General features: G+C 37.7%; 8 protein-coding genes across 18 annotated transcripts; 6 read left to right on the forward strand and 2 right to left on the reverse strand.

The window, feature by feature from the left end:
* The first annotated feature begins 2,900 nt into the window (after positions 1–2,900).
* LOC118349233 lies at positions 2,901–10,162 on the forward strand. Of its 2 annotated transcripts, XM_035692885.1 has the most exons (5): positions 2,901–3,127; positions 3,239–5,763; positions 6,171–7,892; positions 8,775–9,030; positions 9,126–10,162. In XM_035692885.1, exons 2-5 carry the CDS (start codon positions 3,322–3,324, stop codon positions 9,701–9,703), a joined length of 4,998 nt encoding a protein of 1,665 aa, XP_035548778.1. In that variant the 5' UTR covers positions 2,901–3,127; positions 3,239–3,321; the 3' UTR covers positions 9,704–10,162. The 2 variants fall into 2 exon arrangements, with proteins under 2 accessions (XP_035548778.1, XP_035548777.1); XM_035692884.1 differs by having other exon boundaries at positions 2,901–5,763.
* Positions 10,163–12,377: 2,215 nt separating this feature from the next.
* On the forward strand, positions 12,378–18,468 carry LOC109001775 (probable ADP-ribosylation factor GTPase-activating protein AGD14). Of its 2 annotated transcripts, none has more exons than XM_018979178.2 (14): positions 12,378–12,784; positions 12,982–13,114; positions 13,579–13,640; positions 13,746–13,833; positions 13,938–13,999; positions 14,303–14,402; positions 14,537–14,923; positions 15,408–16,010; positions 16,311–16,475; positions 16,553–16,660; positions 16,750–16,881; positions 17,504–17,597; positions 17,771–17,816; positions 18,083–18,468. In XM_018979178.2, exons 2-14 carry the CDS (start codon positions 13,016–13,018, stop codon positions 18,216–18,218), a joined length of 2,082 nt encoding a protein of 693 aa, XP_018834723.1. In that variant the 5' UTR covers positions 12,378–12,784; positions 12,982–13,015; the 3' UTR covers positions 18,219–18,468. The 2 variants fall into 2 exon arrangements, with proteins under 2 accessions (XP_018834723.1, XP_035548794.1); XM_035692901.1 differs by having other exon boundaries at positions 12,381–12,784; positions 16,750–16,833.
* A 2,254-nt stretch (positions 18,469–20,722) lies between these two features.
* Positions 20,723–22,593, reverse strand: LOC109001774 (molybdate transporter 1-like). Its single transcript, XM_035693011.1, has one exon. The coding sequence runs from the start codon at positions 22,441–22,443 to the stop codon at positions 21,013–21,015; it is 1,431 nt and encodes a 476-aa protein (XP_035548904.1). The 5' UTR covers positions 22,444–22,593; the 3' UTR covers positions 20,723–21,012.
* Positions 22,594–22,963: 370 nt separating this feature from the next.
* LOC109001770 lies at positions 22,964–27,458 on the forward strand. 5 transcript variants are annotated; one of them, XM_018979164.2, is made up of 8 exons: positions 22,964–23,058; positions 23,227–23,301; positions 23,536–23,807; positions 24,145–24,805; positions 25,291–25,490; positions 25,587–25,831; positions 26,050–26,944; positions 27,095–27,458. In XM_018979164.2, exons 2-7 carry the CDS (start codon positions 23,281–23,283, stop codon positions 26,742–26,744), a joined length of 2,094 nt encoding a protein of 697 aa, XP_018834709.1. In that variant the 5' UTR covers positions 22,964–23,058; positions 23,227–23,280; the 3' UTR covers positions 26,745–26,944; positions 27,095–27,458. The 5 variants fall into 5 exon arrangements, with proteins under 5 accessions (XP_018834709.1, XP_018834711.1, XP_018834710.1 ...); XM_018979166.2 differs by having other exon boundaries at positions 26,050–26,940; XM_018979165.2 differs by having other exon boundaries at positions 23,233–23,301.
* Positions 27,459–28,174: 716 nt separating this feature from the next.
* Positions 28,175–40,214, forward strand: LOC109001772 (probable E3 ubiquitin-protein ligase RZFP34). The gene is made up of 12 exons (XM_018979172.2): positions 28,175–28,482; positions 30,790–31,046; positions 31,137–31,224; positions 31,310–31,369; positions 31,483–31,515; positions 31,746–31,823; positions 32,019–32,062; positions 38,123–38,163; positions 38,290–38,372; positions 38,454–38,545; positions 38,717–38,828; positions 39,596–40,214. Exons 2-12 carry the CDS (start codon positions 30,847–30,849, stop codon positions 39,704–39,706), a joined length of 942 nt encoding a protein of 313 aa, XP_018834717.1. The 5' UTR covers positions 28,175–28,482; positions 30,790–30,846; the 3' UTR covers positions 39,707–40,214.
* A 1,078-nt stretch (positions 40,215–41,292) lies between these two features.
* On the forward strand, positions 41,293–43,986 carry LOC109001769 (pentatricopeptide repeat-containing protein At2g29760, chloroplastic-like). Its single transcript, XM_018979163.2, has one exon. The coding sequence runs from the start codon at positions 41,312–41,314 to the stop codon at positions 43,871–43,873; it is 2,562 nt and encodes an 853-aa protein (XP_018834708.2). The 5' UTR covers positions 41,293–41,311; the 3' UTR covers positions 43,874–43,986.
* Positions 43,987–44,624: 638 nt separating this feature from the next.
* LOC109001773 lies at positions 44,625–51,996 on the forward strand. 3 transcript variants are annotated; one of them, XR_001997926.2, is made up of 5 exons: positions 44,625–44,779; positions 45,651–45,702; positions 45,768–45,923; positions 47,236–47,490; positions 51,682–51,996. XR_001997926.2 is itself a non-coding variant. In XM_018979174.2 (4 exons), exons 1-3 carry the CDS (start codon positions 44,698–44,700, stop codon positions 45,916–45,918), a joined length of 285 nt encoding a protein of 94 aa, XP_018834719.1. In that variant the 5' UTR covers positions 44,625–44,697; the 3' UTR covers positions 45,919–45,930; positions 51,682–51,996. The 3 variants fall into 3 exon arrangements, 2 of the variants coding, with proteins under 2 accessions (XP_018834719.1, XP_018834718.1); XM_018979174.2 differs by lacking the exon at positions 47,236–47,490 and having other exon boundaries at positions 45,768–45,930; XM_018979173.2 differs by lacking the exon at positions 47,236–47,490.
* On the reverse strand, positions 45,937–56,847 carry LOC109001771 (potassium channel KAT3). Of its 3 annotated transcripts, none has more exons than XM_018979169.2 (13): positions 56,585–56,834; positions 55,862–56,077; positions 54,492–54,653; positions 54,226–54,283; positions 53,782–54,099; positions 52,946–53,185; positions 52,257–52,355; positions 52,135–52,167; positions 51,152–51,337; positions 47,870–47,947; positions 47,107–47,176; positions 46,609–46,755; positions 45,937–46,195 (listed from the first exon to the last, which is right to left on the reverse strand). In XM_018979169.2, the coding sequence occupies exons 1-13, from the start codon at positions 56,755–56,757 to the stop codon at positions 46,092–46,094; spliced, it is 1,884 nt and encodes a 627-aa protein (XP_018834714.1). In that variant the 5' UTR covers positions 56,758–56,834; the 3' UTR covers positions 45,937–46,091. The 3 variants fall into 3 exon arrangements, with proteins under 3 accessions (XP_018834714.1, XP_018834713.1, XP_018834715.1); XM_018979168.2 differs by having other exon boundaries at positions 46,011–46,195; positions 46,609–46,761; XM_018979170.2 differs by lacking the exon at positions 51,152–51,337 and having other exon boundaries at positions 46,011–46,195; positions 46,609–46,761; positions 56,585–56,847.
* Positions 56,848–57,448: the final 601 nt, after the last annotated feature.

The following is a 57,448-nucleotide window of genomic DNA, read 5'->3' on the forward strand; positions in this document are numbered from 1 at the left end:
TGCTTTCATTACAAATCTTAACAAATTAACTACTACTTTCGCTTTCTTCCTCCTTCTTGTTGTTGTTCTCTCTGTCTTCACTATCTTCGAGTTAACTCCTGATCTATGACATGCTGCAACTAAAAGCAGTAGTAGATAATGATGCGGCGCGATTGATTGCTTCATAACATCCAATAAAACTTTCTAAACCCTAATATTTCAAATTACTATAATGGAAAGTAAGTGTTATTATCTACTTCCCACAAAAGAAATTGCAATTATTATTAAAATTAGTTTTCACGCACGAATTCAATTCGCTTGAAAAATAACTAGTTACTATAAATAAAAAAACGATTAAATATTATGCATTTGAGTTGAGTTGGAATAGATATATTAATTTTTATATGATTTGGTGCATGAGATCACAAGTTTGTCTTTGTGAGCACAATTTTAAGAAGATGATACTTGCGCTTATTATATATATTTATCGATTTAATTATCTGTTCTCAATGGATATTGGGTTAGGGCATGACTCGTAAGGGAGTGTTTGACACTTTACCTACCATCTATATACTTTCCAAGAGCCTTGGGCTTAGGGTATGCATCCCAAGTTTAAAGTTCAAATATTCTTGAGTGCATATAATTTATAAGGATCATCGAACTATGAGATTTTCCTTTTGAATTACCTGATGTGCACTTGCAATAAATTCATTATCATGGGCCGGTGCACTCACAGAATTAGTTGAAATGCAATTCCTAGACATCTAGTACCAATAAAAGAAATCTAGACACTTCCTAAGAGCTCCCTAGCATCAATCTCTAAAATTTGGTCCTCTTTATTTTTTTAGGGCTGCTAGAGATACAAATGAATCTCACAGACTTATGTGGCACTGTACCACGTGAGTTTAAGGTTTTTCTTTTTCCTCCCTCCCAGCTCCAGCTCCAACCCCAATCTCTCTTTCCCCTCCCCTTAATTCCCCCTGTTGCGTACCCACTTTGCCGTCCCCAGCAAATAGTTAGCGTTGTTAATCAGAGCCAGCCCTAGAAAACAGTCGACGTCGCCGCCACTGTTCCCATCCCTCACGGGCAGCAAATAGTCAACATCTCTTTCTTTCTCTCTCTCTCTCTCTCTCATCTCATATTTCGTATATTTTCCTTTTATTTTCTCAACAACCAAACAGAGAACAAACATTATTTTTCATTCATTTTCTCGACAACCAAAGTTACAAACAAATAATAAGTTGCAATTTTATTTTCCCAACAACCAAATAGAGAACAAACAATGACCTCGTTTGTTTTCAGAGATGAAATGAGATGAGATGATATGAGTTGCGATTAAAGTTAAAAAGTTAAATAAAATATTGTTAGAATATATTTTTTAATATTATTTTTATTTTAGGATTTGAAAAAAGTTGAATTGTTTATTTTATTCTGTATGAAAATTTGGGAAAGTTGTAATAATGAGATGACAAGTTTTCAAAATTTTGGATTTTAGTCTTAAAAGCAAATCAAACAGTTTCCTTTCACTTTCTCAACAACCAAACACAGAACAACCATTATTTCCTTTTATTTTCTCAACAACCAGACAGAGAGAGATATCCAACGATAGAGGGTTGTCAATGATGTTGTTTGGATTGTCGGAGACCCGACGAGACTGCAGCAAGGGGAACTGACAAACGAGTCTATGTTTTTTTGGGGGGGGGGGATGATACAGGGGAAGTGAGAAAAAAAGTTGGGAAGGGAATTCATGAGGGAAGTGAAATAAAAAAAATTAAAAGAATACCTGAAGGAAAGTGGGGGAGGGTTAGGAAGTGGCTTCGGAAGCGAAATAGAAAATTAAAAAAAAAACTACATATCACATTAGTTCGTGAAATCTATTTATATCTTGATGCTTTTCTTATATATTAGCGGTGGCTAAACGTGCAAAGCATGTTTGCCACATCTGCCTAATTGAAGAAAAAAATAAATTATATTAAAAATTCATTAGTTAGTTTTCTCTTAAAAATGTTCAATAAAACTTCATCATTTATTTTTTAAAAACAATTGTGTCTGCTTAGTATATATATATGTATGAGTTTATGTGACTATGTCATACTGCACACACACCAACCCATCTAAAAAAGTCAGAATTATTTTTTGTCAATACACTAAAAGAGTTCAAAATCTTTAGAAGATGAGAAAATATATTTGTAATTGTGAATTATACAACCGTCGCGTAATTGTTTTAAAAAAAGTGAATAAAATATAGGATCAACATGAAAAAAATTAATTTTTAATAATAGACCTTACTTTTTTTCAAAACGATTACGTGACGTTTACACACTTTACAATTCTATATAAAATTATTATTGTAAGATACTACACGTGACGTTTACACATTACTGTTTATCACACTATTCATATCAGGATACGCACTTTTAAGATATAGGTATTGTTCATAAACACTATTTATTACTGTTTATATATAGGTACTGTACAATAATATATAGGACTGTTTATAAATACTATTTATTATTGTCTATAAACACAATTCATAGTACACACTTTTAAGATATAGGAGATATATTTTTTTGGAAACTATGCGTGCACAAAAGTAAATAAAATAGACCATACTGGCGTGACAGAATTATTTGCACCGGATGCAATTCAAAAGCTGAATACAATCTTAGGTTGTTGGCCATAGAATCTGCATTTCGGATCTCGGCCCTCCACGTGGAGCTGGCCACGATGCTAATGATCGGACCTCTCTTGTTTGCCCCAAAAGCTTCCGAATCGGACAGTGCACAGTGTGCCATGTAACACATTGTGAACCCTCCAAATGTCTTCATCATATTTTCCTTTTCCTATTCATTTACTTTATTTTTCCTTTATTTATTTTATTTTTTTGGTCATTTCTCGATCTAAACCCTGATCTCCTGAAAACAAAAGAAACCCTAGCTTCCGTCCGTTTCTCATGGTAAAAAAGAAGAAGAAAAAATAGGGGCGAAAATATCAAAATTCCTTGAAATTAATGCGGAAAATCTACGAATCTATTAGGGTTTCAAATGAGAAGGCTCGTCATATTCACACTCTAGTCCATGTTACTTGTTCGTGATCTTCACGATTTTTCCGAGGATTCCGTTTTTTTTTTCGTGACATGTTGGTTGAGGTATGTATCGTTCCATTTTGCTTGACTATTGATCTGTATGAGTGGTAGATGAGGTTTGATTGTTAATTATGTGTCATTCTGGGGGATTTTTGTGATGGTTTTGGTGGACAGATCTCTAAAATGCGCTGGGGCATGAATGATGGAATGTGAAAATTGGGGATTTTCGATTTGGATGTCTGGATTTATGAAAGTCCATGGAAAATAGAGTAGAAAACTCACATGGCGCTACAATTCCTAAGAAATCTAGATCTTTGGATCTTAAGAGTTTGTATAAAAATAGGGCAACGAAAGAGCTTCAGAGTAGGAATTTGAAGAGGAATAATAGTAGCTCTGAGGATGGTGACGATAGGAGGAACAAGAAGAAGAATAGGAAAGAGGTTTCTCTGAGTAGTTTACAAAATGTTAATGATAGCAGCAAAAAGAGTGTGGATGGAGTGTATAGTGGTCAGTCAAATTCCAGTTCCCATGATACGAAGGATCTGAATTCGGGTTTGAGTCAGAAATTGAATAGCAGTAGCGGGTTTGATGCTGTTTCTCATAGTTTAAATGATAATTTCATTTGGATTCCGAAGCGGAAGAGGGGTTTTACTGGTCGAAAGAAGTTTGAAGGCCATCAAGTGTTGAAGTCGGCGGGCGAGTCTAGTAGTCAAGTAGCTCTTGTTGATCAGATAGACAAGTCAAGCCCCGATGATTCAGATGCCCAGGTTGAGTCTTCAAAAGTTAAACTAAAAAGGGGTTTTGATGAATTTAAGGAAAATGGAAATAGTGAGCCGAATTTGGCCATGCACTCAAATGAAGAAGGGCATGAAGGTGTTTTGGTTGCGACCAATGGTGACTTGTCTTTGAAAAAGTCTCAAAGGAACCGGAGAAAAAGGAGGGATTTGATACCAGATCGTAAAACTGTAGTCGAGGAGGCTGTGTCCTTGGTTGATAATTCTGTTACTACATCTGATGAGTCACGAGAAGATGATGAGGAGAATCTTGAAGAGAATGCGGCGAGGATGCTATCATCACGGTTTGATCCTAGCTGTACTGGGTTTCCTTCAAACAGCAAGGCTTCTGCATTGCAATCCATCAATGGGTTGTCTTTTTTCTTATCTTCAGGTCGAGATTTTGTTGGTCGTAGGTCTAAGTCATTATCTGGGTCAGAATCTGCATCTGTTGATGCTGCTTTTAGAGTATTGAGACCAAGGAAGCAGCACAAAGAGAAAGGACACTTAAGGAAAAGGCGCCACTTCTATGAAGTTTTCTTTGGGGACTTGGACCCATATTGGGTATTGAACCGGCGAATCAAGGTCTTTTGGCCTTTGGACCAGAGCTGGTATTATGGCCTTGTGAATGACTATGACAAAGAAAGAAAACTTCATCATGTCAAATATGATGATCGCGATGAGGAATGGATTAACCTCCAGAATGAGAGGTTCAAACTTTTGTTGCTGCCTAGTGAAGTTCTTGGAAAGGCAGGGCGGAGAAAATCAGCTAATAGAAATTCCGTTGAGGGAAAAAGAAGCTTGAAGAGTAAAGAAAAGGAAACTAGAGGCTTGACTACAGAGGATGAGAGTTGTGTAGGCAGCTTTAAGGACTCAGAGCCCATCATCTCATGGTTGGCTCGGTCAACTCGTTGGATCAAATCTTCTCCCTCTAGTGCTGCAAAGAAACAGAAGACATCTGGTCCATCTTTGCAGGCTGGGTCTGCAGGTTTGTCTGACGAAACTGTAAATCCGCATCATCATTTGGATGGGGGTTCTTTGAGAAGAGATCAGGATGAGAGTAAATTACCTGGTAATTCCAATTTTTCAGACAGACTATCCGAAGCTGTAAGGCTCGAGAGGCCTACCATGGCCACCACTTGCCCCAAAGATAGAAAACTGCCTATTGTTTATTTTAGGCGGCGGCTGCACCAAACAGACCGAGACTTGTATCATGCATCCAAGGATGCTCCTGTATCAAGAAGTACACCTGATTCTGTTGCATCATGTGCTCCTCTTGTTGATGAAATTGGTGATTCCGAAGAGCACAATGTTTCTCCTGGAAGGTTGGACCCTGATTTGTTTGACAATGTAGGGTTGTTGGATTTCTCTTTTTCATCAATAAAGTCTGGGCAAATCAGGTTCGAGTTAAGCTTCCCGCTGCAGTTAGTCCTGAATGACTCATTTGGAGCAGATAACTTTTGGTTCTTTCGAGCTATATTATTACTTCAGCATGGAATGGTGATGACCATCTGGCCAAAGGTTCACTTGGAGATGCTTTTCATTGATAATGTAGTTGGACTGAGGTTTCTCTTGTTTGAGGGTTGCTTCAAGCAGGTTGTAGCCTTTGTTTTTCTCGTCCTGAGAGTATTTCATGAACCAAAGGAACAGGGTAAGTGTTTAGACTCTCAATTGCCAGTAACTTCAATTAGGTTTAAATTCTCAGGTTTTCAAGATCTTAGAAAGCAGCTTGTGTTTGCATTCTACAACTTTTCTGAACTGAAGAATTCGAAGTGGGTGTACCTAGACTGTAAACTTAAGAGGCATTGTTTGCTTACCAAGCAACTACCTCTGTCAGAATGCACTTATGATAACATTCATGCATTTCAAAATGGAAGAAATCAGTTCCCTATCACTTCTGATCGTGCGTGGACCTCCTCTGTCAAGGTACTCCTTTTATTTTTCCTCCATTTCTCGAGTTTGATTCATTGGTTGTGGATATTTTTCCAAAAGTTTTTGATAGGTAAAAGAAATTTTATTGATACTAAAATAGCCATAGCCCTTGTACACAGGAAGTATACAAGAGAATGCACCCAATTAAGAGCTAGAAATAGATACATGGATATTTTTCCATTTTGTATTTCTTCCCCCTTCATTTAGATATTTATCTCTATTCTAGCTACTGCCTCTTTCCATTCTAGCTACTGCCTCTTTCCATTATGAATCAAGTTTATTAGTAAAGCAAAGAGAATATACTTTTGTTGCCGTGGACTGTCAGGCATGGAAAGGTGGCTATTTTTCTTTAATCTGGTTTATGATCTGTATTAACTCCTATAAGTTTTTCCTCCAACCAGGACTTGCGGAATAAGTCTAAGCAGGGTGTAAGTGTCATGGGGTTGGCCAGAGATTGCACCCACATGAAGATCAACAAGCCATCATCTAATTTCAATGAGATGTGTTGGAAACTTACTCCATTTGCTCTTTGTTTTTCTGCTGCACCTACATTTTTTCTTAGCTTGCATCTGAAGCTGCTTATGGAACATCGTGTTGCTCATATCAGTTTCCGGGACCATGATTCAGTAGAGCATCCAGAAAGCTCTGGGAGTTTGATGGCAGATGACTGTTTTACTATGGAGAACTGCTCTAAGGATATTGTTGGGATTAATACTGTTTGTGATGGATGGATTTGTCGTGGTAAATCAGATGATGGAGATTGCATAAACTCCTCTTGGAACTCCAAAAATGTTGATCTTGATTTCTCCAGAATGTCTGCCAGTTCCCAGGATTCTGAAAAGGCTGGAACCAATGCCACTGTCCAGCTACAGAAGTGGCAAAGCCACCATTCTGATCAGGAAGAATGTGCTTTATCGCCAAGACCTTTAGTTGACAGAGATACATCTGATACCAGTTCCCAATCTTTTTTGAATGGTCTGAGTGTTGAAATTCCGCCAACTAATCAATTTGAGAAGCCTGAGAATGGTGAATTACACAATGCTCAGCATTCTACAGATCTGTCTTGGAGTAGGAATGGTGGCATCATCCCCAGCCCCAACCCTACTGCTCCAAGGAGTACATGGCATCGAAATAAAAATAATTTTTCGTCGTTTGGGTACCTCTCACATGGATGGACAGATGGAAAATCTGACATCTTCCAAAATGGTTTTAGCAATGGACCTAAAAAGCCACGAACTCAGGTTTCATACTCGTTGCCTCTTGGAGGTTTTGATGTTAACTCGAAGCATAGAAGTCATCACCAGAAAGTGCTTCCTCACAAACGAATCAGAAGGGCTAATGAGAAGAGATCATCAGATGTTTCTGGAGGCTCTCAAAGGAACGTGGAGTTGTTATCTTGTAATGCAAATGTGTTGATCACACTTGGTGACAGAGGGTGGAGAGAATGTGGAGCACAACTTGTACTAGAGCTTTTTGATCATAATGAGTGGAGGCTTGCTGTAAAACTTTCGGGGGCTACAAAATATTCATACAAGGCACATCAGTTTTTGCAGCCTGGGTCAACAAACCGTTACACCCATGCCATGATGTGGAAAGGAGGAAAAGATTGGATTTTGGAGTTTCCAGATAGGAGTCAGTGGGCTCTTTTCAAGGAGATGCATGAAGAGTGTTACAATCGCAATATTCGTGCTGCTTTGATAAAAAACATTCCCATTCCTGGGGTTCACTTGATAGAGAAAAACGATGATAATGGAACAGAAATGGCATTTGTTCGCAGTTCTTCAAAGTACTTCCGGCAGGTTGAAACAGATGTTGAGATGGCTTTGAATCCATTACGTGTCTTATATGACATTGATAGTGATGATGAGCAGTGGATTTTGAACAATCCGACTTCCTCTGAAACCAACATCTGCAGCTCAGGAAAGATCACTGAGGAGATATTTGAAAGGACAATGGACAGGTTTGAGAAGGCTGCATATGCTCAAGAGCGTGATCAGTTCACATCTGACGAAATTGAGGACCTCATGGATGGAGTTGGACCCATGGATGTAACCAAATCCGTTTATGAGCATTGGCGTCGAAAAAGGCAGAGGAAAGGAATGCCTTTAATCCGACATCTTCAGGTATCTTCTGAATCTCTTTTCTACTGACTAATTAATAATGATTTTTTGGGCTTGGGCTTATGCCTATTTCTTGAATAAATTATTACTTATAAAAAAAAAATAATGATTTTTTGGTAGTATATGAAATAATCTTATTTAGTAGGATGCCATCCCCTAGTTATAAATGCACTTTAATTATCGAAGACTTGGCTTTTATTCTTGCCTCTTTGGAGTCTGGTTTTTGTAAAACGAGAAAAGGTACATACATACATATCTCAACGTAACATGGCCACCTCCACACCCGTGCACAGCCACATATACTCACATTTGTACATGTTTGAGTGTTGAGTGGCAAATGAAAAAGACTCAAAAGCCACTAGTACTAATTACAGGAAATTTACAAAAGCAGAAATGCTCCTAAGATCGGTTGTAAGCTGCAGAGATTGCTTTGGCATCAAAATCATCCAAGTAATTTTGGGAGAATATAAACGCTAAAGTAAGATGACCATGTAATTTGCTGAACACATAATAAAAGGAGTGACGAAATTTGAACATATACGCATCTTTTCTAGGAATATATTTTCTGGTTTAAATTGATCTGCAATTTTAAAATGAGGTAATTTTTATTAGTAATTTGAAAAGGAGGCAATTAAATATTTTTTTTTACTGCTTACCATATTCCTTAGCCTTTCGTCTTCTGGTTGGCCTTGTTTTGACATCCTTACTTCTTGGCATATTTACACAATTGTGGTGATATATATTTGATGTGGGGTCATTTCCGCTGGTGTTTTAAGTTGTGATTTTCTCCAACTCCTTTTTATTTTGTTCATGTATATAATAGTCTGCTGGTTCATATGTTTCTAGTAATGCATTGCAAAGCTCATTTCATTGTGCTTTATTCAGCCGCCACTATGGGAAAGGTATCAACAAGAAGTAAATGAGTGGGAGCTAGCTATGGCCAAAGTCAATACCAACCTCCCTAATGGATGTCAGGAGAAGGCTGCACCAATGGAAAAGCCACCCATGTTTGCTTTCTGTTTAAAACCGCGGGGTTTGGAAGTTCCCAACAAGGGGTCCAAGCAAAGGTCTCAGAGGAAGTTTTCAGTTGCTGGGCAAAGCAATGCATTCTTTGGAGATCAGGATGGTTTCCTTGCTTTTGGTAACCGTCTTGCACTTTTAAATATGCGCAGTTACTCTTTTGATTCGTTTTCTTTGCAAACCTTTTTCTTATTTTGGTTTGATCTGTTTCCTCAGGAAGAAGATTGAATGGGATTGCTTTTGCTGACGACAAGGTTGCATATCTGGGTCATAGCTATGAATCTTTAGATGATTCCCCTTTGCCTCAGGTATCTCCAAGGATATTTTCACCACGGGATGCAGGCTGCACGGGGTTTTTCTCTATGAGCAATGATGGGTTTGATAGGAATCAACTCCCAAGATTTCAGAGGAACAAGTCAAAGAAACTCGGGACATTTGCATCTCTGAATGACCAGCGGATGGTGATGTCATACAATCAGGGAATTATAGACAAGAGAAATGGGGTTCATAGATGGAATATGGGATCACCTGAGTGGCCAAGACAGCAGCATTATCACTTGGATGGTTCTCAGAGGCACAGTATTGAACAGTTGGATGGCTCTGATCTTGATGAGTTCAGGTTGCGTGATGCATCTGGTGCTGCGCAACATGCAGTTAACATGGCTAAGCTCAAGAGAGAGAAGGCTCAGAGGTTGCTTTACAGAGCCGATCTGGCCATTCACAAGGCAGTGGTTGCTCTAATGACTGCTGAAGCGATCAAAGCCTCTTCTGAGGACTTAAATGGTGATGGGTAGAGTCACCAAATGAAATATTATGATCAAGAGCTAGAAATTCACCTATTCCTTCAGCCTGCTGTTTACATTGACATTGTTTCGAATGGAATCAATCTGGTTTATACTTCTTCAATGGAGGCGGCAGTTTGTCATCATTCATAGATTCGGTAATGATCTTCTAACATTGAGGTTCTGAGCAGCGAAAGGGGAGAAAGGATTTGCTGCTTCAACAGTGTGATTTGCCACTTCCATCAGTTTTTTTGGTTCAGTGCAATTATTGCAGTACTGATCGTGCAGGTTATAGAGGCTTTCATGGAGTTTTGGCTGCCAAATCGTTGTACAGGAATTTTTTTTTTTATTAATATTTTTGCTTCTTTTTCCCCTCCCTCCTTAACCGCAGTGTATGGTTCGGTAATTAAAGCAGCACTTGGTGCTAATAATACAACACGACGTGAATGGAATCAGAATCTCCTGTCTGCTCATACATCGGCATCTACTAGATATATACAAAAGATAAAAATAAAAAATAAATAAAAAATAAAAAAATCTTCAATCCGACCTGTTTGTTATATCTTATGGCATGATGATCGCTATTAATTTCTTCTGGATAATTACTAAAATTAGGGATATTGTCTCTCTGTTAAAAATTTTCATCTCGGAGAGTGGTATAATCTCTGGTTGCACAACACTATTGATAGAATAAATTGCCTTAATTATTTGTTACGTGTTACGCTTTGCAGTTACTTTCCCCTGCAAAAGCTTGAAAGGTAAAGATTATACCACTCTAACTACTAAACTTGTTTGAGAAAATTCCTTTTGCCCAATATCAATTTCACAACATGAGTGATAAGCTCAAATGATCCCATCACTCATTTGGGAATTTCTCTGTAAAATCTGCTTATGTGGCGTTAACAATTCAATCTAATAACTCTATTTCTTTCCTTGGTCCCTCTAATTGGAAGAAACTTTAGACTTTAAAAATTTTAGATCGGTCGAAACTCTTCATCTGGAAAGTTATGAACAACATTTTGCCTACTAGATCTCTACTGAAAACATGCATCACTCTTAATGAGGAGCAAGATAGATGTCCACTTTGTCACCTAGGTCTTTAGATATCTTCTTTGTTGGCGGGGAGAACATTTCCAATTGGATCATGTCACGAATTCCTGAGATTGACCTGTTTGTTTCAAAAGCTTTGAAAACTTATAGGGACCAACTACCTGAGATTTGAAAGAAATAAATAGCATCCCCTGAAGAAATCTCCCACTTCTAGAATACTTCTCAATCTCTTTTGATGTTGCAGTAAGATCATCGGGAAGTACTTCAACATCAATATGCAGGGCTCATAATGGTTCAGTAGAGTTTGCAATAACATGATTTTCAACCAGCTGCAATCCACATCAAAGTGAAGCCATGACAGCTCTGCTAGAGTAAAAGAAGCATATTCAAGATAACTCAAGAAAATAACAATTGAAAATTTGAAGGGGACTCTTAGAAAGTCATTACCGCCTTGGAAAAATCTCAACAGAATCCAGATTGAATTTTATAAGGCATATCATGAGACACGGGATAACTTCTTCAAAGCTTTGAGGTATGGCAATCAGTTAAGTTACATCATTCTCAGAATTGATGCACGCATCCAATTGCGTAATGAGCCGCAACCAACAACATTGTTGGTTGCATACCCTTAATCAAAATTCTGCAATATCTGTTGGATTTAGCGGCAATGATCCACCTTTCTAAATTGTATTTATTTTTAGTTATTTTTCATGTTTTATCATCCAGTGTACTAAGGATGGTTGATATTAATGAAGGGTATTGTTCAGGAAAAAAAACAAAAACAAAACTAGTTTGAGGTTGATACGGATTTGTTGCATCTATGTCATTTTCTAATAGCAAGTTTTTGTGAAACCATGATAGTTCCTTAAAACGATCAACATGTACCCTGTACGTGCAAATGTATTTATTTTATAATTGTTAATCAATTATGTGCATATTACGTTGACTTAGATTGCGTTTGAATAGTGAAATATTTTGTAATATTTTATAAATAATAATAAAAAAATAATACCTGACAATATATTCGCACCCAAACTAGTCCTAGGCAAGACACGACCATGTCCTAATGCAATTTTAACTGATAACAAATTTTTTTAAAATGTGGATGGAACATCCCATCCTTTCTTTTATATACTCTAAAAAATCTTTAAAAAGAATCATCAGAAATTTCGCATTTAGCACTGCAAGAGATCGTTTTCGAAAGTCAAACTCTGTTTAGTTAAGTCTAATTTTTGAAATTTTTCAAAAGAGTTTTTCAATTTCAAACTAAATACCTTTCTACCTTAGTAAAATTTATTATTTCATTATTTTCATTTAATCATTCATCTCAATTTTAATAGAAAGTTAAAAATATATATATATTTTTTTTGACAAAAAATCAAAACAAAAATATCTTTAAAAAAATTATATTTTAACAACTTTTCAACCTTTTTAAGGCTATTTTCTCAAAGTCTCATTATAATATTATTTTTAAAAAACTTTATTCAAATTTTCCTTTTTGACCTTTACAACATAGTCCAGCTAAGCCCAACGGAACCCACAACAGTTCGGCTTACCGTTATTTCCGGCAACTTCCCCTCCCATCCTCTTCACCTCTCTCTGTCTCTCTCTCTCTCTCTCGCAAAAGCAACGGTTTTCTGGTGTACATCTCCTCCTCGAATTCCTTAAAAATTGTGCAATTCTCTGAAATTATGCTTGCCTATATTATTCTCTCCTATTCTTCTTCTTCTTCTTCTTCAAAGTTTTCATTCACAGACCGATTTCTCTTCTAATGCGGTTCCTTTAGGCACAACTATCCATCAAAGAACCAGGCCCATTCCCGAATTTCTCCCTCTGTTTTCCCTTAGAATTGCAAAACTAGTTCTTACATCTTCGGATTATACTGGTTAAAAATAAATAACCAAAAATAAGAAGGCTTGTTTTTGCAATATGGAAAGGAAAATTAGCCAAGTGGGTTCAAGATATTGTCCCTGTCCGGTGGCTGAGAAAATGTAGGAAAGGCGGAGACTTGAAAGCTAAAATTGTACGTTCAACATTATACAGGTTGGCATGTGAAAGTAGAAGTGCAGAACTACCTGAAAGCATATCAAACTTTTTTTCCCTGCCCAATTCGCTCGGAGAAATAAACAGAACATTACCAACTTGGCTCTGATTGACTGTGTATCTGTTGATTTTAAAAGAAAAGTTCCTATCTATTGATCTGTTGTTTTCATTTTTCTGTTCTTTTTTTTTTTTTGGAGGGGGGGGATAAAGGAGGTGTGAAATTTTTGAACAATGGCAAATCGGATGAAGGAAGACGAGAGAATTGAAAGAACTATCCGCGGTCTTTTGAGGCTTCCTGAGAATAGAAGATGCATCAATTGCAACAGTTTGGTATGAAATTTCTTCTCAAGCGATCCTCTTGTTATTATGTGATTTTAGTTGTGAGAATCCGACAGGGAAAATGCATTTTGATATTCTCTAAACACGCCTACTTTGTATACTACAATCATTTAAAGTCACAGGATTGAGCACCCATTCCTGTGTTTGAGGAGTGGTGCTATCAAGGCTCTTTGCTTGTGAGCCTTGTGTCCCTAAAACATGCGTTTCACTTTTCTGGGTTTATTTTTCTGAACTACTATATCTATCTCTTATTTAGGAGCATTGAGGTCGTTTGATGCCTTAAACTTCTTCAGTTTCATCTGCAATGTTTGTGTTTCATTAGTCACAGATTTGAAATGAAATTTATAATCTTGATATCTGGTCTTATTTTTTTTTTTCCTGTAATTTCTATGCTTTCATGTGATTCCATTTTATAAAACGATAGGATGACTAACTTATAAAAGTTCTATTAGCAGGGACCACAATATGTTTGCACAACTTTCTTGACGTTTGTTTGCACAAACTGCAGTGGAGTGCAGTAAGTATCTATGGATTCATTGTCTTTCTGTAGTTAATATTGCTTGAATGATCTGAGAATTCTCACTTAATTAAAGTGACATACTAATTATTGCAAGTATTCCAGTCGGGAATTCACTCACCGTGTAAAATCAGTATCGGTTGCTAAATTCAGTGATGAAGAAGTTAGTGCTCTTCAAGCAGGGGGAAATGAGGTATACATTCATATCCAGTTGTACTTGATCTAGTTACTGCTCTTTCTCGTCCTCTAATTATACTTTTTTTTCTATTTTTTTTTTTAACTCAAATGGGTTCATAGCGAGCAAGGCAAATTTATTTCAAATCTTGGGATACTCGGCGCCAACTTTACCCTGATGCAAGGTTATTACCCAACTCCTTTTATAGTTTTTTTTAAAGTAATGTTATATACAAGTTTCAAATAGACAACATATATACAAATATTTTATAAAAAAAATAGATTTAACCAATAAAGAATAGTTTTTTTATAATTTTTTAAGGTAAAATTCATTTTTTTATAAGAATTTATACGAGACTTACAATTTGGAAATCGTTAAACCATCATCATTTTTTTTTTAAATTTAAATTTTATTTATTTTATTTTACTCCTTTTATGTTGATCACAGAATTTGTATTGAATGTTTCTGATTCACGTATATTCTCCAGTAATATTCAAAGACTTCGGGATTTTATCAAGCATGTCTATGTGGATAGAAAATACACCGGAGAGAAGAGTACGGAGAAGCAGCTCCCTAGACTGAGATCGGTAAGCTCTCCATATGGATCATATCCTACTTTTAAAATTCTGATTTTTGTCCACTGGAAAATTAGAAGTTCTATTGAGTGCTCTAGAGTCAAAGATGCCTCATTTTTGAAGTGTTTTTTCTCTATATTCTACAGAATGAAAAGAAGGAATCTTATGAAAGCACAAAAGTTCAAGCGTATCGTGGTGGGTCTAGAAGCTCTAGTCCTGGTCGGCGAAGTGAGGATGGAAGTTTCAAATATTATTATGATGAAAGAAGAAGTCCTCAATATTCCCAAGAAAATTCACGATACGGAGGTTTCAGGAGAAACCCTGTCCGCTTCGAGATTGTTGATGACAGGTTTCGAGAAAATGAGTATGGATCCCTTAATTTCTCAAAATTTCCAAAGAACACAGATAGGTCCCTTTCACCAGAGGTACGCTCTCTTAGAGATATTTTGGGAGACGGCATTCCTCCCCTACAGGTAGGCGAACTTTCTACAGCAATTAACGGGAAGGATGCTGATGGTTCTCCCCATTCTCAGGTGCCGTAATGCTATGGTTTCCTCCCTTCTTTCAGAGGCCTGTTATTGTTATGTGTTCTCTTTCATTCAAGAATGTAATTATGAATTTTTAACTGGATGCATCTGCCATATATTCCCTTGAGGAACAATATAAGGTAGCCTACAACAGGGAAGGTACCTCGACAGAAATACTCCTGGGAAAGTAATGTTTCACAAGTCAGACTCTGTTAGACAGTAAACACTGTCTTTTACTTTTATGTAATTCTTCCCCGAACTTAGTTTTGTTCATTTTCTATAAACTCTGCGATATTTATATTGGTTGGTTAAGTGAGTTCAAGGTGATAGTTTATTAGGGCATGACTTTTCCAGTGCTTGAGTTCTGATTACTAGCTGTTCTTGAGCTCTGCACATTGAATTTGTTATTCCTTTGTCTTCAGTTTCTAATCTGTATTTTTGGAGTTTCTAATTCAAAAGGAACTTATTCTTTAAGTGTTCCTCGTTGCAGAAGATTGAGTCTTCCAGTGACCAGTGTTCCACTGATAAGAGCCCAGCAGAACATAAACACAAAATTTCAGGAAGCTTGATTGATTTAAGTACTGATTCTGATCCCCTTGATGCTGAAACAATACCACAGACACCACAGATGCCTCACTCAGATAGTGTTGGCGACATGGCCTCAATTCAACAGCCTACAAAGGAGAAGACATTTCAAGTTCCAAGCGCAAATACTTTCGAATCTTTACTATTTGAATTGTCAGTAACCCCAGTTGTACCCGCTAGTGACATGTCTGAAGGGCCTAGCAATGATGATACACTATCAACCTCAGCCACAGGCACCACCCCTACAGGTGTACAGCAGATGCCCAGATTACCCATTAGTGCTGGAGCTTCTACAACAGCGTCAACTACACACTATACGCCAGAAGAACCTTTTGACATTGGTTCTCCACAAGCTGCACCTAGTGACAATGGTGACAATATTAAAATTTCTGTCAAACAGAAACCATTCAACATCCAGCAATATCATCCTACCACATCCTCAGCTGCAGATAACAGCCCTGTCATGCAACAGACTACTAATACACCTGTTCGAGCTTCAAATGAGCAGGTGAGGCACATGATGAGGCCTTTTTCAATTAGGATTTAAATTTCATTTTCTATTTCAACCTTGATGTTCAACTCTAATGAATGCATCTCAATCTTTTTCAAAGACCAGCAAATTAAAACCAAATGGTGAAAAAAGGTTGGATTTTACAGAAGAGAAAATTTAGTATTGGTGGAATTGACAAAGAATGTACAGTTGTTTGCAATTTGAAAAATGATTCATTTTCATTTTTTCCAGATAAAATTTCTCCCTATGTAAGCTTGTTTATCTTGTGATCCTCTTGTTTCATCTGCATATCTCTAGCTGTGGATTTCCTTGAGTCTCCCTGATGGACAGGGTCATGTGAGCGCTCTTACTGAACAATCTTCTCAAGCTGTCTCAAAATCAGCACAAGACACTGGTTCTGGAGCTGGATCTGAGCCTCTTTTAGTGGAAACCCAGTCTAATGGAAGAAAGGAACTTCCTGCGGTAATAGCATATCTTTATTCCATTTCAATTTTCCTCAAAACTAGTCTCGGTGATATGTATTATAATTTTATGTGTAGGACCTTTTTACTGCAACCTACGCAGCAGTCGCAGCGCCTGTTGCAGGTTGGCAAAATGGTTCTCCTTATGGCATGGGATTTGGCATGCAGTATTATCCTAATGCAATGGTACATTCAGCACCACGACAATCCACCAAAATAATCTGTATTACTATATGCAGAGTGATGATGTGCTAATATGGATATTTTTCATACAGACGGTTCCAGCATTTCCCAACTCAGCAAGATCAACAAACCCATTTGACCTTAATGATGAAAGAACTCAAGTAGAAGCCCCACCAGTACGCACAAAACTGAAACTGATACTGATACTATATACTAGGATCATTGTAATGTTTTCCTTCATCCCAGTGTTCTCTTGAACATTTCAACATCTTAAATTATAAATTATGTTTTTCTTGTATCTGTGGCCAACCAAGAATTGCTGGAGGAGAGTTTCAAAAAGATACAATAGGAAGTATGTGTCAGAAATGAAGAACTTACATCTAAATTGGGATCCCTATTAAATGCACACTGAACAATAGAGATGATTATTTGGAATCTAAACAACATACATTCATTTCCCATATCATGCTCTCAAGGTGATTACACTTGAATGACATCAACCAGTATCCATGTGGTGTCTCACTACAATTCTTGATATTCATATCCTTGAGAATCTGTTCACCTCTCAAAGAATGACACGTGTATTAAAACTTGGAGACATATGTACAGTGTTCTTCAAAGGCTTTTCTACTAAAAAAGGCTTGACTGTGATGACATTAAACTCTGCATGTATGAAGTACTTCAACAATTAATCATCAGTAAATCAGTACTGACATATTCCTATTTAAATTGTTTTTCTAAATGCATATTTTTTGGGTACTCTTGCAAGGTATTTGCTTAAAAATTATTAAATAAAGTAGATTAAGTTTGTTCTAACCTTCAAAATTTGTGTTATCTGTGTTGTAGTTTCCTTCCATGGCATCTTTGCAAGGTGCACTGCCAAATGTGTCAGCTGCTAGCCCCTTATTATATACTTCCAGCCTTAGTACCCAGTCTTCAGGTTTGATGACACCTCAATCACCATCTAATGCATCTGGACTCCACATTCATCTTCTTTTGAATCGGCCATGTCCCTCGGCAGTTTTACTTTTCTTTTACTAAAACAAATATTTATTCCTCTGGTGCCCCATTTTTTGTTGGTTCTAGTTTTGATGTTCAATCTAATAATCTCAGGTGCATACATAGGGACACAAGCACATAATAATATGCCACCATCCAGGTAACATGTTCTTGGTCCAGTTTTGTTCTTTTTTTCATTCTCTTTTGATTTGAAGATAAATTATGCTCAAAGTGGGACCATCCTGAATAATAAGTACACCTAATGCCAGCTGCTTGCTTCCCTTCATTTCACTTAAAGCAAATACCGTATTATTTTCTTCCAAAATTACACCATGGAAATAAAAGGGTCCTTGTAAAGAGTAGTTTTTTCTCACGCAACGCCCTGCCAAGGATGATAACTCGGAGCTTTCTCGAGTGTCATTGCAGATCACAAGGACTCAGTGGGATTGGCAGTGATGGTGTCTTTGGATCCTTAAACACAGCTCAACAGTCAACTGGAAAATACTCAGCATCGAGCAGTCCAAATCCTGTTTCTTCAATGGGAGGAAATCCTTTTGGATAAGTAAAAGAACAATATGATTTGCCTAATGATCTGGTGGCTTATTTCTTATATTTCTGCCAAGTGATCAAGGGTATTAGAACATTGCAAATGTTCAGAGAAGTGCATGGATAAATTCATTTCACTCCATCCTTTCATATGATTTGCTGTCACCATTTATAATACTACTGTACTGTAGCTAGAGCCTTTGATTGCCGTATGTATGAAATGACGCATCTTTTAATCAATAAAATTGAGAAAGAGAACTTAGTACCATGGAATTACTGTTTCTTATTTCTGTTTTGTTTTGTTTTGTTTTATGAGTGTACTTCTTTAGGACGAGACGAGGGTTGTTTTGTTTTTAATGGTAGGAAAGTTTATCACATCTGTGATGCACAACTTGTTAGATCTGCGTGTAAAACTTTGTTTTTTTTTTTCTTTTTTGGAATGTAAAACTTGTTTTACACATAACGTGCTGAAAAAATATTCTCTAAACTTGAGAGAATACCTATATATCTCAAATCCATTTTTCTTAATACCTAAAAACAAATATCAGGTGAACTTCCACATTGGGTTAACAATCGACCTAAATATTCTCTGAACTTGAGATTTGAGAAGAGTGGAGGCAGTTGGGAGGTGGCCATAAAAGGCAAAGGAGTTGGGGCATTGCTAAGGAGGATACGTGCCATAACAGGTGTCAACTCCGATAGGAAGAATTAAAGAGAAGTTGACAAATACAGCTGGGAAGAAGTGCTTGAAAGGACTAAAAGTTGACTTCTATGCCACTGATCTTAATCAGAGATAGACCCATTATTATTCCCATCATTTGCCTTTTCAAGGGAGCCAAAGGAAGAAAAAGGGTTTCAAACTTTCAGTCCTTTCAAGCACTTCCAAGTATTTGTCAATTTTCTCTTTAATTCTCATGCCGGAACCGGATGAACAGTTCGACTGGCCATTGCGTTGTTTTTTCATTTGGAATTTGGTTCTTTATTCATATCCTTGGAATCTTTACCTTCATATTTATTTTGTGAAAGCATCAAACTTGATTCAAATGGATGATGGATTTCAAAAGAGGGCCTAATAAAAAAAAATGTTTGAAGTTGTAAAGATAGAAGGAAAATACTTTAACCACAAAAGGGTACCACAAAAGTAAACCTATAAATTGATGTAGTACGTCAGATTGTAAAGTTACTTTTATTATAAAATAGATCTAATGGATTCCATGAAACCGCATCAGTTTGTAAGTTTAATTTGTATAATCTTTTTGTATCTGTAATAATTCTCAAGATGAAAATATATCTCCTGGGCTAGACTTATTTTATCGTTTGATTTGCCAAGGTCAAGAACTTAATTTGTAGTAGACTATGAGTCTATGACAAGCAATTAAGTAAGGGGGATTATTCATTTGACCATTGATCTGATGAATCAAAACCCTCTATATTTTATACAAAATTAATTCCATCTTTTAAAATAAAATAAATAGATCAGATAAATTAAACATTTATAGCAACATCATTGAATTTTCTCAATCAAATAACTAAACTAGGCAAAAAATGAGAAAGATTTGTACACACTTGCTGTTATTGTGCTATTTCATTGAAAGTTTTATTTATTTTGATTAATTATTGTAAACGAAGATGTTTATTTTGATCTTTTTCTGGTGTTTTCCAACTCACTCATATATTCGATACGGGCATCGATGGCCAAAACATGCTCTGGAGACTGCCACAACATCTTTACCCCAAATCGATCTCTCATAAAGAGGTACGTGGGGCATATATATTATGTGAACATGCCACTTAGCATTTTTTGAACATTTTTACCGATTGTTCAATGTTCATGAACATCAATTTTTTTTTTTCATTCAAAGATTCAAATGTATACGTGTTTTCTTCATGTAACAGTTTTGATTTGGCACCAGGTGTCTGATAACAATGTCTTGACTAATTTCAGAATGCACAGATCCTAAATAAGGAGTTTCTCATAAATGCAACTCTGATAATTTAAAGAAAAAATTCTCAATTCCGATGATATTTAAAGATTGTTTACAACTAAGAAGACTCGAACCTTAAATGTTGAAGAAAGCATACCACCAATATTAAGGTGCATGTTTACCACTTGAGTCAATCATAAGGATTCGGTTTCTTTATGTAATACTACTTACTCGTATATAAATTAAGCTGCATATATATCTAGCAAAATAATAATAATAATAATAAGTTGCATAAAGAAACTACGAAGTGGAAGATTTGCCATTCGAATTGTCACAAAACGAATAAAATATTGCAAATTTTTTGCATCGAAGAATATGTTATGATCATGCATTGGATTCTCATTCCATTCCATTTCTTTTTTCTCCTTTATCGATATGCTTAATTGCTAAATCTCACAATAAAGTCATGTAAGATCGATCTTTATTCACAAGCACAAATCAAGAATCTGCAATATTGCAAGATACACGGGAGACAAGGACATGAAGAGTGGACAACGTCATTAGAAGGAATAAGCAATCGTGAATTAAGCATCAATTACGTACAAAGAGTTTTTGACTACTTTTTATTCATATAATCATAGCAAGCAATGATATTTACATGATACATTGTAGGCGAACTACAACGCAGGTGGGGAGGCCAGGAACATTTAGGGGCTCACAAAGTAGAACATGCAATGACTTGGATCAACTTAATTTTTGCCACCAAGAACTTTCATTCACAGCGGTACTTCAAACTTCAAATCCGAAACCTCAAAAGCAAATCCTTCAAACAAAGCACATACAACTGCATATTTGCATGTGGTAAACATTAAGATGATCACTTGGCTAAGGGTTTCCATGCATCCATCCCGTAGAAAGGGATTGATCCTTACTAAAATTTCGTAGCTTTAAAATCAAATGCGCAACAATCCCGCACACGAAGCCAAGCGCCGCACTCGAGCCAACTAGAGAAACGGCTGTGCAAAGAAGCATCACAAAGGATTCCTCCTTGGTATTCATGTCCCTTGAAGCCATGGCTAGTTCAATCCCGGCGAACAGGAGGAGAACTCCTAAGACCCCAACAGGAAATTGGTTCAAAATCTTAGCCAAAGAACTCCCTAATACCAAACCCAATACCAATTTGGCTGTGCCAAGAAGAGCCACACACCCACCACTCCTGCCACCAAACTTATATTGGCCTGCTAGCCCTCCCGCACCATGGCAACTCGGCATGGCTCCAAACCAACATCCTATAATATTCATTAATCCTACAGTCACCGAAAGGGACGTGGCCGAGAAATCCTTTCCCGGAAAAAGATCAGATGACAACTTGCACACAGCTATCACAGAATTTAATACTGACAAGGGGAGCTGAGGAATTGTTCCCTTGATGAACCCTTCCCTCCAAGCATGTTTCGATATTTTCACCACTTCAAAAGAAGATGGTCCAAATTTGATGTCGTTCACCACTTTAGGTTTTCTTATAAAAGCCAATACAACACCCAAAAGAAATATCATAAAAGCTGAAGGAAGTGAGAAGATAATTCTTCTAAAGTTTCCTCCTTTTGATCTTGGGGGCCTCTCTTCATAACCCAAATCATGAGTACCATTGACTTCTTCATCTCTTTCCTCCCTTTGTTCGTCGCCCGCACCATTGACAATGACAATAAAACAAGCACAAACAATGGCCAAGACCATTCCATCCAATCCAAGCCAGGGCCTTTCCCCCATAGACTTAGACTTAGAAAAATCCTGAACTTTTCTAATGTACTTCACCGCGGTCAGGGCAAATGACAAGCCTTGTGCCAGCTGAATTCCCCTAACAACAGAAAGAGGAATTATCTTATACACGAGCTGCATCAAACCCGTGACACCTAAAACAAATAAAATCCCCCCGGTCAAGATTCCGGAAGCCATGATTTCCTGGACGCCAAAGCCGGTCCCGGAGATGGCCACGGCAGCGATGGACTTCATGGGCTGCACAGGCATGGGGACGCCATAAACGGCCCCAGTTATAATGTTGTAAAGCCCGGTAAAGATCAATGTTGTACCCAGGTTAAGGTTATCCACAAGTGTCAAGGCCAACACTATTGGTATATACGTGCCTAAGTCCCCCATTGCCCCATTCAATTCAGCCCATTTCGACCGGAAAACCAAGTTGGTTTTCACTTTGTCTACAACTTTAGCCGTGAAACTGGACACGGAAGATTTGCGAGCGGTTTCAGGTGGATTTTGGAGGCCATGCAGATGTGGGGTATTAGGGTTCTGGGCCTCCATGGAAGTGTAACAGTGAGAGAAGACGAATGCAATATGGACGGTTGGGAATAAATATGGATTGATGCCGTATTTTATACTGGATTCCAAGCTGACAGAGTCACAGAAGGTTAATATGTCTTTTTGATTGATTTAGAGGGAGCCGGGAGAAAACAAAAAAATATACGACGTGCCACGGCCACTATTGGTAGCCCTGGGTATCTGCTCTACGTTTGACTTTGAGCCCTTGTTTGGACAGAATTGAGATGAGATGCGTTAAACAAATAGTAATGAGATATTTACACTCTTATCAAATTTCTGAAAATTTTGAATTAGCCCTTGAGCAGGTTAATGGGTTGGTTCTATTATCCCGTACAGAAGCTCACTGAAAGCATTTACACTCCTCAAATTTCTGAAAATATTGAATTAGCCCAAGCCCACAATAGGCTTCAGAAGCCCAAGATCCTCTTGAACTAGCCCAAGCCAGAAAGACTACCGAGTGTGGACTTTTTGGTCCTTTTGATGATCGTTTTGGTAATTTTGATTCGATCTGATAACAGAGAGAGCTCCACAGAAACATCTAAGAAACCCTCTGAATCATAATCTTATGGCAGCCCGTTGAATTCATATACTCGAAAGGTACTTGTATTTTTTTTTTTAATTAAATTTTCTGGTTTCCGAAATGGGTTTTTGATTTTCTTGTTTTGTGCCCAGCGATCTTCTGGCCTTTCTGCTAGTTGTTCTGTGTATTGGGAATTTGGGTTGGGGATTTCCATTTCTTAATGGGAGTTATTTTTTTCTGTTTAGCTGCAGAAATTCGCGGTTGTGAAACTTTTTATTGCCTGTAGCAGTTGAAGGACCATGAAAGGCCACGAAGCAAAGGTAAATGAATAGCAGGAACTCACTTTTGCTCGACCAAAAGAAAGGCCTGAAAATGGCAATAACAAGCTTATCATGCAGTAACTTAAAACTGCTACTCCTTTCTTTTCTTTATTCATGTAATGTGTTTTTCAGCTTTGAAATATTGTCATGCCCCGTTGTCTGCTTGATGGCTCTGATGCTCAGTGTCATTTCAAATTACGTTTGTTACTTGTCTTAATTTCATTTCAATCATAGATGCCGAGAATGGAAGATATTCTTAGCCTTCCAGTGCAAGATCCTCCTTTTGAAGAGTTTTCTGCTGCTCATTTAAAGTGGGTAAAAGTAGAAGGTGGTCGCCAAGGTGGTGATGATATTGCTCTCATCCCTTATGCTAGAGTGGACGATTTTGTCAAAGGAGAATCTTCTAATGCAGAATGTCCTGCTAGTTTCCGCATTGAGTCAAGTAGGAAGAGACCTGAGGGGAGCATCACCAAGCCGAGGGTTGATGGCTATCTGGAGTACACATTGTATGTAGTGATTGTAATTTGGAATCTCTTGGTGGTGCTCGAGTGGATCTTTCTATCTTTCTTTTTCCTTAAAATGAAAAAAAAACATTATTCTAGTCTACTTGGCATCCTGATTTGGTGTAGCATTTGTTTTTTTGTTTTTTAAAAATTAATGGTTAATTAGTGTGCAAAATAGATATTGTTTTTCCCATAAAGCTCAGCTGTCTTAAATAATTATGTTGTCGAACAAAGGACATTCCAAGAGCTCACAGTTTTTGTTCAAAAAAGGATGTGCATTTTGACAATTGTATTTAAGTTGCATTGACTGAACATATAAATCTTCATGGTGATTCATCAGGTACTGGTGTTCTTATGGTCCCGAAGACTACCGAGAAAGTGAGTCTGGAATGGGGGATGTCTCAAACATCAAGCCTGCATCAGGGAAGGGGAGCAGGCCAGGGAGGCGTCACATGATGAGAGGTTGCCTTTGCCATTTCACTGTGAAACGATTGTATACCCGCCCTCTCCTAGCCCTCATCATCTATAATCAAAGAAAGCATGTAGATAAGACAGGAGCCCCATGTCATGGCAGACTTGATCGTGATGCTCTAGGGACAAGAGCCATGTATGCTCCAAGGATATCAGAAGAGTTACGCCAAAAAGTGATGTCTATGCTTTATGTTGGGATATCTTTGGATAATGTAATTCAGCATCACATGGAGGTGGTGCAGGGGCATGGTGGACCCCATAATCGGGATGATTTTCTCACTCGAAATGATGTTCGTAACATGGAAAGGCTTATTCGTAACTCTTCTCACGAGTTACATGCAAATGATGAATGCAGTATTAAAATGTGGGTCCAACGGCATCAAAAGCATGTATTCTACTTTCAGGAGAACTCCAGTTCAGAACCCTTTATCTTGGGAATACAGACAGAGTGGCAGCTGCAACAGATGGTCCATTATGGACATAATGGTTCGATAGCTTCTCATTCGACATTTGGCTTGAAAAAACTTAAGGTACCATCCTTCCATTTTTATCATTTCCATGTTTCCCTCATAATGATGCTTTAAGTTTCCAGTCCTTTGCCTTGAGATTAGGATATGCAATAATTTTCAGCTATATCATTACTTAAGATATTGAAGTAACTTGAATAGTAGCTGTTAGGCTAGTAGTAGGGTGGTAACAAAATTTGTAACAACTAACGATATGAATAATATTTTAAGAGGAGTTGAAGAGAGGAATACATGTTATGGATTTGGGATCCATTTGAATGATTTGTGATACATGTATATAATAGTTGTGCGCAAACCTTTCTTTTCGTTAACATTTCAGAATCAATATCATTCTGATTCCTCTTTCTTTAACTATAGAAATTTAATGTCACTGGATAGTTTGGATGTATAAACAGCTGAAGGATCTTCTTCATGCTTGCACTTATTGATTATGATTAAATGCTACTACATGCTTAAAACTTCCTTTTTTGTTTGGTTTCTCTTTACAGTATCCCCTGTGTACTTTACTCGTTTTTGACTCATCCCACAATGCAATTCCGGTTGCTTGGGTCATTACCTCTTCTTTTGTCGGTCAAGGTATCCATAAGTGGATTGCCTTACTTGCTGAAAGAATCCATGCCAAAGACCCCAGATGGAGACTCAATGCCTTTCTGGTAGATGATCCTTCTTTTGAGGTTTCCATTATAAGGTAAATCATAGTAGGCATTCCAGCTTTATTTATATGGTTTTGATTTAAATAAATTTTTTTTTTTAATTTTGTTGCTGTGATCATGCTTACATGCAGAGAGGTTTTCCAATGCCGGGTTCTATTATGTGTCTGGCGTATTCGGCGCACTTGGATAAGAAGTCTTTTAAAGAAATGCTGCAACTTTGATGTGCAGCGAGAGATGTTTAAGTACTTAGGCTGGCTTTTATATTGCACAAGAAGTGGGCCAAATGCTGTGGACGCAATTGAAGAGTTTATGCAAGTATTTGTTGATCAATGTGCATTTATGGATTATTTCAAGATCCGATGGCTACCAACCATAGGTATTTGCTCATTTAAGCATGGTTTTTTATTATTTCATGTTGGAATGACTTCTTCACTGTTATAGGGCCATTATCATTTTTCCCTGTACTGTTATTTATCTGTCTTTTCATTCTTCCTTATTGTTATAATGATAATTCAGGACCATGGATCTCCCAAACATTGTGAACCGTTACATGCAAATCTTATCTCAATTCTAGCGTGCTTTTATTTTTGGCAGAGTTGTGGGTTACTGGTGTAAGGTCTCTTCCTGTGGCCAGTCCGGAGATTCTTGCTGCCATTGAATCCTACCATTTGAGGTTAAAATCCAAGCTTTTCAATGATCAACATGCTAATTCCTGGGCAAGAGTTGACTGGTTGATGCACTTTCTGACGACAGAATTTCACTCCTTAAATTGGTTAGAACAATACAGTGTGGAGACTGGGTATCTTGAAAATCTGAGGGACAAGTCTTTCTCAACCAACGCTTGGTATCAGGCATTACACATTGTTGACATTGATGTGATACTGGATGAGCAAAATCTTGAGTTTGCAAAAGTCATTTCTCAAACAGACAGAAGCTTGGCGTATACAGTTTGGAACCCTGGTTCGGAATTCGCCCTCTGTGATTGCCCCTGGTCAAGGGTGGGAAATCTCTGTAAGCATGTTATCAAGGTGGCAATTTTATGTAAAAATCGGCAGGTTGCAAGACCATTATTGGCTGCTCAAGTTTATCGGCAGACATTGCTTACCCTTCTGCAGAACCCCCCTGATGATCCTCTAGTTCTGGAGCATGCCATTTTACATGCCACTCGCTTGCAACAGGACATCAAAGGTTTAGAAGATTTGTCTAATAGTGGCTTACTCCAACCATTACCTCCTGAGATTAACTCTCAAATGGCAGATAGTATTCTGCTTTTTCCCGGTCTTCATTGAACCTACCATTTACAAAGGGCTATTGAGCATCTTCAATTGAGCTGAATCTTCTTCAGCCAAAAGTTTCAATGGGGGCCTGTGAAGCCATGTGTTTTTATTGGCTCATATACAACTTGGAAACAAGTCAGAATTAAAATCAGCACGGTTTGATTGCACGAGACAGCGTTTATTCATGAACATGCCAATCTTTGCTTCTGTAGGTACATTTCTTCAGTTTCAAAACCATCCTCTGTTTATCTAACTGACCACGATTCATATTTTCAGCTTCTTCTTCTTCTTCTTTTTTTTGTTCCCTCTCATTCTTTTAGAATTTCCTTATTGGCTGAAACATATCAACTTTATGACTGCAGCAAATAAGGAGGGTAGAGTCCGTGGACGATGTGGCTTCAGCATCCTACACTCTGTCTATCACCCTTGCTCAAATTACGAAAATTATTCAACCCAGATTACAGTCATGATATGAAGAATGAAGATAAGTTCCAATGTCAAAGACGAAAAAAAAAAACCTTTAATTCATAAAATGTACAAAGTATGCCGCGTTGGCGTGTTCCTTACTCAACGGAGGAGAGGTTCTTTCCGTGTGTTTGCATGAAATGATAGAGCCCATTATCCTCAAAATGTACATTGCAATATGTTGATCTTCTATACTCTTATTAAAAAAAACCTCTGTATATGATATTTAATGAATGAAAATAGATGTATATATTGTATGAATTCCCGGACATCAACCTACCTACGTGGCCCGTGGCTCTCCATACACTGTGTATACTCTTTATACGATATGATTAACTATGTCATTTCTTTTAATATAAAATAAATGTTGATTTCGTCGTATTTGTAGAGAACACACCAGTTATTGTCTGGGAGACTTATTTTATTTATAATAAAATAAGATCTAATTATTTTTTTATGTTAATCAATTAGATAAATTTTTATATTAATATTAATAGTCTAATTATTTTTTCTATCATGTTATTTCAATCCTTCCACGTCATAGTCATAATTAGTGATTCTAGCACGTTAAAACGCACCACTCCCTTGTCTGGTCGGTTGGAGACGTGGCAAACAATCACAATCTGAGCCGACTATCGTAACACGCGTAGCCGTCCAACTTGCTTTCTCTAATAAATAAACTTGCGGTAATCATTCACTGATCAACGTCATGACGAGACATATGAATGTCTCAGATCCTGGCCGTTGGTTTTTCAGTCCAGAGAACAATCTAACAGATCGCTTCGAGAAGGGCAGACTGTTCAAAGGGACCGACAATTTAGGGGTAGAATTACGAGGCAAGCAAACTCATAATAAATACCGTAATTCCTTTTTTTCAGCCGTCCGATTAGAATACTGCTTCCGTGACTCCGTCTGGGATCGCACGGAGTGGACGCACTTGTTTTTTACGTTGATTAGATTCCTTGTGGGTTCGTCTTCAAGAGGTCGAAGATATGTTTAGGCGACGAGAGTGAGTAATTTCGTAAGACCTGTAAAAAGCAAATCCTTGGCTCGTAGCTTCCGTGGCGAAGGTTCTTGAAGAAACTGATTTCTTCAAAGCTATAAATAGGACTCGGTTTCAAATTTTCTTTCGTCGTCTTGATCTCTAACTTTCGAACTCTCTCTTACGCAAACTCAACGTTAACACGGCAAGCGAAGTTGAATCGGAGCTCCGAAGATATACTCGGATCTACTCGGGATTCGCTTTTCCGAGTTGGCGACCGGGACGTCTCCCCGCAGATTGAAAGTTCGTTTCTGTTGTTAATTTCGTACGGTTTATAGTTTCGTTTTGTTCAGTCGTGTTTGAGTGGCCCTTTATTAGACTTAGTAATGTAGATGTTGATTTTTTTAGGGGCGTAGATTGGGTAACATTTTATTTGGTTTCTGAGAAATTTATGCAGAGGAGATAGGAAGTTATATGAAATGTTGCATGTTGTGGTTTAGTTGAAGAGGTTTCGAAATTTCAATTTTCTTTTTCTTGGTGTTCCAAAAAGTTCTGCAGGGTTGATGAAACTAGATGATTGAGAGTGTCATTGCTTCTTTTCGTTTGCGCGCATGCGTGCGTGGTGGTCTTTTTTTTTTTTTGGTTGAATAACTGAATTCGTGAAATTCGGGGTTTAGCTGTTTCCTTTCCGTTCAACGCGTGAACTGCTGTGGTTGTGATTCTTGGTCGAATTCGTTGAGGCCTAATTAACCGAGGAAAGTTTCACTCGATCGGTCTCCCGCTCCATTAAATGCTTCTGCAGCTAGATTCTGGTTGTTGAATTTCATTAGAGTCTGGTGATGGTTGTGTTGAGTTTTTTTTTTTTTTTTTTTACCGCTAATGACTTATTATACGTTTGCGTTCTTGTACTAATTTTATGCGTACGTTTTTGCTTGAAATTTTAAATTCTTACGAGAAGTGAAGTGCCAGTGGTGTTGTCTTGTTTCGGTAGGTATTCTTTGTTACCATTAGCTACACGGTTGTTTGTAGTTGAGATGTTCATTTGGTGGGTCTCATTTGCATTTTCAAGTATTTATGACCTTCACTTCTAAAACAAAAAAGTATTTATGACCTTCTTGGGTGATTTTTACTGTGGTTGAAGATCAATAAAACAGTTTCTTAGCAGGGTTGATGTTGCTCCGGTAGTCTTGAAACGACGGTACTCAATTAAATGGGCATTTCTGGAACGTTGCTCATACATGTCTAGCAGTATTGTAGCTTCTTCATCCATGTTGTAGGCATTTTAATATTTTGGGTTGCAGGTGATGATGCTTGGTTCATTACATAGGTCAATTTCATCAATAGCTGCTTATTCTAAAGGCAGAGATAAAGTAAATCGAGATGGCTAGGATAGATGGTTATTTTTTTCCCTTCTCTCTTTTTGTTTCTTTACTTTAGGAAGTTAACTTGAACTGACTGACTGAAGAAAGGCCACCACAATGTCATTTCTTCTTTTATCGCCAGTGGCCTGTGCTTGGGCTTTCTTTCTTCTTCTTTTACCCACCCCTCAAAAAAAAAAAAAAAAAAACTTGTCTTTGTGAACCCTCTAGACCCTCCAATATTTAAAATTGTACTGTGGAAACAAACAGTTTGTTAGGTTTTTTCATTGTTAGGATTAAAGCAATAGGAACTGTTCTTCACTCGGTTTTAAAACGCTAAGATAGGTCATTGTAATCATGCCTGGGAAATAGGTATGAATTCAACACTTCTCTAAGTGGTTGGTCTTTAATATAATTGATTGACCCTTAAGAAGCTGGATAGGTCTTTCTCTCCTTTCTTAATCTTGAAGTTTCTTGAAGCCTGTCAATTTATGATCCATGTTGGTGGAGAGAGATGCGGCATCACTAACTGCGAAAGGACTGCATCTTCTTGAATAAGCCTCATTCTTGGAGGAGACTGAATTTCCTCTTTGGCAACCATACCTTCCGATTATGACAATTGTTGCACTTCAAGACTTATTAGTTAGATAATGAGAGAATTTACTAATACACAGGTGAGCTAAATTATGAGTGGAGAAAAGCCTTTCAAGTCATTTGACGTAATGTTTAAGATTTTGGTAAGTTCTGTTCTCGATGGAGACCAGTAGCAGAGTTGCCAATTGAGGTAGGCTTGTCCTTGTCGGAAAATTACATGGCACATTTCTTCAAGCTCACGTACTCTTGCCCATGATTTTACCTTCTTACTTCTTAGATCACATTTGATCAGATGATGTATTGGTTTTACCTTAGGTTGGGGCATCCCGTCCAGTATAGTGGATTTGGTTCTGAGACCTCTTCATGGAATCAAATGATCGTGCGATGCTATTGGTTACTATTCACAGCTGGAAGCTTGGGATTTCCATTATATTGGACTCTTATAGATCTGCTTGTTATTGATGAACCATTCTCTCCAAGTATTGCTGATTGGAGCTGTTCAACCTTTCTTGGATTATGTTGTTGCTGATTTCCATTGCTCTGCAGCTGTATAGAAGAAAGCTACAGTATCATGAGATGTTTGCCTGGCATGGTCGGGTGACTGAAAAAATGTGTTTTGAAGTTTTAGAATGATTCCAAAACTTGTTCCTATATGCAGGTGCTTTAGCTTATTGCCAGCTTCTAGGTAGTTCATATTGTTCATCCCAAGGATCCAATGGGGGAAGTGGCTATGGAAATTAAGCATTTTGAGGCTCAACAATTTGTGCTGGAAGACATCCAATATACAACTTGTAAAAGTAATGGAACAGAGGCTATGTGCTCTAAACGGTCCAATCAAGAATGCATACTTGCAGACGGGTCAACAGGTTCTGCACACACTGCTGAAGTATTGGAGAAAGGAATTTTGCAATACGGGTAAAGTCCTGCTTGTTTACCTGCCAATTTTTATTTGCCCCTTATTTTTCCAAAATGTTGATGACTGATGTCATACATTGTTATTTACAGATGTTTGCATTATCGTAGAAGATGCCGCATTAGAGCTCCTTGTTGCAATGAGATATTTGATTGTCGTCACTGTCACAATGAGGCAAAGGTTGTTTGTTCTCTGTCATCCTCAATCTATAATATATGTGACTTTTTAAATGTCGTTTGATTTTTACTCGTCTGTTGTCATACAGAATAACATTAAAATTGATCACAAGCATAGACATGACATTCCACGCCATCAAGTGAGACAGGTGCAAATATTCAAGAGTTTTAGTTTCCTCTGTTTTTCTGGCTTTTGATGCATTCTTCATGGTTGTAGTACCCCTTAACACTTAAAGAAGTATTCCTTCTTCAATATTTTCAGGTGATATGTTCACTCTGCGGCACTGAACAAGAGGTGAGAGTAGTTACTACTTATATGTATTAGAGTTTTGTTAGGTACTTCATAAATGGGAATGCAAAATTACAGAGCTTATGCTTGCAGAAATGGCTTGATAACTATGGACAGTAATATGTTTCGCTCAAATGACATTATTTTTCCCTAAAATTCTTGTTATGGTGATCTCTTTGAATTAACTATTTTAATCTAACTCAAGTTGCTCATTACATTGGCTGCTGCTATTACAGGTTCAACAAGTATGTATTAATTGTGGTGTATGCATGGGGAGATTCTTCTGCGAGACTTGCAAATTGTTTGATGATGATGTGAGTAGTTATCTCTTTCCCCTCCTCCCCAAAAAAAAAAAAAAGTAACAAGGACCTTGGCATGGTTGTAAAACTGCATCATAACTTTGTCTGTGTTACATAGTCTTATTTTAAACTGTTGTCAGCTTGATGTCTTTGAACCCGTAGTTCAAGTGGACAGATTGATTTGATTGCTTCTATCTTGTTATGTTGCAGACATCTAAGGCACAGTATCATTGCCATGGCTGTGGAATTTGCAGGTATGATTGATCATGTCTCTATTTGGTTAGGCTTTAGATCATATTGAGCGAATAACTACTTCTGATTAATGAATCTGGTCCATGTATATACATCTACAAGGGAGAGCTTGTTAAGAGCCTCGGTCTAGCCCTTAAACATAAGCCTTCCTCTCCTTAGATCCAAATGATGAAGCCTTCTAGACCAATCAAGGGAAACACAAGATCTCCTCCCACAAGCCTAGATTCAACAATATGAGGTTAAAGGTTGGTGTTTGAGTTGAATGAGGGTTCAGGTAGGTGTTTGGAATGCAAGCAAGAAAATAACTTAGAATTGAGTCACTCTTATTCACGGATTGCAAAGAGCCACTCTCTACAAGGGATTCACGAATTGCACCCTAGTAGCTCAAGTGTAGAGCAAATCACCCTGGCACCGAAAATCTAAAGAACTAAACAAGCCTAGCCGAAATTTCTAAAAGCCAAAGAATGAATCAAAACTAGGTCACAAGGCCTTTATTTATAGGGTTTTCTAGCAAAGTTCCTACACAAATGAAATGCTAAAAGTTAGGAAAATAAAGTCTAAAACATAGGAGATAAGGTCTAAAAGCTAGGGGATAATGGCTAAAATGTAGGGATAGGTTTATCCCCTCTTGGTGGCCGGCCACATAGTGCCCTCATGTCTCTTGGTTCGTCTTGGCTTCATCTTGGACTCTTCCTCTCTCTGTCTCTCTTAGAGTCAATCTTGGACTCTTACCTTATCTTGTGTAATCACTTGAGAGTCGTGCTTGATCCTGTCTCTATCCTCTCCAACAAACCTTATCTTCTAGAAGCCTTGAGTCCCCTCCTCCATGTCTCCTTGGTGGCCATGGATTGGCCCTGGCCTTGCTTGGGCCATGGCCTTGAAGTGGCTTGCCATGGCATGTTGTAGGTTGGCCCGTGGCTAGCCTCTAGTTGGCCCTTGTGGGCTGCTGATGGGCAGGCCAAGTGTGGTCGTGGCCTATCCATGGCTGGTCCTTGGTGCTGCTGAGGTATGGGCCATGGCACGGCTGAGGGAAGGCCATGGCTTGTCTGTAGCTCGCCCATAGTCTGCTGTGGCATGGTCATGGGTGTGTCCTACTGGCTGCAGGGCAAGGGCCATGGCACGACCAAGGTCGGGTCATGGCCTGCATGTGGCACGGGCCATGGCTTGCTCGTGGCATGGGTCGTGGTGCAGCCAAGGCTGGGCCACGACCTGTCATGGGTTCAAGGTGCCATGGCTCGGTCATGGCCGAGCCACAAAGTCCTTCTAAGACTTGGCACATCCCCACCAAATATTCAGACGCGACTGCCCAATTGCTCCTATTCTCTCTCCCGGCACCTTTTCGTCTAGGGTTCTTGTCAAAGCTATTATACACGCATGTATATGTTTACAAATACAAATGTGTGTGGGTGTGAAGGGTCCCAGTGTGTGGAAATTGTAACTATGTTGTCAAGTGATTGCCTATGGAATGTAGGGGTTGAATGAGATCAACAAACGCCTTCGAATTAGAACTATATGGAGTATTTGGAGCTGTCAGTATGTAGGATGGTATTACTTACCTTCACAGGGGGCTTCGGGGGGTATTTTCGTGATGTGGGACAAGAGAGTAGTGGAGAATATTGATGAATTTGTGGGAGAATATTCGGTGGGGTGTTCTTTTAAAAATTCTATAGATGGTTTTGTATGGGCTTTTGTGGGGGTTTATAGCCCTAACGTAGATTGCGAGCGACGGTTGATTTGGGATGAGCTGGCAGGCTTATGTACTTGGTGGGAGTAGGGCTGTAAATGAACCAGTCTGTTCGATAGTCCGCTCGGTTAAACTCAAATCGAACTCGACTCGTGAAAAAAAAAAAGCTCGTTCGTGAAAACAGATATCCGCTCGGTTTGTAAATGACACATACCCGACAAAACTCGACTCGACTCGACTCGACTAGACTAAGGCTCATTAAGGCCCGCTCGTTTATGCTCAAGTCGACTCGTTAGCTCGACTCAATTAAAACTTATTCATATATTGATAAATATATATATATACACCTAAGTATATATACATATATATATGTATTAGCTAATAATATAAGCATACTACTTTTATAACTAAATATATAATATGTAATTTAATTACTTATGCCTATAGAGAATATATTTCATAGGTATATTTTATAATTTGTATAATAATTAGTCGATAAAATTTAATAATTTCATATACTAGTATGTGGGAACCATATATGAAATAGATATATGCTATCATATTAAGTGTATATATTAATAATATATACACACATATAATATATTGTTCTTTTGGATAAATATCAACTAGTTGGATATTAATTATTTATAATTTTTGAAAATTTTATAATTCAATGAAAGTTCTACTTGTTAGTTGTATAAATTCAATATTATATTTTTTATTTTTTTAATTTATTAATTATTAAATCTTATTCAAAAAATAAAAAAATAAACAATTTGAACTCGAGCTCGGCTCGGCTCGACTCGAACTCGTTTGTGGACGAGCTCGAGCTCAAGCTCAAATTAAGAGTTAAGTTTATCGAGTCGAGCTCCACCACAGAATAAAAAAAAACTCGAGTTTGGGCTTGAGCTCGAGCTCGAGCTCGAGTATTTTGAGTCGAGCCGAGCTTGGCAAGCCAAAGCTTGGCTCGGCTCGGCTCGATTACAGCCCTAGGTGGGAGGTCCCTTGGTGTATTGGTGGAGATTTTAATGTGACAAGATTTCCTAGCGAAAGGTCGGGAGTGGGGAGACAAAACCATGCAATGGTGGAATTCTCGGATCTAATATTTGAGTTAGACCTTATGGACTTACCTCTCATGGATGGAGACTATACTTGGTCTAATAATCAAGGTTGGTCAAGGCTGGACAGATTCCTCATATCTCCTACATTGGAAATGCAATTTCCAGATTCATGTAAGAAAAGACTTCCCTCGGGTATGCTCTAATCACTTTCCCATAGTGCTAACTGTGGAGGAATTCCAGGGGGTAGAAGACCATTCAAATTTGAGAATATGTGCCCTAAAAACGGAGGGATTTGTGGAATTGGTGAGATAATGGTGGAATTCTTATCAACTAGAGGGCACTCCGAGCAAAGTATTGGCTGGAAATTGAAGGCTTTGAAAATGGATTTAAAGAAATGGAATGAACAGGTATGTGATAATGTAACCTTACAAAAAAAGAATATACTACAGGAACTAAAAAGTTTGGAGGGTGTTGAAGAGGAGAACGAACGCAAAGGGCAAGTTGTCTCAGAGTTAGAAAGGTTGATTTTAATGGAGGAAATCTCGTGGAGGCAAAAGTCAAGAGTATTGTGGCTTAAGGAGGGGGATAAATGTACTAAGTTTTTCCATTGAGTCGCAAACTCACATAGGAGGTTCAATGCCATAGAATCCATGAATATAGATGGAGGTGTATCCTCATATCAAACAGTAATTAAAGATCCTGTAGCTGGACATTTCAAACAATTGTTGTCGGAACCCTTTGCATGGAGGCCAAAAGTTGATGGTTTAGATTTTGAGGTCATCGATCAAAATAGTATGGCTTGGTTGGAGAGACCATTGGAAGAAGAAGAGGTACGACTAGTGATTGGCAAAATGAATAAGGACAAAGTGATGGGTCCGGATGACTTTACCATGGCATTTTTTCATACCAGTTATGCAGGTTTTTCAGGAATTTTTCTCATTTGGAAAATTTGATAAAATTTTAAATGCTACTTTTATTGCACTTGTCCCTAAAAGGGTTGGTGCAATAGAGATGCAGGATTTCAGGCCTATTAGCCTTGTGGGCAACTTGTACAAGATACTTGCCAATAGGATGAGCACAGTAATGGACATAATCATTTCTAAGTCTCAAAATGCTTTTGTAAGAGGTAGACAAATATTGGACTCGATTCTTCTAGCCAATGAGTGCTTGGAGAGCAGGATTAAGTCGGGAGTACCGGGTATTTTATGTAAATTGGACATGGAGAAGGTCTATGACCTCGTCAACTGGAATTTCCTGTTTTATTTGTTAAGTAGATGTGGTTTTGGGGAAAGATGGAGGGGGTGGATGATGCAATGTATGTCAACGACGCGTTTTCTTTAATAGTTCACGGTGGCTACGACAAGGCGATCCACTATCTCCACTCTTATTTGTCTTTGTGATGGAGGCTCTTGGTAGAATGGTGTCGGCTGCCGTAGAGGGTGGATTCTTTTTATGATTTTCAGCAGGGGCTTCTAACTATGGCTCCATCACTATTTCTCACCTCTTGTTTGCAGATGATGCGTTGTTGTTTTGTGATGCTAATGCAGGACACATTAAGGTTTTGAAGGCTATCTTACTTTGTTTTGAAGTGGTATCCGGGTTAAAGATAAATCTTGCTAAAACGGAGATGGTTGCGGTGGGTGAGGTGCGAAATATTACAGGGTTGGCTAGCTTTTTGGGGTGTGGGGTTTCCTCGCTACCGTTGAAGTATCTTGGTCTCCCATTTGGTGCAACCTTTAAAGTTAAGACAATTTGGAAGGAGGTGTTAAAGAAATTAGAGTGTAGGCTGGCTGGGTGAAAAAGGCTATACTTATCAAGGGAAGGGGATCACACTTATTAAGAGCACTCTTCTAATCTTCACACTTATTTCTTGTCTTTATTTCCCCTCCCAGCAAGCATTGCATCTAGAATTGAGAAAATCCAATATGATTTTTTGTGGAGTGGACTAGGTGAGGAATTTAAATTTCATCTAGTTGGATGGGATAAAGTATGTACTCCATTGAGAGCTGGTGGGTTAGAGGTATGTAATGTTAGGGTCTTTAATAAGGCTCTATTAGGGAAACGGTTGTGGCGTTATAATCATGAGATGGAAGCTTTATGGAAATGGGTAATTGATGCGAAGTATGAGAGTGCAAGGGGGGGCTGGTGTTCTAATGAGGGGAGGGGGGCTTATGGTGTTGGGTTGTGGAAGTATATTAGACTAGGGTGGGGGGTCTTCTCGAGTAATACTAGGTTGATTTTGGGGGTGAGCAGCAGAATTTGCTTTTGGAATGATGTGTGGGTGGGAGATATGGCTCTCAAGGATGCTTATCCTACTATTTTCAGAATTGCATGAGAAAAGGAAAGTATGGTGGCTGATGTGAGGGCAGCTAGACATGGCTCACAGGAGTGTAAAATCAACCTCGCTAGGGAGATACAAGATTTGGAAGTGACCGAGTTGGTGGACTTTTTCAGCTTGCTGTATAACATCTCTATTGAGGTTCCAGCTGAAGATAGGATGGAATGACGATCTTCTAAGAGAAGGAAATTCTCGGTATGCTCTTTCTATGATGTACTTACAGCTCAAGATAGGCCCAATTTTCCGTGGAAGAACATGTGGAGGAGTAAAGCACCTCATAAGGCTGCTTTCTTTGTTTGGACAGCAGCTTTGGGGAAGATACTAACTATGGATAACCTACGAAGGCGTGGACTCATAATTATAGATTGGTGTTGTATGTGCAGAAATAGTAGGAAAATGGTAGATCATCTACTCTTACATTGTGATTTTGCAAGGGACACATGGAATTATTTTTTCAGCAGAATGAGACTAGCATGGGTAATGCCGGGAAGGGTGGTGGAATTACTAGCTAGCTGGAGAGGGCTCACAGGGACACCACAGATTGCAGTTATGTGGAAGATGGCTCCTATTTGTATTTTCTGGTGTATTTGGAGAGAAAGAAATGATAGACTTTTTGAGGATCATGAAAGATCCTCTGAGGAGTTTATGAGCTTTTTTTGGAAGACTTTATTTATGTGGGCCATTGCTTTAGAGTTAAATGGTTTCAGCTTCCATGATTTTCTTGTAACAGTTTCTAGTTCTTAACTTGGTGTACTCTTATGTATACCTCCAATGTACTTGGGCTATGTCTATCTTTATCAATACAATTACTTCTTACTTATAAAAAAAAAAAAGTGATTGCCTATCATCACATTGAATCTCTATAATTTATGCAAGTTCTGCCCCTTTAAGTCCCCAACAGCCATTAGAGTCTTTATATTCTGTTTTCTATGTCAATTTCCTTATTTTAGACACTTTTTTTCAATATGCTTTGTTGTAGAATTGGAGGGCGTGAGAATTTCTTCCACTGCTACAAGTGTGGTAAGATGCTCTTCTCTTCTTAAATGTGTGAGCTAAGATTCTAGTTTGGGAGCTTACAGATAATTATTTCAAGTAATATATCGTATGTTTGTGCTTATGCTTATTATATACTTGATCGTGATGAAGGTTGTTGCTACTCGATGCTTTTGAAGAACAGCCACCCTTGTGTAGAAGGAGCCATGCATCATGATTGCCCTGTTTGTTTTGAGGTATACATGCTTTCCATTTTTTTCCGTTGATGTAACATTGATTTAGATGAAATTTGAACCTTAAAAAATGGTGATCTGCAGTATTTATTTGATTCAAGAAATGATGTGACTGTTTTGCCATGTGGACACACCATCCACAAAAACTGCTTGAAGGAGATGCAGGATCATCTTCAGTGAGTGCTGGCAGTTTCTTGCTTACTTTGTTTCCTCTCTGTTTTTTTTTTTTTTTCAATTATTTCTTGCTTACTTTGTTTCCTCTTTTTTTTTTTTTTTTTTGGTTCAATTACGCATGTTTGGCATTCTGCCTTACTGACTTGCTACATATCATGTTGACAATCAAACAGATATGCTTGCCCTCTCTGCTCCAAGTCTGTTTGTGACATGTCCAAGGTATGGGAGAAATTTGACATGGAGATTGCAGCTACCCCAATGCCAGAATCTTATCAAAATAAAATGGTCACTCTCTCTCTCTCTCTCTCTGGGTTTAAATCTACAAATAATAATCCAATTTCACTGTTCCAATTGGTTTGGAACTACTCAAACTCACCCATGGGTAGCCCAAGTGGTAAGGGCGAATTTGTGTGCATGAAGCCTATGTCACAGGTTCGATTTCCCCTGGGATCAAACTGCGATTTAAGTGGGAGGCTATGGCAGTGGGTTATGTTACTGGTTTGTTTTTGCAGATAAGATGAGTTGAGATAAAAGTTGAAAATTGGATAAAATATTGTTAAAATATTATTTTTTAATATTATTTTTATTTTAAGATTTGAAAAAGTTGAATTGTTTATTTTATTTTGTGAAAATTTAAAAAAATTGTAATGATTAGATGAGATGGGATGAGTTAAAAAGAGTTGTAAAAACAAACGAATCTACTAGTCTCTCCGGAGGTATAGGTTTCATGGGTGAATCCTAAGGATTCTGGGGTGGTTCCCTCGTCATTATAAATAAATAATAAATAAGAAATAAATAATTGAACTTTAGCCTCAACCGATTGTGTCGTTTTTATAAATTTAACATCCTTGCGGGAACCCTTGTTTAACCCTGTTTGTAGTATTTTGTGCCAATTCCTCTCTAGCTTTCTTAAATTGTTAGAACCACGACTGTCCAGAAGTATGCCAGATGCTGTTACTATATACATTCTGTCCCCAGTGTGAAGAGTTCACCAGAATATTAACTATGGTTGTTACTGTTTATGAACATCTAATGGAAATACCGTTTCACAGGTTTGGATCCTTTGCAATGACTGTGGGAAAACATCAAATGTGCAGTTCCATGTAGTGGCTCAGAAATGCTTGAACTGCAAATCCTACAACACTCGCCAAACAAGGGGCTGAGCAAGTGAGAGTGGCTAGAATGGACTGGAAAAGGCAATGACATCTACAACTGTACTCAAATGAATGCCAAGTAATCGGGTTTTTTCAAACCGAGCTGCATTCATGAGTAAAGGGAATCGTGATATTTCTTGGTCCTGCATCTTGTTCTCTGCCGGGAGATCTGTCACGATCCACCCTATCCTGTGGCGTGTTCTCTGCCAGGAGAGCTGTCGTGCTCCGCTTTCGTACTCCTTGTGTCCTAAATTGTTTTTTCCTTTTTTGTCTTTTGGCTGTCTCATTGTATTCTTGTAACTCATAAAACCCCATCTGAGGTGATCATGCACAGACAATGTTGTTTTACTCTCTTATGGTGATCTTGAAGAGTTACTTTCTTGATCATCCTCAGTCGTCATGCCCTACAGACCTAGGAGATTTGTCACAGCATCCTGTAGAAGTGGGGTTAACTGGCAATCTCAGTCCCACCTGTGAATATATGTGAATAAAGTCGTTTGTATTTTGAGTTTGTGGAGATTGTCCGTGGACCATGATACTTGGGTCTTGCTATTAGATGCATGGAAAATGGTTATCCTGGATTCCTGAGAGGCAGACGCATTACGCTAAGTCGCTAACCCATCGTGGAGACATTTCGAGTACGAACGGGGGATGACGTCGATTTTTTTATGATATCTGTCGAATACGGTTAGATTGGGATTTCTTTATTTATTTAAATATTTTTTACAATCTGAAGAAATATAAACATTACAACTAATGTTTTTTCTCTAATGAAGTCACTTTAGGAAAAAAAAAAAAAAAAGATTTTATTATAGAAAATCATAAAGTAAAGACGAGGCAATGCCGAAAATGGTAATCCAACTGGTAACATATTAAATTTACAATATGTCATATTAATAAAGAGTTTCAAGATTTAGGATAAATAGTGAGATGATTTATCTTAAAATAGTAATGAAAAAGTGATAAAAAGTAATGATAAAATATTAAATAGTAGTGAATAATAATAAAAAGTAGATGAAAATGAATAATAAAATATTAAATAATAATATGAAAATGAATAAGGGCTAATTTGGATTCAAAGATTAGATTAGATGAGATGATTTTATATGAAATATGAAAGTTAAAAAAATATTATTAGAATATTATTATTGTTTTGAAATTTGAAAAAGTTGAATTGTTTATTATATTTTGTGTAAAAATTTGAGAAAATTATAAAGATGAGATAAAATAAAATGAGATTAGATGAAATATTTTTCGAATCCAAACATGTGCTTAAAATATCTCATGCAGTTGTTGTTATTCTTTTATGAAAAATACTATTCTCACATAAACTTTCTACCGAAAATTTTTACCGAATTGTATTTTATTTTATTTTATTTTTACTTAGTGATTAAATAAGTGTTTTTAAATAAATTTATAATTTTTTTTATATTTTTCCAAAATATTTAAAGTGTTTAAAAAAATGATTTAAAAAAAAAAAAGCAACAAAAAAAAAACATTTGCCTTTCGGTTACCGAAATCTTCCGTGGGTGTAGCAGTTTCCTTCTTTTATTTGTAGTGAACTCTTTTTATAGCATAAAAAAATGAAGGGGAATCAACGGCTATTACACAGTAATGGCGACAATCTCTCCCTCTGTCCTGTCATCTCCCTCTGTTCCTACGCGGAGATCAACAGACATTTTCACCCACAAACCCGTTTCCATACCCACCGATGGCGCCATCTCTTTGTTGAGATCTTGTTCAAATATCAGGGAATTCTCACGAATTCACGCCCATTTAATCACCACAAACCTCATCCACGACCCTCTCATAGCCAGCCATGTCCTTCATTTCTTCATCTCCAACGAGAACCTCAGCTATGTTCACCATATTTTGAGCCAAGAACACGGCCCGGAGACTATAATTTGGAACACACTTATTGAAAGCCAAATAAAAAATGGTTCTCCGCGAGAGGTCTTCTCAACTTACCATCACATGGTTACCCGAGGGGTACCACTCGATATTTCCACTTTTCGTTTCCTTCTTCATGCTTGTTCTGGTGTCTCTGCCTTCCGAGAAGGAAAGGAAGTTCACGGTCGAATTTTGAAATGTGGATTAGGTTTCAATAAGTCTTTGGCGAATGTTCTAATGGGTTTGTACTTGAAAGGCGGGGAACTGAAATACGTACACCAGCTGTTCGAGAATTTGCCTGAGAGAGACGTGGTTAGTTGGAATACCATCATATCGTGCTATATTCGTCAGGGAATGCCTCGGGAGGCTTTGAGTCTGTTCTGGAGGATGAAGGTCAGCGGGGTTAAACCTGATGAAATAACCATGGTTAGCTTGGTTTCGGCCTGTACAAAATTGAGAGACTTGAAAATGGGAGAGAAATTATATCTTTATATTGAAGAAAATGAGTTGGGGATTAGTCAGAATTTGTTAAATTGTCTGGTGGATATGTATGTCAAGTGTGGGGAAATGGAGAGAGCACAGGATCTTGTGGCTAAATGTAAATATGAAATTGACGTTGTCTTATGGACTACAATGGTCAGTGGGTATGTGAAATCTAATAAAATCAACGCAGCCAGGTGCCTGTTTGAGCAGATGAGAGAGAAGAATTTGATTACATGGACTACGATGATTTCAGGTTATGTTCAAAGAGGTTATTATTATGAAGGTCTAGAGTTGTTCAAAGAAATGAGATCTCAAAATATGGAGCCGGATGAGGTTGTTCTTCTGACTGCACTTTCGGCCTGTGCTCGTATGGGGGACCGTGAGTTAGGCAGATCCATCCACAATATGATTGTCAAATATGGCATGATTGTTGACGGGTTTCTTGGGAATGCCTTGATAGACCACTACGCAAAATGTGAACTATTGGATGAAGCTTGGAAAATATTTGAGCAGTTGCCATGTAAGACTGTAGTGTCGTGGAATTCAATGTTGGATGGGTTTTGCAGAAGTGGAGATATAGAGAAGGCAATAGCCTTCTTCAATGAAATCCCTGAGAAGGACGTGATTTCTTGGAACACCTTGATCAAGTGCTGCACCAGGTTTCATCATCACAGTGAATCGTTTAAGCTGTTCCTTAATATGCAAAGTCTAAATGTAAAACCCGACAAGCTCACTTTGATCAGTTTGCTATCCTCCTCTGCTAGTGTTGGGGCATTGAACAATGGCATTTGGGTCCATGTTTACGTAAAAAAGAATCATATTGAATTGGATAGCATGTTGGGGACTGCCCTAATTGACATGTATGGAAAGTGCGGAAGCATTGATAAAGCCTACGAGTTATTTTCTGAGATAACGGAGAAAAATGTGTTTGTGTGGACAGCAATCATTGGAGCGCATGCCATGGAGGGGAAAGCTCGGGAAGCGATTGATCTTTTCCTGAAAATGGAAGAAACAGTAATAGAGCCAGATTATGTCACCTTTATAGCTCTTTTATCTGCTTGTAGTCATGGAGGTTTAATTGATGAAGGGTACAAGTATTTCAACAACATGACTACTGTCTACAAAATTGCTCCTAGAATCCAGCATTATGGGTGCATGGTTGATCTTCTAGGTCGAGTTGGGAAGTTAGAAGAGGCGGTAAAACTCATTGATAGTATGCCAATAGAACCAGATGTCTCAATCTGGAGTGCCTTGCTTAGAGCATGTGGAAGCCACCAAAACATAGATTTAGCAGAGCATGCATTTAAACATCTCACAGAGATTGACCCTCTAAATGATGCAGCTCATGTGCTACTCTCAAACATATATGCAAAGGCCGGTAGATGGGATGAAGTGAGCTGGGCGAGAAAGAAACTGCATGATCTAGGGGTACAGAAGCACCCAGGATGCAGTCTAATAGAGCTGAACGGCATTGTTCATGAATTCAGAGCTGGAGATTTTTTTAGCCCTCAATCTGCAGAAATTTATGCCATGTTGGATGAGTTAGAGGAAAGATTACCAAAAGAAGAACCAGAGGAAGAGGCATCATCTCAGCATAGCGAGAAGTTGGCCGTTGCTTTCGGTCTTATAAGCAGCCTTGCAGGAACTCCCATCCGGGTTGTGAACAACCTGCGGATTTGTGGAGGCTGTCACTTGGCTATGAAGATTATATCTCAGGTTTATAATAGAGAAATTATTGTCAGGGATAATTACAGGTTTCATCGATTTATAGACGGCTATTGCTCCTGTAAAGATTACTGGTAAATCCAGTTTTGGCTTGTAAAAGCTCTTCATTGTTTTCGATAGAAAAAGAAAAATGTAAAGATAAAAAGACAAGAAATGAGTTGAACATTATACCATATTAATTTTGGTCAACATTTTCTTTTGAGAGCAAGCTTTTACTTTTTGAGTTTTTTTGTTTGGCCGTCAAGAATATAAGTGGGAAATAAATAATGGGGAGCCAAAATCAAATAAATTTTCTAAGATAATCTATCTCTGACCCTTGCTTTCAAATCAACGAAAGAGATTTTGAAGCATTGATCTTAATCGGATTTAGTTTAAATTTATTTAAGTGGTAAAGGCGGTTGTGACAAAATTCTCTTCAAAATGTGGAGTATTGCATCAAATTTGAAAGGAAACATTAACAAAATATTTGGATAGTGAGTTGAGATGAGATGAAAGTTGAATAAAATATTATTTTTATTTTAAAATTTAAAAAAATTAAATTATTTATTATAATTTATATAAAAATATAAAAAATTATAATAATTAAATGAGATGAGATGAGAGAATTTCTCAATCCAAACGATCTCTAAAAGACGATGTTTGAACATCTAAAACTACGAATAATCAAGTTTTGCCGAAGAAATGCGAAACGGACCAACGGTGCAGGTTGAAGTGGGCAAGCCCAAACTCATTACCATTTTGTAAAAGTTAATTAGGCCCATTTCATTGTGCACTTCAATATAAAAGCAGTTCGAGTCGGGGGGCACGTTTCAGAACTTCGAGGCAGCCTTCCCTCTGAAATCCCGTCCCGCCCATTAGAACTATAGAAGTCCGACTCTCAAACTCTCCCAGAGAGGAAAGCAATGGCGACCTCCCCACCTCACTCGGATGCTCAACTCCTTACTGCTCCGGAAGCTGACTCTCAGCTCTCCTCTCTCGTCTACGGTCAGTTGCTTGTCTCTCGCAGACACACATAAGTCTATCGCCGTCTATCCTAAATATAATTTGGTGATGTTGAGAAATTTCACATGGTTTGGAAGGGAAAATAAAGAGTTAAAAAATTCTCACTGTGATTAATCTGTCAAATCACGTTTACTACTTCGGTTGTACGATTCCTTCGATTTTATTTCAGCAAAATGAAAGGAACAAAAGTGCTTTCCAAGACGCCAAAGAGTTCGTTAGTAATTGAATTCCTTCAAGCTTCCTGTAAATGTGAAAGGCTTTATTTTATCGCATAAAATGTTAAGCGCAAGCTCGCTCGCTCTCTCTCTCTCTCTCTCATTTTTATTTTTTTCATTTTTCTTGTAACAGACATCGCACCAGGAGTATCATAGATTCATGCTAATTATCCACCAATACTTGAGTAATTGGTGATATTTCAATGTTGAACCAAATCTGCCAAAGCATCTTCTGTGTCTCTAAGTTTTTAATAAGCGACGTTTCTTGCCACCGTTTTCTTTAAGATAACATTCATTAATAAGCGACCTCTGAACTTGTCCGTCCGTACGTAGTATCTGAGAAATAGTGGATCACGTCACATCTGCGAAGATTCTCTTTCTCACCGTGTGTATTTATACTAGTTCATTTATAAATGATAAAGCATATTAGAACAGATTCGAAGTACTGAAGCCTCTCCAATCAGAGGTCGTGGGTTTGATGCTCACACCAACCAAAATCCTTTTTGCTCTAGTTGAGTCAGCTACACGCTTGATTTGCTTCCATTTTGACGACGAGTAGAGTTTATTGCTTCCAATGAAGATTCCTAGAACCTGCGCATTTTTTCCTTCAAACTTGATGTTGCTTTTACTGAATGCAGATATGTTGCAAGAATTCCAAGGGGCAATGGAAAACATGCTTAAAATGATTAAGTGAGTTTGTAATTAGCACTACTAAGTTGATAGATATTGCTTCTCATCACTACCATACTCTGCAGTGAGATTGATCAAAACTCTGCTGGAATAATGGAAGAGATGGAGAAATGCAAAGATTCTGCTCTTGAGAGGAAGAGGACCTTGGAGGAAGAGAAGGAACGATTTCAGAAAGCTGCTTACACTGTCTTAGACATGTTCAACAGCAGAGATTAAAAGTTGTAAGTGGTACTATTTTCCACCGGTATCTCTTTGAGCCTTGATGACAGATATGAATTCAAAGAGAACAATGTCATGCTTCTGAAATACTTTGAAGATGGTTTGAAATCATCACTTGCCCATGGCAATGGATTACTAAGGTGGCATTTGATCAAATATTATGTTAGCGTTCAAAAGATAAACAAGTGGTCATTCTCTCTTAAAGCCCTCAACTCTTCCACTTCTGAGCCATCAACCATGAGAACTTTGCTTCCTCTTTTGCCAAACTTTTTCTCTGCATTGACAAAATGTAAGAGTATATCAGTCTGGTGAGTCTTCTCTTGTTTAATTCATACGAATAGTGAATCAATAAATTGACATAGAGTGAGAGTAGAAAATTATTGTCACATATAGTCTAAATAATTTGGACATATGTCAAAGCACCGAACCTTAGCCCATCTATTGTTGACTCATGAGATCTCATGAATTCAATTTTAAATTGTCACACACTGACTCACAGTCCCTCTGATTTGTTGGTGAAACATTTAAAATGTATTTTGGACTTGTATGTTTTCTGCCGAGGATATCTCACAGTATCTTGATAGTGAATCAGTGTTTGGTTAAGTACTTTAGCATGTCTTCTGGTAATGATTCATGAAAAATACTAGCATTTGAGAATCTTTTGGAGGTATGCATGTGTGGTAATACCTGCTAATCTGAAAAGGCCTTCTATTGAGTCAGGCAGATTTATAAGCTTTCCCATCATGTCATCTTCCTTTGCATTTTCATTTGGATGATGCCCATGGACTATCACCCTTATGAAAAATGTGCTTGTTATTGATTTAGAAGTTTCTTCTGTTCCTGCAAGACAGTAGCTTGAATTCTACTGAAGTTCACAAATTCCTAAGAGTTCTTAAATTGGCATTTATTTAAGAAAAATATGTAGCAATCTTGACTTGTATCTGTTGGTTGCGAGCCCAGTATGTTACATACACTAATTGAAGGATTGATCCAAGGGGCAGCCAGTATGTTCTGCTCATGAAAGTATGCCAGTTGTGGGTAATCATGAGAAACCATGCAGGGTATGGGACATTATGTGTAACTCTTACCTGATATTCCATGTCTCACCTACATCCGAGTTAAAAAAGTGTGCACAAATACTAATAGCTGTCTCTTAATTTTATATTGAATGAGGCTTTAGGTTACCTTCTACATTTGGATCTCCATGATAACTCGGGGCTTCATGATTGTGTGTGCCCTCATTTGGCACTGTATGCTGCAAAGAATATGCACTGATTATCACTACCTAATTATTGCAACTGGAATTTGTAACAGGCCTGGGAAACAATGACATATCTGTCACCGGAATGACAAATAGATCAGAAGATGACATTTTCACAAATAGCTAGGATTGCATTGTACCTGTCTAAGTGCCACTGGATTTCTCTTACCTGTTAAAATTTTGTTTTCCTGTATGTATGGAATGAAGACTCAACTTTGGTGAAGTTTGAGTTTTTTTTTCCTACCTTCATTGCCCCCCTCTCCTCCCATTTTGTATGGAAGCATTCCCACAAAATTGAGGCTAAAATGGTAAAGTTTTAAATCCTTCCTTTTCCCTTTAAATGCATTACTTTCCTTACGTTACACTTGTTTTTTCTTGAAAAATCAAAAAAGATTCTTATTTGCATTTGACAAGCTGTTGTCCATACGTTATATGAGGATATTTTAACCATATTAGATATTTCAAAACACAATATCAACTTACTATAATTGAAAGTACTTATATATGACATCTCGGCCCCTTAAAATAGTGGTGCAAAATGAAGTCACAGGTTCAATCTTTTTCTGATACAGTGAATGTGTTTAGTAGGCATTCCAAGGATGTGGTAAATCTTGCTCATTAACACCCAGATAAGAAGAATCAGGTTTGCAAGCATAGTGTATATATGGAAAATTAAAGAATATATACCTCTGTGGTCAGGCCACCTAGCAATTCTGTTACATAGGGTATTTCCTCTAGCATCTCTTGTTTTAAGCCCTTCAGGTACTGTGTGGAGGATTCAGTATAAATAAATACATCTGACATTAGAGTGAGATATAAAAATATAAAGAAGGAAAGAAAGAATGGATTCTCCAGCTGCTAGCTATATTTTGAAGCCAAATTCCATGGCTAAAATTGCTTTTTGTTCAGATCATGATATCTATCCATACAAAAATAAGGGCTTGCTTTATTTTCACACCAAACCATAAGGGTTCTTCTGCTGTGTCAATGTCAAAGCAACCCTACATGTGCTTGTTTAAAACATTTTCAACTTCTTTAAGTCCCCATATGGACTTTCCAGGGAGAAGTAATTTTCCCTATGACTTCTTTTGTGATGTCTGATCTGTTTAATTTCTTGATAAAACATTGATTCTGATTATAGCTGAGAATAGAACAGATCACAATTTTTAAAACCTGAATGAATTGGAGAGGTGAATGAGGATTCTTTGTCAAGAAAGAAAGTGGCGGTAATCGAAATCGAGAAAGTGTTGTTGATGGAGAAAATATCTTGGAGGCAGAAATCAAGGGCGCTTTGGTTGAAGGAGGGAAATAAATACACTAAGTTCTTTCACAAGGTGGCCAATTCTCATAGGCGCCACAACGCTATTGAAGTCCTTCATTCAGGCTCGAATGTGTTACAATCTCCCGAAGAGATCCAAGACCATATAGTGCAGTATTATGAGGAGCTCCTAGCTGAAAAAGTTGAGTGGCGCCCCAAACTGGATGGTTTATTGTTTGACCAGCTAGATTCAGAGGTAGCAAGTTGGTTGGAGAGGCCGTTTGTTGAAGATGAGGTGCATCTAGTGGTGAGAGGCATGTGCAAGGATAAAGCCCCGGGCCCGGATGGCTTTTTTTCATGAATGTTGGGAGATAGTGAAGGAGGAAGTGATGCAGATTTTCCATGCTTTTCATTCTAATCTTAAGTTTGAGAAGTCATTAAATGCTACTTTTATTGCTTTTATCCCCAAGATAGTTGGTGCTCATAATTTGAAAGAGTTCCGGCCAATTAGCTTGGTAGGTGGGATCTACAAGATTATTTCAAAGGTGTTAGCTAATCACATGAGTTTGGTGATGAACAAACTCATTTCCAAACCTCAAAATGCTTTCGTTCGGGGGAGGGAAATTTTGGACTCCATTTTGATAGCAAATGAGTGTTTGGACAGCCGGTTAAGAGAATGCATTAAGGGGGTCCTATGCAAGTTGGACATAGAAAAGGCCTATGATCATGTGTGTTGGGATTTCCTCTTTTATATGTTGAGAAGATGTGGTTTTGGAAGCAAGTGGTGCAAATGGATTAAACATTGTGTTTCGACCACTCGGTTCTCGGTTTTAGTCAATGGAAAATCTTGTGGTTTTTTTCAGCCTTCAAGGGGTTTGCGACAAGGGGATCCATTATCACCATTCCTCTTTGTTTTAGTTATGGAGGCTTTGAGCCGCATGGTGGAGGCTACCGTTAGGGGGGGTTTTATTACTGGTTTTTCGATGGGCAACAATAGTAATGGTGTCAGTTCCATTTTTCACTTATTATTTGCGGATGACACGCTTATGATGCTGCTAGTGACCAGATTCAAGCTCTAAGGGCTGTCTTGTGTTTTAAAGCTGTTTCGGGACTTAAGGTGAACTTGGGGAAGTCAGAGTTGGTACCGGTGGGGGTTATGAGTAATATTGCTTCTCTAGCTAAGTTGTTGGGATGTAAAAAATTTTCACTTCCTATGAAATATCTTGGACTCCTCTTGGGGGCGTCATTTAAACCAAAGAGCATTTGGGATGGAGTGATAGAGAAGATTGAGAAAAGACTATCGGGGTGGAAGCGGCAATATTTATCAAAAGGGGAGAGATTAGCACTTATTAATACCCTTTTCAATCTTCCTACTTACTACCTTTCCCTCTTTCCTTTGCCGGTGGGAGTGGCTAACCGTATGGAAAAGTTGTTTAGAGCTTTTTTGTTTTTTTTTTTTTTTGGGGGGGGACAAGGGAGGAAACCGAATTCCACCTTGTAAGTTGGCAAAGGGTGTGCTGTCCAATTGCGAACAGGGGATTAGGGGTACAAAATTTGAGCACCTTCAACAAATCCCTTCTTGGTAAGTGGTTGTGGAGGTATCAAATGGAAGGGAACTCATTGTGGAGAGAGGTAATCAAACACAAGTACGGTAGTGAGTGGGAGAGTGGGAGGGGGATGGTGTTCTAAGGAGGGTAGGATAAGGAGTGAGCTTATGGAAATTTATTAGCAAGGGGTGGAACATCTTTGAAAAACATATTAGGTTTGGAATGGGTGATGGAGCAAGACTTCACTTCTGGCACGATGCTTAGAGTGGGGAAAGACCTCTTTCCATTATCTTTCCAGTCGCTTTTAACATGGCTGGAAATCAGCAGGCGGCAGTTTCAGATGTACTGTGTTGTACCAATGGGACGGTAACTTGGAACGTCACTTTTATCAGAAATGCTCAGGATTGGGAACTTGATAAGATGACAGCCTTTTTTTAGCCACTTGTATTTAGCAAATGTAGGAGGAAATGGGGGAGACCGTATGTTGTGGATTCACACGAGGAGAAAAAATTTTACTGTTAAATCTTTTTACAAGGTTTTGACAGCACTACAACCCATCTTTTTTCCATGGAAGAATATTTGGAAAGCACAAGTTCCGTCTAAAGTTGCATTTTTTACTTGGACAGCCGTGCTTGGAAAGATATTGACGGTTGATAATTTAAGGAAGCGGGGTATGGTGGTCATGGAGTGGTGCTACATGTGCAAAAGGAATGGAGAATCAATAAATCATTTGCTTTTACATTGTGAGATGGTGGGGGAATTATGGGCTGGTAGAGCCGGACTGAGTTGGGTAATGCCTAAGAGTGTGGTGGAACTACTAGCATGCTGGAACAGGAGGCATAACAGTGCAAAATTGGCAGCAGCGTGGCGTATGATACATTTGTGCTTAATGTGGTCTTTATGGTCAAAAAGGAATGATAGATGCTTTAACAACAAGGAGAGTGCAGTGGGGGAAATCTGGAATTTTTTTGTATTCTCTCTTTTACAGTGGTTTTCTGCTATTGTACTGAAGGGTCGGAGTGTCCATGAGTTTCTATCTTCTTTTCAGTTCACTAGAATGTAATTAGGTGTCTCACTTTGTATACTTCCTGTGTACTTGGGCATTGCCTAGTTTCATTCTATTCAATAAAGCTATCTATTTACTTATCAAAAAAAAAAAAAAACCTGAATGAAGTTGGAGATAATTGTCTTTCCATCTTCACTATGTGGTTGCAGCATTTGCTTGAAATCATGATGACTGAGTCTAATGACCTGGGACAGCCTCCTGGTTCTCACTGTAAAAGGTTGCGGGATATTGAAAAACACCCCAATTTCCCCAGCCATGTCTGCAGATCCGAGCTTTGACAAAAACTGAAAAACTCATATGAGTCCATTCAAATAACATAAAAAATGTGTTAGGTCACTTTCAGAAAGGTTTATGGTTTTCTGTTTAAAACATGAGCAGAATCTCCCTGGCATCATCTCTTTTCTTTTTTATGTTAGTTTTGAGGGGGGGTGATCTTTTGGAACTCTCTCCCGTGTGTATCTTTCAGAAAGGATGATCAAGACTGACATAGCCTTTTTTTTGCTATGTATTTTTATTGTGTGCAATTTTATATATTGTGTTGATAGTTGTGATGGACACTTTTCTTAATGAGTACATTCCCCCATCATGGACCTGGTTTACACTATATTTTGTCAATTTTCGATTGCAGGTTGCTGTTGAAAGTGTATAGTGACGAGAATTGATCTGTTTTTTTTAAGAGAAAATGCGGCCTTTCAGCAAGTCTGATGTGGTTTGTTGCATCTTCTTGTAGATACACTAGAAACTATCAGTAGTCTGTCAGATGTAATCTCTTGTAAGTTTTGATCCAGAATTTGCATCAAGGGCAGGACAGTCTCTCTATGATTGTTCATCCTCTTAAATTCTTATTTTGTGCAAAAATATGCGATTCCCTATTAAAATTTGTAAGCCTTTTTTTTTTTTGTTCACTTTGATGTAATGTGAATGAAATCTCTGGGTTACATGATGATTAGGATGTACAATGCAACATAAGTTTCAAGAGAATTACTTTTTTTCTGAATTTTGTCTGCCTATTAAATTGAGAATCTGTTACCTCGTGGTGGTTTTTCCTTTAGTGAGAGAGAGAGAGAGAGAGATGCTATACCTGCTCTGTTCCATTCTTGTATGTCAGTATGTCCTGCACTTCCAGATATGATTCAGATTGTGCACCTGAGATTGTATAGAATGAGAATGCCATAGGGAGGGAGGGAGGGAAAGATGGTATACCACTGCTCCTGATACTAAGATGTAGAAATCCGTTGCTATTTCATTTTGTAAGATAACTTCCACCTTAGGTGGAAAATATTCTGCTTTCATCTCTGTCACCTGTGAGAAGAAATTACACCAGGTACTACTAAGAGAGCAGCTTTCTAGAATTAAAGATCAATTTTTCCTGCTTAGTACTCTGAGTTTCTTATTTGATACTGATGATTGAGTTACTGGTGAACTGGCGATCCTGTGGTTTTACCCTAAAGTGCCCTAGACATATGGAACCTTCATGATCAATATAAATGTTTTTAGTAGAGCTTTGCTACACAACCTCCACCACACTCCACACTCCACACTTTTTTAAATTTTTTAAATTTTTAATATTTTTTTAAAATTTTTTTTTGAGTTTATTCTTTTTAAATTATTTCAAATTTTTTATTCATTATTCATATAATAAATATTTAATAAAAGAAAAAAATAATAAAAATTAAAAATAATGTGGAGTGTGGAGGTTGTGTGAATAGTAGGAGGTTGAGTAGATTTTTTGTTTTAGTAATCATGCTGACTATGGTTTAACATCTTAATCTTTTCCACTAGTTGCAAAAATTTCATTGGATTATTACTGTCATTATTACTACTAGTATTCGTAAAAACATCACTCATCCGCATGCTATATTATTGGATTGAGAGGGAAGAAATATATTTACCAATTGGGCAATGAAGTCTTCTGAGACTCCTTTGAATAGGTAGGTGTTTTCAGCAGTTCTGCGGAAAAGGTGCTGGGCAACGCTTGATCTTATTGCCTTGGGCAGGTTCTCTAGTACTGCTTCCTGCTTTAGCTCTGCTGTCTTGAATTTGAGTTGCATGTGTGCCAGCATTTGTTCTCTCAGTCCTTCTGGGAGTCTATTTTTGCTTCCATAGTTTAATATCTGATTGATGGCATCTCTCTGCAAACCCATCATCCAAACATTTCAGTGTTCAAACGACTGGCTGAGACCAAAATGCGTATATGGGTTTTGTAGTGGATTGACATCTTTTTGAAGAATTGAGCAATCCAGTTCATTTTACAAAACCAGATGTGGTTGGAGTTTTGCTTTGGATGTACTTATTAAAAAAAAATAAAAATGGTTTTGCTTTACATGTTTGGCTTATTTCCAATTCCATAGGAATAATCTTGAGTCTTGAGCTTGTTAATGCTCTTAGGTTGCGTTTGGATGTTGAGTTGAGTTGAGTTGAGATGATAAAATATTGTCAGAATATTATTTTTTAATATTATTATTATTTTAGAATTTGAAAAAGTTGAATTGTTTATTATATTTTGTGTTGAGAGAGGTTTAGTAACCAAACGAAGCCTTATTGCTCTTCCTAGAAGCTTCAGTGATTTGGTATAGAATATCGACAATCCAGTACAAGTAGTGCTTTTATAAATGTCAACAGTTCTTTTAGGCCACTGATTGGAAACCCTAAACTTTAATATCAAATATAAATAAACTATATTTTTTATTAAAAAAAAGATCAACTGGAAGAGGGCAGGAGATTTTACCATGGCAAATGTTCGGGCAGCGCTGTGGACAATGAGATTTGTCATATTTCCAATAAGATAAGCAGTGAGGCTAATGTTGAATAGCATGTATAACATATTGAAAATCTTCTCCCCTGTATTCACTGCATGCAGGTCTCCATAGCCGACGGTGGTGAGGGTGACAATCGACCAGTACATGGAATAGGTGTAGCCTAACCAGATGTTCCTGTGCTTGAAATCGTGGACCAGCGATCCAATCCATGTATTCTCTGGCTGTCCATGACTGGCGGCAAGCCAGTAATAGAAGCAGCCTGCTGAATGCACTGCAAATAGCGTAACCTGCAATGGATTAGTCAGAATCCGTGATGAAAACTCTTGAGGTAAGACAATTTCACCTTTGAATGAAGTTTGCATGGCATAAAGAAGTAAAGGTGAAGGTATAGTTGAATAGAGGTAGCTACTTACGGCTATCAGCTTGCAGTATCTTGTCCAATAGTAACTGAAGCGTGTGTCTTTCTCTAGCCTGGAGAAGATGAAGTGCTAATTAGAAATGATAAGTTGCTCTTGCAGCTTGATGCTTTATACATACAATAATTATATTTACAAGTAACATGGAGGATACATTCTCGTCATTGTCGATATGTCAGATTAAATTTTTTAAAAATTTTCGGCTAAATCAATTCTTACCATATCGACAACGTAGAATATGTGTTCTCCACACTAGAATGTACCTTGTGAAGAGTTCACTGACACGCCTGAGTCGCCATAGGCGAAGCAGGTTGAGGAAGCCAAATACGTCACCTCGGTGCATCTTGCCAGTGAAGATTCTGTATAGAAACTGAAATGGCAGGGTTGAGGCTACGTCCATGGGGAACCATAATTTTTTGACGTACCTGATAGGCATCATTTTAATTGGTTAGAGCTTGACATTCATTCATGTTTCTATTCAAGCATTTAAATAGAAGGAAAACAGATGAAAATGAAAGGTTGAGAAACTTAATAAAAATCCCATTACGCCTAACATAACAGATTAACGGTTGAAATCTGAAAGCTTAGAAAAGAGGGTATCATCCATTCTAGTTGAAGTTACTTCTATAACCTTTTCAAATAAAAATTGGGCATACCTTCTTCATTTATTAGGATTAAATCATTTGGTCTGTGTACTCCAAATGATTTCAAAAAATAAACTCTTAATTTCAACAAAACAATATAATATAGTCCTCATATTTTGCATTTGGAATAAAAATGCCCATTTCATTCATCTTATAACACAAACGATCAACACCTATTAAATTTTGATACCTGTCCTCAGTCCGGCGTTGGGTCTAAATATAATAATATCATCATGTCATGTTTGATTAAAACAAAAAACAAAAAATACAATATTGAAGAAATAAAATTCTCAAATTTTTGTTTTAAAATAAATCCATCTTAAAACTCCTTAGTGTGGTCATATCTTACATAAACCCTATTTCTGCCTGATGTATAATTAATGAGTGTGTAAGCGGCACACAATTTTTTAAAAAAAATAGTATATTTTATTATTAAAAAATTAATTTTTTTTCATGTGGAGCTTATAGTTATTCAATTTTTTTAAAAAGATTATGCGATGTTTAAACACTCCTTCAAATATCATTTCCCATGATTTTTAAATAGTTTTATTTGTAAATTTTTTAAATAAAAAAACTACCTACAGGCTACAATGTGATACAGCATACCTATTATACAAAAATATTATACACATGCAGGAGGGTAAAGACAGTTGCCCTTTCGAAATTTACAAGGGCTACTTTCGTCGGGGCTTTGTTAGGCAAGAAGTCTATAGCAAACAGTCCCTGGATTTTCGTAGACCCCTTTTCTACGCTAATGGGTCTACCTCAAACTGGCATGATAAATACAAAATTAACAACGTGATCAAGAATCTGATCATTACTAAAATCCCCTCCTTGGTCAGCTCAACCCATTCATCCAACGGTTCAACAGCCACCTATCAATTCATGTAGATCACGTTGGCATGTATGGTTCGAAGATTTCTGGTGATTAAAATTTTGGAGTGTAGCTTATCTATAAAATGCATAGATCAAACAAAGGTGTTTCTTACCTCAAAGCGATCTTCTTGCGGTCATCGACAAGGAGATAGGTTGACTTATCCAAGTAAGCGATGAAGAAAGTTAAGATTATATCAACAACGAAAAAGGCATCTACGACTAAATCAACGGGCTCGAGTGATCCGCTTGCGACCTTTCCAAAGGCTAGCTCGAAAGGCGATGCCCATGCCGAGTAAACCACTAGCACCACCAGAAATGTCTGCCACAACCTGAGCCACACCCCACTACTGTTTTTTATACAGATTCTCAACAAAATTCACAATAATTTAGACCAAAAGTTAGAGATCATGAAGAGGTGGATATGATTCATCATAATAGTAACTGTTGAATAGAGCTGGAATTGGCTTTGAAATGTTGAATGTCCCCTCAGGTTGGGACAGCCTCAAAAAAACATCGTTTTCTCTATCTATTTCATCGCTTTTAAACACTGCTCTAAAAGCGACCAGACCGATTGTTCTTGTCTTAAAGAGAAGTTTAATGAATGAAAAACATATATGCAAATAGAACTGCATTGACTGGAGCTATATATAATTCCTCCCCGAAAACATTAGAAGCTTTTAAAATAGTTACCAGGACTCAACCTATTGTAGCAGAGTCACTTTTTTTTCCATGTATATGTGCACTTTTTCCATTCATTTTTTCACCAAAACATACACACATATATTGGGAAAAAAGAGATCAGGATTCTGGAAAACTACAGTCGTTTTAAATATCACCTGTATCTGCGATCGTAGGGAGCAATTACATATTTCTTGAGCTGCAAGTGCCCTTCATCCACGATGGTTCCAAAAGCTGGTAGAAGACTGCTGGAAACTGAGGTTAAGTTCTTGATTTCGCCACTGGAACGTCTTCTGAATAGCAAAGGTAGAGGCGACCTCGTTTCTGACATCTTTAGTTCTTGATTCTATGCCCCCGACTTCTACTTCCACAATATTAGTGCACATATAATTTGATTTTGTTCTTGATATTTTTGCTCTTTAATAGGCTCATCAATATATATAGATATATATATATATATTATATATATATATATAAGAATGCCAAATCTAGCCATATAATTTGATCTTGTAAATGTTTTCAAATCTGGGCTCATTAGAATATTAAGGGGAAGGTGGTAGAGAGCTTTCATAGGGACATTATTTAGTGTTATAATACTGATTTGGATTTGTGCAGTGATAATTTAATTTAATTGGGTTTGACTGATTGTATTGAAGTAATCGCTTTAAATTTGCTAACTCTACAATTCAGGGAAAAAAAAAAAAAATCACTCAACTAATATACAGATTTTAACACATTCTTGAAGCTATTCACATTCAAATTGCTGACTCTCCAAGTCATAAAAGAACGCTCAACTATTATGTATTTATACTGATTTCAACACATTCTCACCGTCCAATCGTCTGATTTTCAATGTTGTAATTTTTTTACGGTTCTGATCAAGTATCAAACTCATGCATGCTGATGCTGCTACATGTGCTAGGAATAAATTGTTTAAGCCAATATATAAGGGTTGAAAAAACAGAGGCGAATTCAATTGTCATTGATGATCAATCTGCCGCTTACTTTGATGCCATATATAC

This window comes from Juglans regia, chromosome 8 (genome assembly GCF_001411555.2).
Source record: "Juglans regia cultivar Chandler chromosome 8, Walnut 2.0, whole genome shotgun sequence".
NCBI lineage: Eukaryota > Viridiplantae > Streptophyta > Magnoliopsida > Fagales > Juglandaceae > Juglans > Juglans regia.

Coding starts and splice junctions, on each gene's coding strand:
- LOC118349233 (XM_035692884.1), top strand. CDS start 3,322: ATGGAAAATAGAGTAGAAAACTCACATGGCGCTACAATTCCTAAGAAA. Junction 5,764..6,170: donor CGTGGACCTCCTCTGTCAAG/GTACTCCTTTTA, acceptor TCCTCCAACCAG/GACTTGCGGAATAAGTCTAA. Junction 9,031..9,125: donor GGATGGTTTCCTTGCTTTTG/GTAACCGTCTTG, acceptor CTGTTTCCTCAG/GAAGAAGATTGAATGGGATT.
- LOC109001775 (XM_018979178.2), top strand. CDS start 13,016: ATGGCAAATCGGATGAAGGAAGACGAGAGAATTGAAAGAACTATCCGC. Junction 13,115..13,578: donor GCATCAATTGCAACAGTTTG/GTATGAAATTTC, acceptor TTCTATTAGCAG/GGACCACAATATGTTTGCAC. Junction 16,011..16,310: donor TTCGAGCTTCAAATGAGCAG/GTGAGGCACATG, acceptor GCATATCTCTAG/CTGTGGATTTCCTTGAGTCT.
- LOC109001774 (XM_035693011.1), bottom strand. CDS start 22,443: ATGGAGGCCCAGAACCCTAATACCCCACATCTGCATGGCCTCCAAAAT.
- LOC109001770 (XM_018979164.2), top strand. CDS start 23,281: ATGAAAGGCCACGAAGCAAAG. Junction 25,491..25,586: donor TTTGAGGTTTCCATTATAAG/GTAAATCATAGT, acceptor GCTTACATGCAG/AGAGGTTTTCCAATGCCGGG. Junction 25,832..26,049: donor CCGATGGCTACCAACCATAG/GTATTTGCTCAT, acceptor TATTTTTGGCAG/AGTTGTGGGTTACTGGTGTA.
- LOC109001772 (XM_018979172.2), top strand. CDS start 30,847: ATGGGGGAAGTGGCTATGGAAATTAAGCATTTTGAGGCTCAACAATTT. Junction 32,063..38,122: donor CATGGCTGTGGAATTTGCAG/GTATGATTGATC, acceptor GCTTTGTTGTAG/AATTGGAGGGCGTGAGAATT. Junction 38,373..38,453: donor ATTGCCCTGTTTGTTTTGAG/GTATACATGCTT, acceptor GGTGATCTGCAG/TATTTATTTGATTCAAGAAA.
- LOC109001769 (XM_018979163.2), top strand. CDS start 41,312: ATGGCGACAATCTCTCCCTCTGTCCTGTCATCTCCCTCTGTTCCTACG.
- LOC109001773 (XM_018979174.2), top strand. CDS start 44,698: ATGGCGACCTCCCCACCTCACTCGGATGCTCAACTCCTTACTGCTCCG. Junction 44,780..45,650: donor GCTCTCCTCTCTCGTCTACG/GTCAGTTGCTTG, acceptor TACTGAATGCAG/ATATGTTGCAAGAATTCCAA. Junction 45,703..45,767: donor AACATGCTTAAAATGATTAA/GTGAGTTTGTAA, acceptor CATACTCTGCAG/TGAGATTGATCAAAACTCTG.
- LOC109001771 (XM_018979168.2), bottom strand. CDS start 56,757: ATGTCAGAAACGAGGTCGCCTCTACCTTTGCTATTCAGAAGACGTTCC. Junction 54,284..54,491: donor GTCAGTGAACTCTTCACAAG/GTACATTCTAGT, acceptor CATCTTCTCCAG/GCTAGAGAAAGACACACGCT. Junction 54,100..54,225: donor GATACTGCAAGCTGATAGCC/GTAAGTAGCTAC, acceptor AATCCATTGCAG/GTTACGCTATTTGCAGTGCA.